The sequence below is a fragment of the Oncorhynchus nerka genome, linkage group LG11 (genome assembly GCF_034236695.1).
Source record: "Oncorhynchus nerka isolate Pitt River linkage group LG11, Oner_Uvic_2.0, whole genome shotgun sequence".
Classification (NCBI taxonomy): Eukaryota; Metazoa; Chordata; class Actinopteri; order Salmoniformes; family Salmonidae; genus Oncorhynchus; species Oncorhynchus nerka.
This window is the reverse complement of record NC_088406.1, coordinates 726,110-798,198: the sequence shown is the minus strand read 5'-3', so window position 1 is coordinate 798,198 and position 72,089 is coordinate 726,110. Positions and strand designations below refer to the sequence as shown.

At 39.3% G+C, this 72,089-nt stretch overlaps 1 protein-coding gene across 1 annotated transcript; it reads left to right on the top strand.

The window, feature by feature from the left end:
• The first annotated feature begins 35,387 nt into the window (after positions 1 to 35,387).
• LOC115127337 (F-box only protein 40) lies at positions 35,388 to 69,657 on the top strand. Its single transcript, XM_065024144.1, has 5 exons — positions 35,388 to 35,472; positions 37,834 to 38,168; positions 58,644 to 58,758; positions 58,859 to 60,325; positions 64,724 to 69,657. Exons 2-5 carry the CDS (start codon positions 37,846 to 37,848, stop codon positions 64,934 to 64,936), a joined length of 2,118 nt encoding a protein of 705 aa, XP_064880216.1. The 5' UTR covers positions 35,388 to 35,472; positions 37,834 to 37,845; the 3' UTR covers positions 64,937 to 69,657.
• Positions 69,658 to 72,089: the final 2,432 nt, after the last annotated feature.

Here is a 72,089-nt window from a genome sequence, read left to right as displayed (position 1 = left end):
TTAGCGCCTGGCAACGCAGACACTCGTTGACAAGCGCGTTGCAGTGTGGGTACAATGATTGAATAACATGTATAATATGTGTACATTTATTTTGCAACGCTCGTGCACACGACGCCTACGGTGTGGTCAGCGTGTAAGATTTTCACTGTACCCTGCAATCACACCTACAACACTGTAAATGAAACTGAATCTGATCAATAGGAAATAATTAGAGAATATGATCAATAGGAAATAATTAGAGAATATGATCAATAGGAAATAATTAGAGAATATGATGAATAGGAAATAATTAGAGAATATGATCAATAGGAAATAAGAAGAGAATATCAACTTAAAGTAAATGGCTGAGTAGAAGAGAACAAACATTTTAGCCTGGATAGAATACAGGAAGGCCCATTTTATAGAGTAATATTTACAGCAATTCCCTTTTTCACATGAAAACACTGGTTTTAAGCTTTTATTGAATACCAGCCCAGTTTCTTTGAATCTGATATTTCCAAGGTTTTTAGTTTCTATTTTATAACATACATATTATTCCACTCACTGCATGAACAACACACGTAGCATTGCAATGACAGTGAATTGAAATGTAAAGACATCACATGGTTTACCACATTATAGAATAGCTATAACGTTAATCAACACCACATGGTTCACCTGGTTCAGCAACTACTTCTCAGACAGAGTTCAGTGCGTCAAATCGGAGGGCCTGTTGTCCAGACCTCTGGCAGTCTCTATGGGGGTGCCACAGGGTTCAATTCTCGGGCCAATTCTCTTCTCTGCATACATCAATGATGTCGCTCTTACTGCTGGTGATTCTATGATCCACCTCTATGCAGACGACACCATTCTGTATACTTCTGGCCCTTCTTTGGACACTGTGTTAAATAATCTCCAGACGAGCTTCGATGCCATACAACTGCTCTTAAATACAAGTAAAACTAAATGCATGCTCTTCAACCGATCGCTGCCCACACCTGCCCGCTTGTCCAGCATCACTACTCTTGACAGTTCTGACTTAGAATATGTGAACAACTACAAATACCTAGGTGTCTGGTTAGACTGTAAACTCTCCTTCCAGACTCACATTAAGCATCTCCAATCCAAAATTAAATCTTGAATCGGCTTCCTATTTTGCAACAAAGCATCCTTTACAAATGTGTATCTCACTGGTCACCCCCAAAGCCAATTCATCCATTGGCCGCCTTTCCTTCCAGTTCTCTGCTGCCAATGACTGGAACGGACTGCAAAAATCATTGAAGCTGGAGACTCATATCTCCCTCACTAACTTTAAGCATCAGCTGTCAGAGCAGCTTACAGATAATTGCACCTGTACATAGTCCATCTGTAAATAGCCCATCCATGCTACCTCATCCCCATACTGTTATTTATTTATCTTGCTCCTTTGCACCCCAGTATCTCTAATTGCACGTTCATCTTCTGCACATCTTTACACTCCAGTGTTTAATTGCTAGCTTGTAATTATTTCGCCACTATTTATTGCCTTACCTCCATTATCTTACCTCATTTGCACACACTGTATATATAGTTTTTCTCTATTGTATTATTGACTGTATGTTTGCTCATTCCATGTGTAACTCTGTGTCGTTGTTTGTGTCGCATTGCTTTGCTTTATCTTGGCCAGGTCGCAGTTGTAAATGAGAACTTGTTCTCAACTGGCCTACCTGGTTAAATAAAAATAAATAAATACATGGTGTACTACACTATAGAATAGCTATAACATTTAATCACATAATGGTGTACTACACTATAGAATAGCTATAACATTAATCACATAATGGTGTACTACACTATAGAATAGCTATAACATTAATGATTGAATGGCATTCCACAACACCAGATGGTTTAACATATACACATGTAAAATAAGTTGTATAAAAGAAGAGATAACTCAAATCACAACCTATTCTCTATATAGCGTTCTACTTTTGACCGGGGCCCACTATAGGTCAGGGTTATTGACCAGGGCCCACTATAGGTCAGGGTTATTGACCAGGGCCCACTATAGGTCAGGGTTATTGACCAGGGCCCACTATAGGTCAGGGTTATTGACCAGGGCCCACTATAGGTCAGGGTTATTGACCAGGGCCCACTATAGGTCAGGGTTATTGACCAGGGCCCACTATAGGTCAGGGTTATTGACCAGGGCCCACTATAGGTCAGGGTTTTTGACCAGGGCCCACTATAGGTCAGGGTTATTGACCAGGGCCCACTATAGGTCAAGGTTATTGACCAGGGCCCACTATAGGTCAGGGTTATTGACCAGGGCCCACTATAGGTCAGGGTTATTGACCAGGGCCCACTATAGGTCAGGGTTATTGACCAGGGCCCACTATAGGTCAGGGTTATTGACCAGGGCCCACTATAGGTCAGGGTTATTGACCAGGGCCCACTATAGGTCAGGGTTATTGAACTCTTACCATAAGAAGCTGGTTTTCTGTTTTACCTGATCATGCCATTTGAGACACATTCATATAAAAGAAGGGAAGATGTCTAGACATTTGTCCTTCTGGGATTTGGTCCTCCAACCACCAAGTTGAAGTGCACTGGAAGAGCATATGCTGCCCACAGCTTGTATAATGACCTCCATCTTAACCATCAATAACCCTGATGGTCAAACAGACATTTATGTTACACTTACTGGGATGATGGATGAGGAGCATGTGACAGAGGACACTCTAACTATAGCATGTTTACCATATGGTATGCTTAGATATCTTTATGATTTTACAGTAATTAAAACATTTACTGTTTATACATTCATTTTTAAGAATCATTATAAAATCATCATAAAAATAATTTAAGAATTTATAGGAATATTAATTGGATTATAAAAATGTAAATGTGTATTCTTACCACTGAGTTTTCAATAACATTGTTTGAATAGAATATGGTGTATTAAAATGTGCTGTTGAGAGAGAGAGAGGGCTAGCTATTCTGAATCATAGAGGCTTCAAACACCTTTTAATGGGTCTGTTGCTTTCAAGTTCTCCACAGAGTATTATCTAGTGCTTTCATTACATTTTATTCTGGTGAGGACATTGTGCTCTGAACATCTTTCAAGTTCTCTACAAACAATAATTTACTGGTTTCATTACATTTTATTCTGGTGAGGACATCGTGCTCTGAACATCTTTCAAGATCTCTACAGAGAATCATTTACCGGTTTCATGCCATTTTATTCTGGTTTGGCCATTGTGCTCTGAATATATTTTCTTTGTGTAAACCTAGGGTGCTTCCTGTGCTACGTCCCAAATGGCACCCTATTCTCTACGTAGTGCACTATAAAGAGAATAGGATTCTGTTTGGGACACACCCTAATGCTTGTTGTTGAGGATCCAGGACACTAATATCAAATCATTCTAGATACTTGTTTTCCTAGAATTGTAAGTAAATTGTAAGTAAAGATCAAAGTAGTTCAAACAAAGTAATTAACCTGTCAGAGGTTCACATTATATTAAATATACAATTCAATTTAAATTATAGATCAATTATATAATAATTAGATTAAAATGCTTTTTTTTCTTTTAAAAGTAAATATTTAGGTTAGTCCTTCCCAGGTAGGACAAACGTCTGGCCCACAAATGGTCTGGTTCCAGCATGATCTAAAACTGCTGGCCCTGGCAGCCGGATCCGTCCCTGAAATCATTGGCGATCAGATCAGAGTCCAGGAGGTACAGAGTGGCAGGCAGGCTTGAGGTCAGGGCAGGCAGAATGGGCAGGCAGGCTCGAGGTCAGGGCAGGCAGAATGGGCAGGCAGGCTCGAGGTCAGGGCAGGCAGAATGGGCAGGGAGGCAGTTACAGAGTCCAGAACAGGCAAGGGTCAAAACTGGGAAGACTAGAAAAAGATAATTGCAAAGGCAGTATGGGAAAACCATTGGTAGGCTTGGACATACAAGATGAACAGGCCCAGAGAGACAGGAAACACAGGGATAAATACACTGGTGCAGAGAGACAGGAAAGACAGGGATAAATACGCTGGTACAGAGAGACAGGAAACACAGGGATAAATACACTGCTACAGAGAGACAGGAAACACAGGGATAAATACACTGCTACAGAGAGACAGGAAACACAGGGATAAATACACTGTTACAGAGAGACAGGAAACACAGGGATAAATACACTGTTACAGAGAGACAGGAAACACAGGGATAAATACACTGGTACAGAGAGACAGGAAACACAGGGATAAATACACTGGTGCAGAGAGACAGGCCTAGAGAGACAGGAAACACAGGGATAAATACACTGGTACAGAGAGACAGGAAACACAGGGATAAATACGCTGGCACAGAGAGACAGGAAACACAGGGATAAATACACTGGTACAGCGAGACAGGCCCAGAGAGACAGGAAAGACTGGGATAAATACATTGGTACAGAGAGACAGGAAACACAGGGATAAATACACTGGTACAGAGAGACAGGAACACAGTGATAAATACACTGGAACAGAGAGACAGGCCCAGAGAGACAGGAAACACAGGGATAAATACATTGGTACAGAGAGACAGGAAACACAGGGATAAATACACTGGTACAGAGAGACAGGAAACACAGGGATAAATACACTGGTACAGAGAGACAGGAAACACAGGGATAAATACACTGGAACAGAGATACAGGAAACACAGGGATAAATACACTGGGGCAGAGAGACAGGAAACACAGGGATAAATACACTGGTACAGAGATACAGGAAACACAGGGATAAATACACTGGAACAGAGAGACAGGAAACACAAGGATAAATACACTGGGGAACACACGCGACACCTGGAGGAGGTGGAGACAATAACAAGGACAGGTGAAACACATCAGGGTGTGACAATTTGGCCTAGATCTGGCAGCCTGAACTGAGCCCTCCCCAACCACAAAAAAATATAATATTAAATATAGGCAGTAATATTGCAGCTATCAACTGAACTATAAACATTGTCTGATTTAAAACACTTTTTTTTTAAACACCCCTTGACTTTTTCAACATTTGTTACGTTACAGCCTTATTTTAAAGTGGATTACATGTTTTTTTTTATCATCAATCTACACACAATAACCCATAATTTAAAACAAAAGCAGGTTTTTAGAAATGTTTGCAAAAACTTGAATATCACATTTACATAAGTATTCAGACCCTTTACTCAGTACTTTGTTAAAGCACCTTTTGCAGTGATTACAGCCTCTAGTCTTCTTGGGTATGACGCTACAAGCTTGGCACACCTGTATTTGGGGGAGTTCCTCCCATTCTTCTCTGCAGATCCTCTCAAGCTCTGTCAGAATGGATGGGGAGTGTCGCTGCACAGCTATATTCAGGTCTCTTCGGAGATGTTTGATCGGGATCAAGTCCGGGCTCTGGCTGGGCCACTCAAGGACATCCAGAGACGTCCCGAAGCCACTCCTTGTCTTGACTGTGTGCTTAGGGTCACTGTCCTGTTGGAAGGTGATCCTTCACCCCAGTCTGAGCTCCTGAGCTTTCTGGAGCAGGTTTTCATCAAGGATCTCTCTGTACTTTGCTCTGTTCATCTTTCCCTCGATCCTAACTAGACAGTTTTTCACAATTCCTGACATTAAATCCTAGTACAAATTCCCTGTCTTAGCTCAGTTAGGATCACCACTTTATTTGAAGAATGTGAAATGTCAGAATAATAGTAGAGAGAATTATTTATTTCAGCTTTTATTTCTTTCATCACATTCCCAGTGGTTTCCATACACTCAATTAGTATTTGGTAGCATTGCCTTTAAATTGTTTAACATGGGTCAAACATTTCGGGTAGCCTTCCACACGCTTCCCACAATAAGTTGGGTGAATTTTGGCCCATTCCTACTGACGGAACTGGTGTAACTGAGTCAGGTTTGTAGGCCTCCTTGCTTTTTCAGTTCATCCCACATTTTCTATAGGATTGAGATCAGGGCATTGAGATGGCCACTCCAATACCTTGACTTTGTTGTCCTTAAGCCATTTTGCCACAACTTTGGAAGTATGCTTGGGGTCATTGTCCATTTGAAAGACCCATTTGCGACTAAGCTTTAACTTCCTGACTGATGTCTTGAGATGTTGCTTCAATATATCCACGTAATTTTGCCTCCTCATGATGCCATCTATTTTGTGAAGTGCACCAGTCCCTCCTGCAGCAAAACACCCCCACAACATGATGCTGCCTCCCCCGTGCTTCACGGTTGGGATGGTGTTCTTCGGCTTGCAAGCCTCTACCTTTTTCCTCCAAACATAACGATGGTCATTATGGCCAAACAGTTATATTTTTGCTTCATCAGAGCAGGGGAAATTTCACCCCAAAATTCCGAGCTTTGTCCCCATTTGCAGTTGCAAACTGTAGTCTGGCTTTTTTTATGTCAGTATTGGAGCAGTGGCTTCTTCCTTGCTGAGCGTCCTTTCAGGTTGTGTCGATATAGGACTCGTTTTACTGTGAATATAGATACTTTTGTACCTGTTTCCTCCAGCATCTTCACAAGGTCCTTTGCTGTTGTTCTGTTATTGATTTGCACTTTTCACATCAAATACGTTAATCTCTAGGAGACAGAATGTGTCTCCTTCCTGAGCGTTATGACGGCTGTGTGGTCCCATGGTGTTTATACTTGCGTACTATTGTTTGTACAGATGAAAATGGTAGCCTTCAGGTGTTTGGAAATTGCTCCCAAGGATGAACCAGACTTGTGGAGGTCTACAATTATTTTTTCTGAGGTCTTGGCTGATTCCTTTTGATTTTCCCATGATGTTAGACAAAGAGGAACTGAGTTTGAAGGTAGGCCTTGAAATACATCCACAGGTACACATCCAATTGACTCAAATGATGTCAATTAGCTTATCAGAAGCTTCTAAAGCCATGACATTTTCTAGAATTTTCCAAGCTGTTTAACGGCACAGTCAACTTAGTGTATGTAAACTTTTGACCCACTGGAATTATGATACAGTGAATTATAAGTGAAATAATCTATCTTTAAACAATTGTCAAAAAATGACTTGTGTCCTGCACAAAGTAGATGTTCTAACCGACTTGCCAAAACTATAGTTTGTTAACAAGAAATGTGTAGAGTGGTTGAAAAACGAGTTTTAATGACTCCAACCTAATTGTATGTAAACTTCAGACTTTAACTGCATAGGTGTGCGCCTTTCCAAATATAATGTCCAACCAATTGAATTTACCACAGGTGGCTTCAATTAAGATGTAGAAACATTTCAAGTATTATCAATGGAAACAGGATGCGAGAGAGAGAGAGGGCGGCGAGAGAGAGAGAGGGCGGCGAGAGAGAGAGAGGGCGGCGAGAGAGAGAGGGCGGCGAGAGAGAGAGAGGGCGGCGAGAGAGAGAGAGGGCGGCGAGAGAGAGAGATGCATAACAGAATGTGGAAAAATTCAAGGGGTCTGAATACTTTCTGAATGCACTTGTATATTTACAAAAAAATATATATGGGAGATTGGAAATCATGCAGACAATTAAATTGATGGAAACCACAATCTATCTGCAGCATTAAATCTGATCTACCCCCTCCCCCCAAAAAATATACCATAAACATCATGCTCTGATGCACAAATATTCCAAACTTCGTAGCTGGAACAGTGTGGAAGGGTTCCAGAGTTGTGGAAGTCCAGAGGTGAGACTCAGAGTTAAAGATGTGAGAGCAGGCGGTCAACCAGCTCCAGCCCAGAGACCAGCCAGCCAGAGCCAGACTACATCTGGTGTGGTTGAGGAGGAGGATGGCTGGGCTGCTCCTACTCAAGTTGATGGATGTCATCTAGCTCAGTTCCTCACACTGCCTTTCACACCTGCTGCCCGGTGCTTGGCTTATTGAGCTTATAAATCAATTTAATGAGAGGAGAACGGGTTCAGGACTTCAATAAACACCCCACCGCGTTTTGCCCGCACCCGCGCCAGGCACCAGCCAAGCTCCCAAAATACAGGCCTCATAAATGAGAGTTTAGACAGGCAAATTAGATAACCTCTGCTTTGATTCAACTCTATAGCTATGTGGTTGCTATGTGGTTGCTATGTGGTTGTTTTTATATCATGAGAGAGTCAGCAAAGAACATGTCATTTAATGAGTCATTTAAATATGTATTTGTTCATCTGTATTATGGGGCAAAATAAGCATGCTGAAAACATACCAGGCTAGCCAACCATTAACCTACCCATGTGCTACTATGTTGATAACATGCTAGGCTAGCCAACCATTAACCTGCCCATGTGCTACTATGTTGATAACATGCTAGGCTAGCCAACCATTAACCTGCCCATGTGCTACTATGTTTATAACATGCTAGGCTAGCCAACCATTAACCTGCCCATGTGCTACTATGTTTATAACATGCTAGGCTAGCCAACCATTAACCTGCCCATGTGCTACTATGTTTATAACATGCTAGGCTAGCCAACCATTAACCTGCCCATGTGCTACTATGTTTATAACATGCTAGGCTAGCCAACCATTAACCTGCCCATGTGCTACTATGTTGATAACATGCTAGGCTAGCCAACCATTAACCTGCCCATGTGCTACTATGTTGATAACATGCTAGGCTAGCCAACCATTAACCTGCCCATGTGCTACTATGTTGATAACATGCTAGGCTAGCCAACCATTAACCTGCCAATGTGTTTCTGCACAGCTTGTCAGCGTCGTGTGTGTGTGTGTGTGTGTGTGTGTGTGTGTGTGTGTGTGTGTGCGTGCGTGCGTGCGTGCGTGCGTGCGTGCGTGCGTGCGTGCGTGCGTGTGTTTGTGTGTGTGTGTGCGCGCGTGCGTGCGAGAGAGAAAGAGAAAGACAGAGATAAAGAGAAAGAGAGAGAGAGAGATAGAGAAAGGGAAGGAAGGAGGGATATAAAGAATGAAAGTGAGTGGTCTGGTCTTCCATTGGTAATCAATACTGCAGCAGTGACCTGAGTGTCTGCGCTCTGATTCAACCCATTTGGAAGACCAGACCCTGCTGTCTGATGGAGAGTCAACAGCATGATTTCCCACAGGACTCACAAAGATTGCATCCCAAATGGCACCCTATTTAGTGCACTACTTCCGGTCAAAAGTAGTGCACCATATAGGGAATAGGGTGTTTGAGACACGGACACAGTGATCCGCAGGGTTTTACTGTACTGGGCTCTTCCTCCCTCTCTCTCTCTCCACATCTAAATGGACATTGATATCATAGTTAACCATTCAAATCAAATGATATTTGTCACATGTGCCAAATACAACAGGTGTAGACCTGACAGTGAAATGCTTACTTACAAGCTTAACCAACAAAACAGTTAAGGAAATGCCCCCCAAAAAGCAAGAGATAAGAAAAACAAATAATTAAAGAGCAGTAGTGAATAACAATAGTGGGGTTATATACAGGGGGTACCGGTACAGAGTCAATGTGGAGGCTATATACAGGGTATTACAGTACAGAGTCAATGTGGAGGCTATACACAGGGGGTACCGGTACAGAGTCAATGTGGAGGCTATATACAGGGTATTACAGTACAGAGTCAATGTGGAGGCTATATACTGGGTATTACGGTACAGAGTCAATGTGGAGGCTATATACAGGGTATTACGGTACAGAGTCAATGTGGAGGCTATATACAGGGTATTACAGTACAGAGTCAATGTGGAGGCTATATACAGGGTATTACAGTACAGAGTCAATGTGGAGGCTATATACAGGGTATTACGGTACAGAGTCAATGTGGAGGCTATATACAGGGTATTACGGTACAGAGTCAATTTAGAGGCTCTATACAGGGTATTACGGTACAGAGTCAATGTGGAGGCTATATACAGTGTATTACGGTACAGAGTCAATGTGGAGGCTATATACAGGGTATTACGGTACAGAGTCAATGTGGAGGCTATATACAGGGTATTACGGTACAGAGTCAATGTGGAGGCTATATACAGGGGGTACCGGTACAGAGTCAATGTGGAGGCTATATACAGGGGGTGCCGGTACAGAGTCAATGTGGAGGCTATATACAGGGTGTTACAGTACAGAGTCAATGTGGAGGCTATATACAGGGTATTACGGTACAGAGTCAATGTGGAGACTATATACAGGGTATACCTGTACAGAGTGAATGCGGAGGCTATATACAGGGTATTACGGTACAGAGTCAATGTGGAGGCTATATACAGGGTATTACGGTACAGAGTCAATGTGGAGACTATATACAGGGTATTACGGTACAGAGTCAATGTGGAGGCTATATACAGGGGGTACCGGTTTAGAGTCATTGAATGTTATGTAGTCTAATGACTGTAGCATTTTACATTATGCTAGACACGACACATGAGCTTTGTTTCTATTTGAGTTCTACGTTTTCATAAACATCTACTTATTCAGCCTAGCAAATAATTTCTTCCAACGTTTGTTTTTCAGCTGAAGGAGTTTTCTAATTTCTCGTGGACAGTCTTTGTATCAAGCATCTGACAAAATTACTCAAGATTTTAGTTCCTGGGTTAACGGAGATTAAGGGGTAACTAGCAAGAACAACTACAGTTTAGTTCCTTGGGAACAATGATAGCTACGGTATTCAGACATCTGATACAGCAACAACGTCTCTCCAGTGTTCCCAAGAAAGCTAAGGTAACTGAGCTATACCAGTCTGCTGTTCCCACATGCTTCAAGAGGGCCACCATTGTTCCTGTTCCCAAGAAAGCTAAGGTAACTGAGCTATACCAGTCTGCTGTTCCCACATGCTTCAAGAGGGCCACCATTGTTCCTGTTCCCAAGAAAGCTAAGGTAACTGAGCTATACCAGTCTGCTGTTCCCACATGCTTCAAGAGGGCCACCATTGTTCCTGGTCCCAAGAAAGCTAAGGTAACTGAGCTAAACGACTACCGCCCCGTAGCACTCACTTCCGTCATCATGAAGTGCTTTGAGAGACTAGTCAAGGACCATATCACCTCCACCCTACCTGACACCCTAGACCCACTCCAATTTGCTTACCGCCCAAATAGGTCCACAGACGATGCAATCTCAACCACACTGCACACTGCCCTAACCCATCTGGACAAGAGGAATACATATGTGAGAATGCTGTTCATCGACTACAGCTCGGCGTTTAACACCATAGTACCCTCCAAGCTCGTCATCAAGCTCGAGACCCTGGGTCTCGACCCCGCCCTGTGCAACTGGGTACTGGACTTCCTGACGGGCCGCCCCCAGGTGGTGAGGGTAGGCAACAACATCTCCACCCCGCTGATCCTCAACACTGGGGCCCCACAAGGGTGCGTTCTGAGCCCTCTCCTGTACTCCCTGTTCACCCACGACTGAGTGGCCACGCACGCCTCCAACTCAATCATCAAGTTTGCGGACGACACAACAGTGGTAGGCTTGATTACCAACAACGACGAGACGGCCTACAGGGAGGAGGTGAGGGCCCTCGGAGTGTGGTGTCAGGAAAATAACCTCACACTCAACGTCAACAAAACTAAGGAGATGATTGTTGACTTCAGGAAACAGCAGAGGGAACACCCCCCTATCCACATCGATGGAACAGTAGTGGAGAGGGTAGCAAGTTTTAAGTTCCTCGGCATACACATCACAGACAAACTGAATTGGTCCACCCACACAGACAGCATCGTGAAGAAGGCGCAGCAGCGCCTCTTCAACCTCAGGAGGCTGAAGAAATTTGGCTTGTCACCAAAAGCACTCACAAACTTCGAGAGCATCCTGGCGGGCTGTATCACCGCCTGGTACGGCAACTGCTCCGCCCACAACCGTAAGGCTCTCCAGAGGGTAGTGAGGTCTGCACAACGCATCACCGGGGGCAATCTACCTGCCCTCCAGGACACCTACACCACCCGATGTTACAGGAAGGCCATAAAGATCATCAAGGACAACAACCACCCTATATTATTCATCTCATATGTATACGTATATACTGTACTCTGTATCATCTACTGCATCTTTATGTAATACATGTATCACTAGCCACTTTAACTATGCCACTTTGTTTACATACTCATCTCATATGTATATATTGTACTCGATACCATCTACTGTATCTTGCCTATGCCGCTCTGTATCATCACTCATTCATATATCTTTATGTACATATTCTTTATCCCCCTACACTTGTGTGTATAAGACAGTAGTTTTGGAATTGTTAGTTAGATTACTTGTTGGTTATTACTGCATTTTCGGAACTAGAAGCACAAGCATTTCGCTACACTCACATTAACATCTGCTAACCATGTGTATGTGACAAATAAAATTGGATTTGATTTGAACTGTTACAGTGGTTAGCTAGCTAACAGTCAGATATCTCCTGTACCGTAACATCATCCGTTGTTAGCTAGCTAGGACAACGTTTTTTATGCAAGTAAAGTCATATCGTATGACAGCTGTGATGGAAACAGGAAGTTTCAGTACAGTTGTGTAAATGCCACTAGATAACATTTGTTCATTCGACATGGTGGGCTCTTTTTGTTTTGGGAAAATTAATTATGCAAGAAAATGGCAGTGGAAACAACAATATGACCAAATATTTGATTTAATAACCATCATATCAGACTGAACTTGGAGTCATTCCATATGTAGTGTGGACCTCCCACTACGACTCCATGCAGTTTATTAGCCTACAGATTAAATCAGTTATGATGAACTTCACAGGGTGGTGAAAGTGCAAGGTGATCTTGATGCTCCTTTCCAATAAATATTAAGGCTCTTATTCTGGTGACATGATAGTAGATGATTGACTGCTGTTTGACAAATACAAATATTCTCGCTCTTGTCCATAATAATCTCACCACTGTTGGCTAGAGTGCACGTACTAAGACTAGAGTAGGCACATTTGGTATTTAACTCAACAGTTTTTTTGTGACAAAACTATCGGTACAGTTGAAAATACAATGGAAAAACATTGAGCTTTTCGATTTTCATTCGACACATGAAAACTGAGGTGGACTTTTGACCAATCAGATAAGCATCTGACAAATGTCTGATGTGAGAAGATATGATGTGATTGCTCAAAAGATCAATTAGTGGAAAAAAAGATCAGAGTCAGAATCAGATTGGGCTGCTGGTCTAAACTGCAGTTTTAGCATCATAAATGAGCGTCTTACGTCATATGAACGACTACTTGAGCATTTGTGACACTCTTATGAACAAAAAAACATTGATAGATATGCGTATTTGGGAGGGTTGAATTCTGTACATGACAATAAAAATAATCAAATATTTCAAAATCAAGTGAAAGGAAACTTGAAACATACTCAGCATGCAAATATGCACCTAGATGTTTATTAGAGTTAACCAGACAGGACAGAAGGGAGGAGCGAGTGTATTGGCTCGTGATTTCAATTAGTGTATTATAAACCAGACAGGACAAACGGGAGGAGCGAGTGTATTGGCTTGTGATTTCAAAGATAGGGACAATTTTCACTGAAGACAAATATTGTGTTTTCTGCCGTGGTGCTATCAATTACAGTTTGATGGGTTTGGAAATGGGTTTAGAACCCTCGTAAGCTAGCAAAAATACCAGACAACACAATATGACATGCAATTTCACATGATTCAGCATCTAAACTTTCATTGTTTGTCCTGATATGACGCGTAACACAATGCATAACACATAATATCCCCGTGGCTTGACAGGCATGCCTTTCAGCTACATGATATTAGCCACTGTAAAAACAAGTTCAGTCAAATGCCTCATTCACAATATTCCAGATTCTGTCCCACTTCAGTGTATTTCTGTATTAATGTAGCAGAATTAGTCAAAGTTCTCTGCCTCAGAGGAAACCTATTAACTCCCCCCATACTAATTCAGTTGTAATAGCTGTAAGACATCTGTACCAGGGGGTTTCAATTACCTGTTTAAATGAAAATGCAGAAGGAATGTAGATTTAGGTGCAGCACGGTTGCCACGTAAACACACAAGTCCATAAACACCTGCATGTTGCCTGCTAAATGAAGACGTCCATAACCACCTGCATGTTGCCTGCTAAATGGAGACGTTCATAACCACCTGCATGTTGCCTGCTAAATGAAGACGTCCATAACCACCTGCATGTTGCCTGCTAACCACCTGCATGTTGCCTGCTAAATGAAGACGTCCATAAACACCTGCATGTTGCCTGCTAAATGAAGACCATAACCACCTGCATGTTGCCTGCTAAATGAAGACGTCCATAACCACCTGCATGTTGCCTGCTAAATGAAGACGTCCATAACCACCTGCATGTTGCCTGCTAAATGAAGACGTCCATAACCACCTGCATGTTGCCTGCTAAATGAAGACGTCCATAACCACCTGCATGTTGCCTGCTAAATGAAGACGTCCATAAACACCTGCATGCAGGCAACAGCGTATTTTCTCCCTCGTCAGCTCTATTTATCAAGCCTTTACAGGATTTCTCTGTAGAGGTGAGAGGGACACGGAGCCTAGAGGGAAGGTGTGTGCTGCAGATTATATGCTTCCTACTGTGACTGACTAGACCTTTCAGAGGCATACAGACTCTCTGGACTGTAATACAAACCATCCAACCAAAACCTTTGATCATTGTAATTCACTATTCCTGCTCACCCAAAACATTACATTACATTACATTTAAGTCATTTAGCAGACGCTCTTATCCAGAGCGACTTACAAATTGGTGCATTCACCTTATGACATCCAGTGGAACAGTAGTGCATCTAAATCTTTTAAGGGGGTGAGAAGGATTACTTTATCCTATCCTAGGTATTCCTTAAAGAGGTTGGGTTTCAGGTGTCTCCGGAAGGTGGTGATTGACTCCGCTGTCCTGGCGTCGTGAGGGAGTTTGTTCCACCATTGGGGGGCCAGAGCAGCGAACAGTTTTGACTGGGCTGAGCGGGAACTGTACTTCCTCAGTGGTAGGGAGGCGAGCAGGCCAGAGGTGGATGAACGCAGTGCCCTTGTTTGGGTGTAGGGCCTGATCAGAGCCTGGAGGTACTGAGGTGCCGTTCCCCTCACAGCTCCGTAGGCAAGCACCATGGTCTTGTAGCGGATGCGAGCTTCAACTGGAAGCCAGTGGAGAGAGCGGAGGAGCGGGGTGACGTGAGAGAATTTGGGAAGGTTGAACACCAGACGGGCTGCGGCGTTCTGGATGAGTTGTAGGGGTTTAATGGCACAGGCAGGGAGCCCAGCCAACAGCGAGTTGCAGTAATCCAGACGGGAGATGACAAGTGCCTGGATTAGGACCTGCGCCGCTTCCTGTGTGAGGCAGGGTCGTACTCTGCGGATGTTGTAGAGCATGAACCTACAGGAACGGGCCACCGCCTTGATGTTAGTTGAGAACGACAGGGTGTTGTCCAGGATCACGCCAAGGTTCTTAGCGCTCTGGGAGGAGGACACAATGGAGTTGTCAACCGTGATGGCGAGATCATGGAACGGGCAGTCCTTCCCGGGAGGAAGAGCAGCTCCGTCTTGCCGAGGTTCAGCTTGAGGTGGTGATCCGTCATCCACACTGATATGTCTGCCAGACATGCAGAGATGTGATTCGCCACCTGGTCATCAGAAGGGGGAAAGGAGAAGATTAATTGTGTGTCGTCTGCATAGCAATGATAGGAGAGACCATGTGAGGTTATGACAGAGCCAAGTGACTTGGTGTATAGCGAGAATAGGAGAGGGCCTAGAACAGAGCCCTGGGGGACACCAGTGGTGAGAGCACGTGGTGTGGAGACGGATTCTCGCTACGCCACCTGGTAGGAGCGACCTGTCAGGTAGGACGCAATCCAAGCGTGGGCCGCGCCGGAGATGCCCAACTCGGAGAGGGTGGACAGGAGGATCTGATGGTTCACAGTATCGAAGGCAGCCGATAGGTCTAGAATGATGAGAGCAGAGGAGAGAGAGTTAGCTTTAGCAGTGCGGAGCGCCTCCGTGATACAGAGAAGAGCAGTCTCAGTTGAATGACTAGTCTTGAAACCTGACTGATTTGGATCAAGAAGGTCATTCTGAGAGAGATAGCGGGAGAGCTGGCCAAGGACGGCACGTTCAAGAGTTTTGGAGAGAAAAGAAAGAAGGGATACTGGTCTGTAGTTGTTGACATCGGAGGGATCGAGTGTAGGTTTTTTCAGAAGGGGTGTATATTATTATATTAGTGACTACCCTACTGATGGTATATTATTATTATATTAGTAACTACCCTACTGATGGTATATTATTATATTAGTAACTACCCTACTGATGGTATATTATTATATTAGTGATTACCCTACTGATGGTATATTATTATATTAGTGACTACCCTACTGATGGTATATTATTATTATATTAGTGACTACCCTACTGATGGTAAATTATTATATTAGTGATTACCCTACTGATGGTATATTATTATATTAGTGACAACCCTACTGATGGTATATTATTATATTAGTGATTACCCTACTGATGGTATATTATTATATTAGTGACTACCCTACTGATGGTATATTATTATATTAGTAACTACCCTACTGATGGTATATTATTATATTAGTGACTACCCTACTGATGGTATATTATTATATTAGTGACTACCCTACTGATGGTATATTATTATATTAGTATCTACCCTACTGATGGTAAATTATTATATTAGTGATTACCCTACTGATGGTAAATTATTATTATATTAGTGACTACCCTACTGATGGTATATTATTATATTAGTGACTACCCTACTGATGGTAAATTATTATTATATTAGTGACTACCCTACTGATGGTAAATTATTATTATATTAGTGACTACCCTACTGATGGTATATTATTATATTAGTGACTACCCTACTGATGGTAAATTATTATTATATTAGTGACTACCCTACTGATGGTAAATTATTATTATATTAGTGACTACCCTACTGATGGTATATTATTATTATATTAGTGACTACCCTACTGATGGTATATTATTATATTAGTATCTACCCTACTGATGGTATATTATTATGTTAGTGACTACCCTACTGATGGTAAATTATTATTATATTAGTGACTACCCTACTGATGGTATATTATTATTATATTAGTGACTACCCTACTGATGGTATATTATTATATTAGTATCTACCCTACAGATGGTATATTATTATATTAGTGACTACCCTACTGATGGTAAATTATTATTATATTAGTGACTACCCTACTGATGGTAAATTATTATTATATTAGTGACTACCCTACTGATGGTAAATTATTATTATATTAGTGACTACCCTACTGATGGTATATTATTATATTAGTGACTACCCTACTGATGGTATATTATTATATTAGTGACTACCCTACTGATGGTATATTATTATATTAGTGACTACCCTACTGATGGTATATTATTATGTTAGTGATTACCCTACTGATGGTATATTATTATATTAGTGACTACCCTACTGATGGTATATTATTATATTAGTATCTACCCTACTGATGGTAAATTATTATATTAGTAACTACCCTACTGATGGTAAATTATTATATTAGTAACTACCCTACTGATGGTATATTATTATTCAATTAGTGATTACCCTACTGATGGTATATTATTATATTAGTATCTACCCTACAGATGGTAAATTATTATATTAGTGACTACCCTACTGATGGTATATTATTATATTAGTATCTACCCTACTGATGGTATATTATTATTATATTAGTGATTACCCTACTGATGGTATATTATTATATTAGTATCTACCCTACTGATGGTAATTTATTATATTAGTATCTACCCTACTGATGGTAAATTATTATATTAGTAACTACCCTGCAGATGGTATATTATTATATTAGTGATTACCCTACTGATGGTTATTATTATATTAGTATCTACCCTACTGATGGTAAATTATTATATTAGTATCTACCGTACTGATGGTAAATTATTATATTAGTAACTACCCTGCAGATGGTATATTATTATATTAGTGATTACCCTACTGATGGTATATTATTATATTAGTGATTACCCTACTGATGGTATATTATTATATTAGTGATTACCCTACTGATGGTATATTATTATATTAGTGATTACCCTACTGATGGTATATTATTATATTAGTGATTACCCTACTGATGGTATATTATTATATTAGTAACTACCCTACTGATGGTATATTATTATATTAGTGATTACCCTACTGATGGTATATTATTATATTAGTGATTACCCTACTGATGGTATATTATTATTATATTATTGACTACCCTACTGATGGTAAATTATTATATTAGTGACTATCCTACTGATGGTATATTATTATATTAGTATCTACCCTACTGATGGTATATTATTATATTAGTATCTACCCTACTGATGGTATATTATTATATTAGTAACTACCCTACTGATGGTATATTATTATATTAGTGACTACCCTACTGATGGTATATTATTATATTAGTAACTACCCTACTGATGGTATATTATTATATTAGTGACTACCCTACTGATGGTATATTATTATATTAGTATCTACCCTACTGATGGTATATTATTATATTAGTATCTACCCTACTGATGGTATATTATTATATTAGTAACTACCCTACTGATGGTATATTATTATATTAGTGACTACCCTACTGATGGTATATTATTATATTAGTAACTACCCTACTGATGGTATATTATTATATTAGTGACTACCCTACTGATGGTATATTATTATATTAGTGACTACCCTACTGATGGTATATTATTATATTAGTAACTACCCTACTGATGGTATATTATTATATTAGTAACTACCCTACTGATGGTATATTATTATTATATTAGTGATTACCCTACTGATGGTATATTATTATATTAGTGACTACCCTACTGATGGTATATTATTATATTAGTGACTACCCTACTGATGGTAAATTATTATATTAGTATCTACCCTACTGATGGTATATTATTATATTAGTGACTACCCTACTGATGTTATATTATTATATTAGTAACTACCCTACTGATGGTATATTATTATATTAGTATCTACCCTACTGATGGTATATTATTATATTAGTATCTACCCTACTGATGGTAAATTATTATATTAGTGACTACCCTACTGATGGTATATTATTATTCAATTAGTGACTACCCTACTGATGGTAAATTATGATATTAGTGACTACCCTACTGATGGTATATTATTATTTTAGTGACTACCCTACTGATGGTATATTATTATATTAGTGACTATCCTACTGATGGTATATTATTATATTAGTATCTACCCTGCTGATGGTATATTATTATATTAGTAACTACCCTACTGATGGTAAATTATTATATTAGTATCTACCCTACTGATGGTATATTATTATATTAGTAACTACCCTACTGATGGTAAATTATTATATTAGTAACTACCCTGCAGATGGTATGTTATTATATTAGTATCTACCCTACTGATGGTAAATTATTATATTAGTGCCTACCCTACTGATGGTAAATTATTATATTAGTGACTACCCTACTGATGGTAAATTATTATTCAATTAGTGACTACCCTACTGATGGTATATTATTATATTAGTAACTACCCTACTGATGGTATATTATTATATTAGTGACTACCCTACTGATGGTAAATTATTATATTAGTGATTACCCTACTGATGGTATATTATTATATTAGTGATTACCCTACTGATGGTAAATTATTATATTAGTGACTACCCTACTGATGGTAAATTATTATATTAGTGACTACCCTACTGATGGTAAATTATTATATTAGTGATTACCCTGCAGATGGTATATTATTATATTAGTAACAACCCTACTGATGGTAAATTATTATATTAGTGACTACCCTACTGATGGTAAATTATTATATTAGTGATTACCCTGCAGATGGTAAATTATTATATTAGTAACTACCCTACTGATGGTAAATTATTATATTAGTAACTACCCTACTGATGGTAAATTATTATATTAGTGATTACCCTACTGATGGTAAATTATTATATTAGTAACTACCCTACTGATGGTAAATTATTATATTAGTAACTACCCTGCAGATGGTATATTATTATATTAGTAACTACCCTACTGATGGTATATTATTATATTAGTGACTACCCTACTGATGGTATATTATTATATTAGTGATTACCCTACTGATGGTATATTATTATATTAGTAACTACCCTACTGATGGTAAATTATTATATTAGTGACTACCCTACTGATGGTATATTATTATATTAGTAACTACCCTACTGATGGTATATTATTATATTAGTGACTACCCTACTGATGGTAAATTATTATATTAGTAACTACCCTACTGATGGTAAATTATTATATTAGTGATTACCCTACTGATGGTAAATTATTATATTAGTAACTACCCTACTGATGGTAAATTATTATATTAGTAACTACCCTGCAGATGGTATATTATTATATAAGTAACTACCCTACTGATGGTAAATTATTATATTAGTATCTACCCTACTGATGGTAAATTATTATATTAGTAACTACCCTGCAGATGGTATATTATTATATTAGTAACTACCCTACTGATGGTAAATTATTATATTAGTAACTACCCTACTGATAATAAATTATTATTCAATTAGTGACTACCCTACTGATGGTAAATTATTATATTAGTATCTACCCTACTGATGGTATATTATTATATTAGTATCTACCCTACTGATGGTATGTTATTATATTAGTAACTACCCTACTGATGGTAAATTATTATATTAGTAACTACCCTACTGATGGTAAATTATTATTCAATTAGTGAGTACCCTACTGATGGTAAATTATTATATTAGTATCTACCCTACTGATGGTATATTATTATATTAGTAACTACCCTACTGATGGTATATTATTATTCAATTAGTGACTACCCTACTGATGGTAAATTATTATATTAGTATCTACCCTACTGATGGTATATTATTATATTAGTAACTACCCTACTGATGGTATATTATTATTCAATTAGTGACTACCCTACTGATGGTAAATTATTATATTAGTATCTACCCTACTGATGGTAAATTATTATATTAGTAACTACCCTACTGATGGTATGTTATTATATTAGTAACTACCCTACTGATGGTATATTATTATATTAGTATCTACCCTACTGATGGTAAATTATGATATTAGTAACTACCCTACTGATGGTAAATTATTATATTAGTGACTACCCTACTGATGGTAAATTATGATATTAGTATCTACCCTACTGATGGTAAATTATTATATTAGTGACTACCCTACTGATGGTAAATTATTATATTAGTATCTACCCTACTGATTGTAAATTATTATATTAGTATCTACCCTACTGATGGTAAATTATTATATTAGTGACTACCCTACTGATGGTAAATTATTATATTAGTATCTACCCTACTGATGGTATATTATTATATTAGTATCTACCCTACTGATGGTAAATTATTATATTAGTATCTACCCTACTGATGGTATATTATTATATTAGTATCTACCCTACTGATGGTAAATTATTATATTAGTAACTACCCTACTGATGGTAAATTATGATATTAGTGACTACCCTACTGATGGTATATTATTATATTAGTATCTACCCTACTGATGGTAAATTATTATATTAGTATCTACCCTACTGATGGTATATTATTATATTAGTATCTACCCTACTGATGGTAAATTATTATATTAGTAACTACCCTACTGATGGTAAATTATTATATTAGTGACTACCCTACTGATGGTCAATTATTATATTAGTGACTACCCTACTGATGGTATATTATTATATTAGTATCTACCCTACTGATGGTATATTATTATATTAGTATCTACCCTACTGATGGTAAATTATTATATTAGTAACTACCCTACTGATGGTAAATTATTATATTAGTGACTACCCTACTGATGGTAAATTATTATATTAGTAACTACCCTGCAGATGGTATTTTATTATATTAGTATCTACCCTACTGATGGTATATTATTATATTACTATCTACCCTACTGATGGTAAATTATTATATTAGTATCTACCCTACTGATGGTAAATTATTATATTAGTATCTACCCTACTGATGGTATATTATTATATTAGTATCTACCCTACTGATGGTATATTATTATATTAGTAACTACCCTACTGATGGTATATTATTATATTAGTAACTACCCTACTGATGGTATATTATTATATTAGTAACTACCCTACTGATGGTATATTATTATATTAGTAACTACCCTACTGATGGTATATTATTATATTAGTAACTACCCTACTGATGGTATATTATTATATTAGTATCTACCCTACTGATGGTAAATTATTATATTAGTAACTACCCTACTGATGGTATATTATTATATTAGTAACTACCCTACTGATGGTAAATTATTATATTAGTGACTAACCTACTGATGGTAAATTATTATATTAGTAACTACCCTACTGATGGTAAATTATGATATTAGTGATTACCCTACTGATGGTATATTATTATATTAGTGACTACCCTACTGATGGTATATTATTATATTAGTAACTACCCTACTGATGGTATATTATTATATTAGTGATTACCCTACTGATGGTAAATTATTATATTAGTGACTACCCTACTGATGGTATATTATTATATTAGTATCTACCCTACTGATGGTATATTATTATATTAGTATCTACCCTACTGATGGTAAATTATTATATTAGTAACTACCCTACTGATGGTATATTATTATATTAGTAACTACCCTACTGATGGTAAATTATTATATTAGTGACTACCCTACTGATGGTATATTATTATATTAGTAACTACCCTACTGATGGTAAATTATGATATTAGTATTACCCTACTGATGGTATATTATTATATTAGTGACTACCCTACTGATGGTAAATTATTATATTAGTGACTACCCTACTGATGGTATATTATTATATTAGTATCTACCCTACTGATGGTATATTATTATATTAGTATCTACCCTACTGATGGTAAATTATTATATTAGTAACTACCCTACTGATGGTAAATTATTATATTAGTGACTAACCTACTGATGGTAAATTATTATATTAGTAACTACCCTACTGATGGTAAATTATGATATTAGTGATTACCCTACTGATGGTATATTATTATATTAGTGACTACCCTACTGATGGTATATTATTATATTAGTAACTACCCTACTGATGGTATATTATTATATTAGTGATTACCCTACTGATGGTAAATTATTATATTAGTGACTACCCTACTGATGGTAAATTATTATATTAGTATCTACCCTACTGATGGTCGATTATTATATTAGTATCTACCCTACTGATGGTAAATTATTATATTAGTAACTACCCTACTGATGGTATATTATTATATTAGTAACTACCCTACTGATGGTAAATTATTATATTAGTGACTACCCTACTGATGGTATATTATTATATTAGTAACTACCCTACTGATGGTAAATTATGATATTAGTGATTACCCTACTGATGGTATATTATTATATTAGTGACTACCCTACTGATGGTAAATTATTATATTAGTAACTACCCTGCAGATGGTATTTTATTATATTAGTATCTACCCTACTGATGGTATATTATTATATTACTATCTACCCTACTGATGGTCAATTATTATATTAGTATCTACCCTACTGATGGTAAATTATTATATTAGTATCTACCCTACTGATGGTATATTATTATATTAGTATCTACCCTACTGATGGTATATTATTATATTAGTAACTACCCTACTGATGGTATATTATTATATTAGTAACTACCCTACTGATGGTATATTATTATATTAGTAACTACCCTACTGATGGTATATTATTATATTAGTAACTACCCTACTGATGGTATATTATTATATTAGTAACTACCCTACTGATGGTATATTATTATATTAGTATCTACCCTACTGATGGTAAATTATTATATTAGTAACTACCCTACTGATGGTATATTATTATATTAGTAACTACCCTACTGATGGTAAATTATTATATTAGTGACTAACCTACTGATGGTAAATTATTATATTAGTAACTACCCTACTGATGGTAAATTATGATATTAGTGATTACCCTACTGATGGTATATTATTATATTAGTGACTACCCTACTGATGGTATATTATTATATTAGTAACTACCCTACTGATGGTATATTATTATATTAGTGATTACCCTACTGATGGTAAATTATTATATTAGTGACTACCCTACTGATGGTATATTATTATATTAGTATCTACCCTACTGATGGTATATTATTATATTAGTATCTACCCTACTGATGGTAAATTATTATATTAGTAACTACCCTACTGATGGTATATTATTATATTAGTAACTACCCTACTGATGGTAAATTATTATATTAGTGACTACCCTACTGATGGTATATTATTATATTAGTAACTACCCTACTGATGGTAAATTATGATATTAGTGATTACCCTACTGATGGTATATTATTATATTAGTGACTACCCTACTGATGGTAAATTATTATATTAGTGACTACCCTACTGATGGTATATTATTATATTAGTATCTACCCTACTGATGGTATATTATTATATTAGTATCTACCCTACTGATGGTAAATTATTATATTAGTAACTACCCTACTGATGGTAAATTATTATATTAGTGACTAACCTACTGATGGTAAATTATTATATTAGTAACTACCCTACTGATGGTAAATTATGATATTAGTGATTACCCTACTGATGGTATATTATTATATTAGTGACTACCCTACTGATGGTATATTATTATATTAGTAACTACCCTACTGATGGTATATTATTATATTAGTGATTACCCTACTGATGGTAAATTATTATATTAGTGACTACCCTACTGATGGTAAATTATTATATTAGTATCTACCCTACTGATGGTCGATTATTATATTAGTATCTACCCTACTGATGGTAAATTATTATATTAGTAACTACCCTACTGATGGTATATTATTATATTAGTAACTACCCTACTGATGGTAAATTATTATATTAGTGACTACCCTACTGATGGTATATTATTATATTAGTAACTACCCTACTGATGGTAAATTATGATATTAGTGATTACCCTACTGATGGTATATTATTATATTAGTGACTACCCTACTGATGGTAAATTATTATATTAGTGACTACCCTACTGATGGTATATTATTATATTAGTATCTACCCTACTGATGGTATATTATTATATTAGTATCTACCCTACTGATGGTAAATTATTATATTAGTAACTACCCTAGTGATGGTAAATTATTATATTAGTGACTACCCTACTGATGGTAAATTATTATATTAGTAACTACCCTGCAGATGGTATTTTATTATATTAGTATCTACCCTACTGATGGTATATTATTATATTACTATCTACCCTACTGATGGTAAATTATTATATTAGTATCTACCCTACTGATGGTAAATTATTATATTAGTATCTACCCTACTGATGGTATATTATTATATTAGTATCTACCCTACTGATGGTATATTATGATATTAGTGATTACCCTACTGATGGTATATTATTATATTAGTGACTACCCTACTGATGGTATATTATTATATTAGTAACTACCCTACTGATGGTATATTATTACATTAGTGATTACCCTACTGATGGTATATTATTATATTAGTGACTACCCTACTGATGGTAAATTATTATATTAGTATCTACCCTACTGATGGTAAATTATTATATTAGTAACTACCCTGCAGATGGTATGTTATTATATTAGTAACTACCCTACTGATGGTATATTATTATATTAGTAACTACCCTACTGATGGTATATTATTATATTAGTAACTACCCTGCAGATGGTATATTATTTTATTAGTAACTACCCTACTGATGGTATATTATTATATTAGTAACTACCCTAGATGGTATATTATTATATTAGTAACTACCCTACTGATGGTATATTATTATATTAGTAACTACCCTGCAGATGGTATATTATTATATTAGTAACTACCCTACTGATGGTAAATTATTATTATATACCCTACTGATGGTAATTATTATATTAGTGACTACCCTACTGATGGTATATTATTATATTAGTATCTACCCTACTGATGGTATATTATTATATTAGTATCTACCCTACTGATGGTAAATTATTATATTAGTAACTACCCTACTGATGGTAAATTATGATATTATTATTACCCTACTGATGGTATATTATTATATTAGTGACTACCCTACTGATGGTAAATTATTATATTAGTGACTACCCTACTGATGGTATATTATTATATTAGTATCTACCCTACTGATGGTATATTATTATATTAGTATCTACCCTACTGATGGTAAATTATTATATTAGTAACTACCCTACTGATGGTAAATTATTATATTAGTGACTAACCTACTGATGGTAAATTATTATATTAGTAACTACCCTACTGATGGTAAATTATGATATTAGTGATTACCCTACTGATGGTATATTATTATATTAGTGACTACCCTACTGATGGTATATTATTATATTAGTAACTACCCTACTGATGGTATATTATTATATTAGTGATTACCCTACTGATGGTAAATTATTATATTAGTGACTACCCTACTGATGGTAAATTATTATATTAGTATCTACCCTACTGATGGTCGATTATTATATTAGTATCTACCCTACTGATGGTAAATTATTATATTAGTAACTACCCTACTGATGGTATATTATTATATTAGTAACTACCCTACTGATGGTAAATTATTATATTAGTGACTACCCTACTGATGGTATATTATTATATTAGTAACTACCCTACTGATGGTAAATTATGATATTAGTGATTACCCTACTGATGGTATATTATTATATTAGTGACTACCCTACTGATGGTAAATTATTATATTAGTAACTACCCTGCAGATGGTATTTTATTATATTAGTATCTACCCTACTGATGGTATATTATTATATTACTATCTACCCTACTGATGGTCAATTATTATATTATATCTACCCTACTGATGGTAAATTATTATATTAGTATCTACCCTACTGATGGTATATTATTATATTAGTATCTACCCTACTGATGGTATATTATTATATTAGTAACTACCCTACTGATGGTATATTATTATATTAGTAACTACCCTACTGATGGTATATTATTATATTAGTAACTACCCTACTGATGGTATATTATTATATTAGTAACTACCCTACTGATGGTATATTATTATATTAGTAACTACCCTACTGATGGTATATTATTATATTAGTATCTACCCTACTGATGGTAAATTATTATATTAGTAACTACCCTACTGATGGTATATTATTATATTAGTAACTACCCTACTGATGGTAAATTATTATATTAGTGACTAACCTACTGATGGTAAATTATTATATTAGTAACTACCCTACTGATGGTAAATTATGATATTAGTGATTACCCTACTGATGGTATATTATTATATTAGTGACTACCCTACTGATGGTATATTATTATATTAGTAACTACCCTACTGATGGTATATTATTATATTAGTGATTACCCTACTGATGGTAAATTATTATATTAGTGACTACCCTACTGATGGTATATTATTATATTAGTATCTACCCTACTGATGGTATATTATTATATTAGTATCTACCCTACTGATGGTAAATTATTATATTAGTAACTACCCTACTGATGGTATATTATTATATTAGTAACTACCCTACTGATGGTAAATTATTATATTAGTGACTACCCTACTGATGGTATATTATTATATTAGTAACTACCCTACTGATGGTAAATTATGATATTAGTGATTACCCTACTGATGGTATATTATTATATTAGTGACTACCCTACTGATGGTAAATTATTATATTAGTGACTACCCTACTGATGGTATATTATTATATTAGTATCTACCCTACTGATGGTATATTATTATATTAGTATCTACCCTACTGATGGTAAATTATTATATTAGTAACTACCCTACTGATGGTAAATTATTATATTAGTGACTAACCTACTGATGGTAAATTATTATATTAGTAACTACCCTACTGATGGTAAATTATGATATTAGTGATTACCCTACTGATGGTATATTATTATATTAGTGACTACCCTACTGATGGTATATTATTATATTAGTAACTACCCTACTGATGGTATATTATTATATTAGTGATTACCCTACTGATGGTAAATTATTATATTAGTGACTACCCTACTGATGGTAAATTATTATATTAGTATCTACCCTACTGATGGTCGATTATTATATTAGTATCTACCCTACTGATGGTAAATTATTATATTAGTAACTACCCTACTGATGGTATATTATTATATTAGTAACTACCCTACTGATGGTAAATTATTATATTAGTGACTACCCTACTGATGGTATATTATTATATTAGTAACTACCCTACTGATGGTAAATTATGATATTAGTGATTACCCTACTGATGGTATATTATTATATTAGTGACTACCCTACTGATGGTAAATTATTATATTAGTGACTACCCTACTGATGGTATATTATTATATTAGTATCTACCCTACTGATGGTATATTATTATATTAGTATCTACCCTACTGATGGTAAATTATTATATTAGTAACTACCTAGTGATGGTAAATTATTATATTAGTGACTACCCTACTGATGGTAAATTATTATATTAGTAACTACCCTGCAGATGGTATTTTATTATATTAGTATCTACCCTACTGATGGTATATTATTATATTACTATCTACCCTACTGATGGTAAATTATTATATTAGTATCTACCCTACTGATGGTAAATTATTATATTAGTATCTACCCTACTGATGGTATATTATTATATTAGTATCTACCCTACTGATGGTATATTATTATATTAGTAACTACCCTACTGATGGTATATTATTATATTAGTAACTACCCTACTGATGGTATATTATTATATTAGTAACTACCCTACTGATGGTATATTATTATATTAGTAACTACCCTACTGATGGTATATTATTATATTAGTAACTACCCTACTGATGGTATATTATTATATTAGTATCTACCCTACTGATGGTATATTATTATTATATTAGTATCTACCCTACTGATGGTATATTATTATATTAGTAACTACCCTACTGATGGTAAATTATGATATTAGTGATTACCCTACTGATGGTATATTATTATATTAGTGACTACCCTACTGATGGTATATTATTATATTAGTAACTACCCTACTGATGGTATATTATTATATTAGTGATTACCCTACTGATGGTATATTATTATATTAGTATCTACACTACTGATGGTATATTATTATTATATTAGTATCTACCCTACTGATGGTAAATTATTATATTAGTAACTACCCTACTGATGGTATATTATTATATTAGTAACTACCCTACTGATGGTAAATTATTATATTAGTGACTACCCTACTGATGGTATATTATTATATTAGTAACTACCCTACTGATGGTAAATTATGATATTAGTGATTACCCTACTGATGGTATATTATTATATTAGTGACTACCCTACTGATGGTATATTATTATATTAGTAACTACCCTACTGATGGTATATTATTACATTAGTGATTACCCTACTGATGGTATATTATTATATTAGTGACTACCCTACTGATGGTAAATTATTATATTAGTATCTACCCTACTGATGGTAAATTATTATATTAGTAACTACCCTGCAGATGGTATGTTATTATATTAGTAACTACCCTACTGATGGTATATTATTATATTAGTAACTACCCTACTGATGGTATATTATTATATTAGTAACTACCCTGCAGATGGTATATTATTTTATTAGTAACTACCCTACTGATGGTATATTATTATATTAGTAACTACCCTGCAGATGGTATATTATTATATTAGTAACTACCCTACTGATGGTATATTATTATATTAGTAACTACCCTGCAGATGGTATATTATTATATTAGTAACTACCCTACTGATGGTAAATTATTATATTAGTGACTACCCTACTGATGGTCAATTATTATATTAGTGACTACCCTACTGATGGTATATTATTATATTAGTATCTACCCTACTGATGGTATATTATTATATTAGTATCTACCCTACTGATGGTAAATTATTATATTAGTAACTACCCTACTGATGGTAAATTATTTGATTAGTGACTACCCTACTGATGGTAAATTATTATATTAGTAACTACCCTGCAGATGGTATTTTATTATATTAGTATCTACCCTACTGATGGTATATTATTATATTACTATCTACCCTACTGATGGTATATTATTATATTAGTAACTACCCTGCAGATGGTATATTATTATATTAGTAACTACCCTACTGATGGTATATTATTATATTAGTAACTACCCTGCAGATGGTATATTATTATATTAGTAACTACCCTACTGATGGTAAATTATTATATTAGTGACTACCCTACTGATGGTATATTATTATATTAGTAACTACCCTACTGATGGTATATTATTACATTAGTGATTACCCTACTGATGGTATATTATTACATTAGTGATTACCCTACTGATGGTATATTATTATATTAGTGACTACCCTACTGATGGTAAATTATTATATTAGTATCTACCCTACTGATGGTAAATTATTATATTAGTATCTACCCTACTGATGGTAAATTATTATATTAGTAACTACCCTGCAGATGGTATGTTATTATATTAGTAACTACCCTACTGATGGTATATTATTATATTAGTAACTACCCTGCAGATGGTATATTATTTTATTAGTAACTACCCTACTGATGGTATATTATTATATTAGTAACTACCCTGCAGATGGTATATTATTATATTAGTAACTACCCTACTGATGGTATATTATTATATTAGTAACTACCCTGCAGATGGTATATTATTATATTAGTAACTACCCTACTGATGGTAAATTATTATATTAGTGACTACCCTACTGATGGTCAATTATTATATTAGTGACTACCCTACTGATGGTATATTATTATATTAGTATCTACCCTACTGATGGTATATTATTATATTAGTATCTACCCTACTGATGGTAAATTATTATATTAGTAACTACCCTACTGATGGTAAATTATTATATTAGTGACTACCCTACTGATGGTAAATTATTATATTAGTAACTACCCTGCAGATGGTATTTTATTATATTAGTATCTACCCTACTGATGGTATATTATTATATTACTATCTACCCTACTGATGGTAAATTATTATATTAGTATCTACCCTACTGATGGTAAATTATTATATTAGTATCTACCCTACTGATGGTATATTATTATATTAGTATCTACCCTACTGATGGTATATTATTATATTAGTAACTACCCTACTGATGGTATATTATTATATTAGTAACTACCCTACTGATGGTATATTATTATATTAGTAACTACCCTACTGATGGTATATTATTATATTAGTAACTACCCTACTGATGGTATATTATTATATTAGTAACTACCCTACTGATGGTATATTATTATATTAGTATCTACCCTACTGATGGTAAATTATTATATTAGTAACTACCCTACTGATGGTATATTATTATATTAGTAACTACCCTACTGATGGTAAATTATTATATTAGTGACTAACCTACTGATGGTAAATTATTATATTAGTAACTACCCTACTGATGGTAAATTATGATATTAGTGATTACCCTACTGATGGTATATTATTATATTAGTGACTACCCTACTGATGGTATATTATTATATTAGTAACTACCCTACTGATGGTATATTATTATATTAGTGATTACCCTACTGATGGTAAATTATTATATTAGTGACTACCCTACTGATGGTATATTATTATATTAGTATCTACCCTACTGATGGTATATTATTATATTAGTATCTACCCTACTGATGGTAAATTATTATATTAGTAACTACCCTACTGATGGTATATTATTATATTAGTAACTACCCTACTGATGGTAAATTATTATATTAGTGACTACCCTACTGATGGTATATTATTATATTAGTAACTACCCTACTGATGGTAAATTATGATATTAGTGATTACCCTACTGATGGTATATTATTATATTAGTGACTACCCTACTGATGGTAAATTATTATATTAGTGACTACCCTACTGATGGTATATTATTATATTAGTATCTACCCTACTGATGGTATATTATTATATTAGTATCTACCCTACTGATGGTAAATTATTATATTAGTAACTACCCTACTGATGGTAAATTATTATATTAGTGACTAACCTACTGATGGTAAATTATTATATTAGTAACTACCCTACTGATGGTAAATTATGATATTAGTGATTACCCTACTGATGGTATATTATTATATTAGTGACTACCCTACTGATGGTATATTATTATATTAGTAACTACCCTACTGATGGTATATTATTATATTAGTGATTACCCTACTGATGGTAAATTATTATATTAGTGACTACCCTACTGATGGTAAATTATTATATTAGTATCTACCCTACTGATGGTCGATTATTATATTAGTATCTACCCTACTGATGGTAAATTATTATATTAGTAACTACCCTACTGATGGTATATTATTATATTAGTAACTACCCTACTGATGGTAAATTATTATATTAGTGACTACCCTACTGATGGTATATTATTATATTAGTAACTACCCTACTGATGGTAAATTATGATATTAGTGATTACCCTACTGATGGTATATTATTATATTAGTGACTACCCTTCTGATGGTAAATTATTATATTAGTGACTACCCTACTGATGGTATATTATTATATTAGTATCTACCCTACTGATGGTATATTATTATATTAGTATCTACCCTACTGATGGTAAATTATTATATTAGTAACTACCCTAGTGATGGTAAATTATTATATTAGTGACTACCCTACTGATGGTAAATTATTATATTAGTAACTACCCTGCAGATGGTATTTTATTATATTAGTATCTACCCTACTGATGGTATATTATTATATTACTATCTACCCTACTGATGGTAAATTATTATATTAGTATCTACCCTACTGATGGTAAATTATTATATTAGTATCTACCCTACTGATGGTATATTATTATATTAGTATCTACCCTACTGATGGTATATTATTATATTAGTAACTACCCTACTGATGGTATATTATTATATTAGTAACTACCCTACTGATGGTATATTATTATATTAGTAACTACCCTACTGATGGTATATTATTATATTAGTAACTACCCTACTGATGGTATATTATTATATTAGTAACTACCCTACTGATGGTATATTATTATATTAGTATCTACCCTACTGATGGTAAATTATTATATTAGTAACTACCCTACTGATGGTATATTATTATATTAGTAACTACCCTACTGATGGTAAATTATTATATTAGTGACTAACCTACTGATGGTATATTATTATATTAGTAACTACCCTACTGATGGTAAATTATGATATTAGTGATTACCCTACTGATGGTATATTATTATATTAGTGACTACCCTACTGATGGTATATTATTATATTAGTAACTACCCTACTGATGGTATATTATTATATTAGTGATTACCCTACTGATGGTATATTATTATATTAGTATCTACCCTACTGATGGTATATTATTATATTAGTATCTACCCTACTGATGGTAAATTATTATATTAGTAACTACCCTACTGATGGTATATTATTATATTAGTAACTACCCTACTGATGGTAAATTATTATATTAGTGACTACCCTACTGATGGTATATTATTATATTAGTAACTACCCTACTGATGGTAAATTATGATATTAGTGATTACCCTACTGATGGTATATTATTATATTAGTGACTACCCTACTGATGGTATATTATTATATTAGTAACTACCCTACTGATGGTATATTATTACATTAGTGATTACCCTACTGATGGTATATTATTATATTAGTGACTACCCTACTGATGGTAAATTATTATATTAGTATCTACCCTACTGATGGTAAATTATTATATTAGTAACTACCCTGCAGATGGTATGTTATTATATTAGTAACTACCCTACTGATGGTATATTATTATATTAGTAACTACCCTACTGATGGTATATTATTATATTAGTAACTACCCTGCAGATGGTATATTATTTTATTAGTAACTACCCTACTGATGGTATATTATTATATTAGTAACTACCCTGCAGATGGTATATTATTATATTAGTAACTACCCTACTGATGGTATATTATTATATTAGTAACTACCCTGCAGATGGTATATTATTATATTAGTAACTACCCTACTGATGGTATATTATTATATTAGTGACTACCCTACTGATGGTATATTATTATATTAGTAACTACCCGGCAGATGGTAAATTATTATATTAGTAACTACCCTACTGATGGTAAATTATTATATTAGTAACTACCCTACTGATGGTATATTATTGTTATATTAGTAACTACCCTACTGATGGTATATTATTGTTATATTGGTAACTACCCTGCTGATGGTAAATTATTATTATTATCTTTCAGTTAATTAAAACCTTATCTTAAAGATACTGTGCCAGTATATAATGCAAGGAAGCAATAACGTCATCATTTAGAGAGGGGCTCATGTTGTCTCCAAGTATTGAGATTCTCAGAATATTTAATATTTCTCACACGACTTAATTACTCCTGTACCATTTACACCTTGATTCTGTGAATGATTTCTGACAATGTCCCCAGTTAGATTAGGAACACTGATTTGGTAATGACCGCTTTAGTCTGCAGCTGGCATTCTCATTGACAGTGTTAAAAAATCCACGCAAAGACATGATGTTGAGGTGCATTGGTTTGAATCTGAGTACATCTAATGGATTTTATAGCTTGTTCAAACTAATTCAAACACCACTAGTGACATCTGCTGGTACACTGCTGTAGGATATGAGTCCATTTAGCAAGTACAGTATACATACATGTGACCTCAAACAACAATACATTTTCCACAAAGAAACAGGAACACAATACAAGGCCACTTCAAAGTTGATACAAAGAATGAATGTTATCTGATTTATTGTATACAACTATTACTGTATTTGATAAATCCTTCATCTGAAGTCATCACGGCTTAAAACAAGCCATTCAACAGACGATTGACTATTGATTGATTATTGGTCAATTGACACTCCACAGACACTAGTCTAGTGGTATCGGAGCCAGTAACTTGACCTTGTCTGTCAAAGGCTTAGTACCAGTGCTCTGTCACAATGGTCTGCCAACCCCTCTGTCTGGCTATTTATAACGCATAGACACACTGCAGAAGCTGATCAGAAAAGGTAGGACAGTAGTCAGAAGTGCTTACAAACATAACCCAGACTGACAGAGGGACACGAAGAGTTACAGAGGGTGAGTGGGGACGCCAATTATTTCTGTTGAATTTTGATATGAAATATTACTGGAAAATATTTTGGTATTTTGCTGCACTACGATCCTAAGAACATGTGTGTTTGTTTCTATGAGCAAGAGTGAGATGAAAACTGTTTTAAAGTGGTCAAACACAAGAGATTTGGACAGAATAATAGGATTCATTCAGGAGATGTGAAGATCATGCCCATGACCTTAATTTAGAGTTTTCAACTGTCTGTTTGCTGTGGAGGATATAGGCTACGGGGCAGCAGGGTAGTCTAGTGGTTAGAGCGTTGGACTAGTAACCAGCAGGTTAGCCTAGTGGTTAGAGCGTTGGACTAGTAACCAGCAGGGTAGTCTAGTGGTTAGAGCGTTGGACTAGTAACCAGCAGGGTAGCCTAGTGGTTAGAGCGTTGGACTAGTAACCAGCAGGGTAGCCTAGTGGTTAGAGCGTTGGACTAGTAACCAGCAGGGTAGCCTAGTGGTTAGAGCGTTGGACTAGTAACCAGCAGGGTAGCCTAGTGGTTAGAGCGTTGGACTAGTAACCAGCAGGGTAGCCTAGTGGTTAGAGCGTTGGACTAGTAACCAGCAGGGTAGCCTAGTGGTTAGAGCGTTGGACTAGTAACCAGCAGGGTAGCCTAGTGGTTAGAGTGTAGAGGAGGCAGGGTAGCCTAGTGGTTAGAGTGTAGAGGTGGCAGGGTAGTCTAGTGGTTAGAGTGTAGAGGAGGCAGGGTAGCCTAGTGGTTAGAGCGTTGGACTAGTAACCAGCAGGGTAGCCTAGTGGTTAGAGCGTTGGACTAGTAACCAGCAGGGTAGCCTAGTGGTTAGAGCGTTGGACTAGTAACCAGCAGGGTAGCCTAGTGGTTAGAGCGTTGGACTAGTAACCAGCAGGGTAGCCTAGTGGTTAGAGCGTTGGACTAGTAACCAGCAGGGTAGCCTAGTGGTTAGAGCGTTGGACTAGTAACCAGCAGGGTAGCCTAGTGGTTAGAGCGTTGGACTGATAACCAGCAGGGTAGCCTAGTGGTTAGAGTGTAGAGGTGGCAGGGTAGCCTAGTGGTTAGAGTGTAGAGGTGGCAGGGTAGCCTAGTGGTTAGAGTGTAGAGGTGGCAGGGTAGCCTAGTGGTTAGAGTGTAGAGGTGGCAGGGTAGCCTAGTGGTTAGAGTGTAGAGGTGGCAGGGTAGCCTAGTGGTTAGAGCGTAGAGGTGGCAGGGTAGCCTAGTGGTTAGAGTGTAGAGGTTGCAGGGTAGCCTAGTGGTTAGAGCGTAGAGGTGGCAGGGTAGCCTAGTGGTTAGAGTGTAGAGGTGGCAGGGTAACCTAGTGGTTAGAGTGTAGAGGTGGCAGGGTAGCCTAGTGGTTAGAGTGTAGAGGTGGCAGGGTAGCCTAGTGGTTAGAGTGTAGAGGAGGCAGGGTAGCCTAGTGGTTAGAGTGTAGAGGTGGCAGGGTAGCCTAGTGGTTAGAGTGTAGAGGTGGCAGGGTAGCCTAGTGGTTAGAGTGTAGAGGTGGCAGGGTAGCCTAGTGGTTAGAGCGTTGGACTAGTAACCAGCAGGGTAGCCTAGTGGTTAGAGCGTTGGACTAGTAACCAGCAGGGTAGCCTAGCGGTTAGAGCGTTGGACTAGTAACCAGCAGGGTAGCCTAGTGGTTAGAGCGTTGGACTAGTAACCAGCAGGGTAGCCTAGTCGTTAGAGCGTTGGACTAGTAACCAGCAGGGTAGCCTAGTGGTTAGAGCGTTGGACTAGTAACCGGAAGGTTGCTGACAAGGTACAAGGTACAAATCTGTCGTTCTGCCCCTGAACAGGCAGTTAACCCACTGTGCCTAGGCCGTCATTGAAAATAAGAATTTGTTCTTAACTGACTTGCCTAGTTAAATAAAGGTAAAATAAAAAATAAAAAGTGAATCTTGTTATTGTCAGTGGAGGCTGCTGAGGGGAGGACGGCTCTTAAAAATGTCTGGAACGGAGCAAATGGAACGGCATCAAACACATGGAAACCATGGAAACCATGAAACCATGGAAACCATGAAACCCATGTGTTTGATGTTGTTTATACCTTTCCATTACCACGTGCCCATCCTCTCCAATTAAGGTGCCACCAGCCTCCTGTGGTCTCTGCCTTTAGGTTCGAAGTATACATTCCCATTGATCTATTTTCATTGGTTTACTTTTTCAGATGATGAAATTCTTCTGAACTAATAATATTTGTCGATGTGGTGTATTTATTAAGATCTCGGTGACAAACTACACAGTTAATCATCAAACTACAAAGTTCACCAACCCCATACTGTAGGATATTCAACATCACAATCAAAAAAGCCCAAAAACAGTATTCCTGACACTGATGCAAAACCTCTCTCTCCCTCTGTAGGTGAAAGGCAGTATGTACCCAGAGGGGCTTCATCAGCACTGTGAGAGGTGTTACAGCCTCCACTGCCAAGCCCCCGTGAACACCTCTGTCTCCTGTGTGGTCATTAAGTGTCATCTACATTGTGGCGCTGCCTTCCATAAGTGTAAGGAGGAGGAGCACCAGTTACTATGTCCCAATGAGATGGTCCCCTGCCTCAACGTTGACTACGGCTGTCCCTTCACCATGCTCCGCCACAGGCTAGCCAAGCACCTGGAGGTCTGTCCCGCTAGCACTGTCATCTGCTCCCAGCAATGGATCCGCTTCCCAGTGCCAGACACAGACTCTTCCATCTACAGGTATGTTGTGCTGTGGTGTAGTCAAATCAAATCCAATTTATTTATATAGCCCTTCGTACATCAGCTGATATCTCAAAGTGCTGTACAGAAACCCAGCCTAAAACCCCAAACAGCAAACAATGCAGGTGTAAAAGCACGGTGGCTAGGAAAAACTCCCTAGAAAGGCCAAAACCTAGGAAGAAACCTGGAGAGGAACCAGGCTATGTGGGGTGGCCAGTCCTCTTCTGGCTGTGCCGGGTAGAGATTATAACAGAACATGACCAAGATGTTCAAATGTTCATAAATGACCAGCATGGTCGAATAATAATAAGGCAGAACAGTTGAAACTGGAGCAGCAGCACAGTCAGGTGGACTGGGGACAGCAAGGAGTCATCATGTCAGGTAGTCCTGGGGCACGGTCCTAGGGCTCAGGTCCTCCGAGAGAGAGAAAGAAAGAGAGAATTAGAGAGAGCATATGTGGGGTGGCCAGTCCTCTTCTGGCTGTGCCGGGTGGAGATTATAACAGAACGTGGCCAAGATGTTCAAATGTTCATAAATGACCAGCATGGTCGAATAATAGTAAGGCAGAACAGTTGAAACTGGAGCAGCAGCATGGCCAGGTGGACTGGGGACAGCAAGGAGTCATCATGTCAGGTAGTCCTGGGACATGGTCCTAGGGCCCAGGCCAGTTTAGTATAATGTGCTGTGGTGTGGTGTGGTATATTGTGTTGTGGTATAATGTGCTGCGGTGTGGTATAATGTGTGGTGTGGTATAATGTGCTGTGGTGTGGTGTGGTATAATGTGCTGTGGTGTGGTATAATGTGCTGCGGTGTGGTGTGGTATAATGTGTTGTGGTGTGGTATAATGTGCTGTGGTGTGGTATAATGTGCTGCGGTGTGGTGTGGTGTGGTATAATGTGGTGTGGTGTGGTATAATGTGCTGTGGTGTGGTATAATGTGCTGTGGTGTGGTATAATGTGCTGCGGTGTGGTGTGGTGTGGTATAATGTGCTGTGCTGTGGTATAATGTGCTGTGGTGTGGTATAATGTGCTGCGGTGTGCTGTGGTGTGGTATAATGTGTTGTGGTGTGGTATAATGTGCTGTGGTGTGGTGTGGTATAATGTGTTGTGGTGTGGTATAATGTGCTGTACTGTGGTGTGGTGTGGTGTGGTATAATGTGCTGTGGTGTGGTATAATGTGCTGTGGTGTGGTGTGGTATAATGTGCTGTGGTGTGGTATAATGTGCTGTGGTGTGGTATAATGTGCTGCGGTGTGGTGTGGTGTGGTATAATGTGCTGTGCTGTGGTATAATGTGCTGTGGTGTGGTATAATGTGCTGCGGTGTGCTGTGGTGTGGTATAATGTGTTGTGGTGTGGTATAATGTGCTGTGGTGTGGTGTGGTATAATGTGTTGTGGTGTGGTATAATGTGCTGTACTGTGGTGTGGTGTGGTGTGGTATAATGTGCTGTGGTGTGGTATAATGTGCTGTGGTGTGGTGTGGTATAATGTGCTGTGGTGTAGTATAATGTGCTGTGGTGTGGTATAATGTGTTGTGGTGTGGTATAATGTGTTGTGGTGTGGTATAATGTGTTGTGGTGTGGTATAATGTGGTGTGGTGTGGTATAATGTGTTGTGGTGTGGTATAATGTGCTGTGTTGTGGTGTAGTATAATGTGTTGTGGTGTGGTATAATGTGGTGTGGTGTGGTATAATGTGGTGTGGTGTGGTATAATGTGGTGTGGTGTGGTATAATGTGGTGTGGTGTGGTATAATGTGTTGTGGTGTGGTATAATGTGTTGTGGTGTGGTATAATGTGCTGTGGTGTGGTATAATGTGTTGTGGTGTGGTATAATGTGATGTGGTGTGGTATAATGTGGTGTGGTGTGGTATAACGTGCTGTGGTGTGGTATAATGTGATGTGGTGTGGTATAATGTGGTGTGGTGTGGTATAATGTGCTGTGGTGTGGTATAATGTGTTGTGGTATGGTATAATGTGCTGTGGTGTGGTATAATGTGGTGTGGTATAATGTGATGTGGTGTGGTATAACGTGCTGTGGTGTGGTATAATGTGCAGTACTGTGGTGTGGTGTGGTATAATGTGCTGTGGTGTGGTATAATGTGGTGTGGTGTGGTATAACGTGCTGTGGTGTGGTATAATGTGCAGTACTGTGGTGTGGTGTGGTATAATGTGTTGTGGTGTGGTATAATGTGATGTGGTGTGGTATAATGTGGTGTGGTGTGGTATAACGTGCTGTGGTGTGGTATAATGTGATGTGGTGTGGTATAATGTGGTGTGGTGTGGTATAATGTGCTGTGGTGTGGTATAATGTGTTGTGGTATGGTATAATGTGTTGTGGTGTGGTATAATGTGTTGTGGTGTGGTGTGGTATAATGTGTTGTGGTGTGGTATAATGTGCTGTGGTGTGGTATAATGTGATGTGGTGTGGTATAATGTGCTGTGGTGTGGTGTGGTATAATGTGCTGTGGTGTGGTATAATGTGCTGTGGTGTGGTATAATGTGCTGTGGTGTGGTATAATGTGGTGTGGTGTGGTGTGGTATAATGTGCTGCGGTGTGGTGTGGTATAATGTGTTGTGGTGTGGTGTAATGTGGTGTGGTATAATGTGTTGTGGTGTGGTGTAATGTGGTGTGGTATAATGTGCTGTGGTGTGGTGTAATGTGGTGTGGTGTGGTATAATGTGTTGTGTTGTGGTGTGGTGTAATGTGGTGTGGTGTGGTATAATGTGTTGTGGTGTGGTATAATGTGGTGTGGTGTGGTATAATGTGGTGTGGTATAATGTGTTGTGGTGTGGTGTGGTATAATGTGTTGTGGTGTGGTATAATGTGTTGTGGTGTGGTATAATGTGTTGTGGTGTGGTATAATGTGGTGTGGTGTGGTATAATGTGTTGTGGTATAATGTGCTGTGGTGTGGTATAATGTGTTGTGGTGTGGTATAATGTGTTGTGGTGTGGTATAATGTGTCGTGGTGTGGTATAATGTGGTGTGGTGTGGTATAATGTGTTGTGGTGTGGTATAATGTGCTGTGGTGTGGTGTGGTATAATGTGTTGTGGTGTGGTATAATGTGTTGTGGTGTGGTGTGGTATAATGTGTTGTGGTGTGGTATAATGTGCTGTGGTGTGGTGTGGTATAATGTGTTGTGGTGTGGTATAATGTGCTGTGGTGTGTTGTGGTATAATGTGTTGTGGTGTGGTATAATGTGGTGTGGTGTGGTATAATGTGCTGTGGTGTGGTATAATGTGCTGTGGTGTGGTATAATGTGCTGCGGTGTGGTGTGGTATAATGTGTTGTGGTGTGGTATAATGTGCTGTGGTGTGGTATAATGTGCTGCGGTGTGGTGTGGTGTGGTATAATGTGGTGTGGTGTGGTATAATGTGCTGTGGTGTGGTATAATGTGCTGTGGTGTGGTATAATGTGCTGCGGTGTGGTGTGGTGTGGTATAATGTGCTGTGCTGTGGTATAATGTGCTGTGGTGTGCTGTGGTGTGGTATAATGTGTTGTGGTGTGGTATAATGTGCTGTGGTGTGGTGTGGTATAATGTGTTGTGGTGTGGTATAATGTGCTGTACTGTGGTGTGGTGTGGTGTGGTATAATGTGCTGTGGTGTGGTATAATGTGCTGTGGTGTGGTGTGGTATAATGTGCTGTGGTGTAGTATAATGTGCTGTGGTGTGGTATAATGTGTTGTGGTGTGGTATAATGTGTTGTGGTGTGGTATAATGTGCTGTGGTGTGGTATAATGTGTTGTGGTGTGGTATAATGTGCTGTGTTGTGGTGTGGTATAATGTGGTGTGGTGTGGTGTAGTATAATGTGTTGTGGTGTGGTATAATGTGGTGTGGTGTGGTATAATGTGGTGTGGTGTGGTATAATGTGGTGTGGTGTGGTATAATGTGGTGTGGTGTGGTATAATGTGTTGTGGTGTGGTATAATGTGTTGTGGTGTGGTATAATGTGCTGTGGTGTGGTATAATGTGTTGTGGTATGGTATAATGTGCTGTGGTGTGGTATAATGTGGTGTGGTATAATGTGATGTGGTGTGGTATAACGTGCTGTGGTGTGGTATAATGTGCAGTACTGTGGTGTGGTGTGGTATAATGTGCTGTGGTGTGGTATAATGTGGTGTGGTGTGGTATAACGTGCTGTGGTGTGGTATAATGTGCAGTACTGTGGTGTGGTGTGGTATAATGTGTTGTGGTGTGGTATAATGTGTTGTGGTGTGGTGTGGTATAATGTGTTGTGGTGTGGTATAATGTGCTGTGGTGTGGTATAATGTGATGTGGTGTGGTATAATGTGCTGTGGTGTGGTATAATGTGGTGTGGTGTGGTGTGGTATAATGTGCTGCGGTGTGGTGTGGTATAATGTGTTGTGGTGTGGTGTAATGTGGTGTGGTATAATGTGTTGTGGTGTGGTGTAATGTGGTGTGGTATAATGTGCTGTGGTGTGGTGTAATGTGGTGTGGTGTGGTATAATGTGTTGTAATGTGGTGTAATGTGGTGTGGTGTGGTATAATGTGTTGTGGTGTGGTATAATGTGTTGTGGTGTGGTATAATGTGGTGTGGTGTGGTATAATGTGTTGTGGTATAATGTGCTGTGGTGTGGTGTAATGTGGTGTGGTGTGGTATAATGTGTTGTGGTGTGATGTAATGTGGTGTGGTGTGGTATAATGTGTTGTGGTGTGGTATAATGTGTTGTGGTGTGGTATAATGTGTTGTGGTGTGGTATAATGTGGTGTGGTGTGGTATAATGTGTTGTGGTGTGGTATAATGTGCTGTGGTGTGGTGTGGTATAATGTGCTGTGCTGTGGTATAATGTGCTGTGGTGTGGTATAATGTGCTGCGGTGTGCTGTGGTGTGGTATAATGTGTTGTGGTGTGGTATAATGTGCTGTGGTGTGGTGTGGTATAATGTGTTGTGGTGTGGTATAATGTGCTGTACTGTGGTGTGGTGTGGTGTGGTATAATGTGCTGTGGTGTGGTATAATGTGCTGTGGTGTGGTGTGGTATAATGTGCTGTGGTGTAGTATAATGTGCTGTGGTGTGGTATAATGTGTTGTGGTGTGGTATAATGTGTTGTGGTGTGGTATAATGTGCTGTGGTGTGGTATAATGTGTTGTGGTGTGGTATAATGTGCTGTGTTGTGGTGTGGTATAATGTGGTGTGGTGTGGTATAATGTGTTGTGGTGTGGTATAATGTGCTGTGTTGTGGTGTAGTATAATGTGTTGTGGTGTGGTATAATGTGGTGTGGTGTGGTATAATGTGGTGTGGTGTGGTATAATGTGGTGTGGTGTGGTATAATGTGGTGTGGTGTGGTATAATGTGTTGTGGTGTGGTATAATGTGTTGTGGTGTGGTATAATGTGCTGTGGTGTGGTATAATGTGTTGTGGTGTGGTATAATGTGATGTGGTGTGGTATAATGTGGTGTGGTGTGGTATAACGTGCTGTGGTGTGGTATAATGTGATGTGGTGTGGTATAATGTGGTGTGGTGTGGTATAATGTGCTGTGGTGTGGTATAATGTGTTGTGGTATGGTATAATGTGCTGTGGTGTGGTATAATGTGGTGTGGTATAATGTGATGTGGTGTGGTATAACGTGCTGTGGTGTGGTATAATGTGCAGTACTGTGGTGTGGTGTGGTATAATGTGCTGTGGTGTGGTATAATGTGGTGTGGTGTGGTATAACGTGCTGTGGTGTGGTATAATGTGCAGTACTGTGGTGTGGTGTGGTATAATGTGGTGTGGTATAATGTGTTGTGGTGTGGTGTGGTATAATGTGTTGTGGTGTGGTATAATGTGCTGTGGTGTGGTATAATGTGATGTGGTGTGGTATAATGTGCTGTGGTGTGGTGTGGTATAATGTGCTGTGGTGTGGTATAATGTGCTGTGGTGTGGTATAATGTGCTGTGGTGTGGTATAATGTGGTGTGGTATAATGTGTTGTGGTGTGGTGTAATGTGGTGTGGTATAATGTGCTGTGGTGTGGTGTAATGTGGTGTGGTGTGTTGTGGTATAATGTGGTGTGGTGTGGTATAATGTGTTGTGGTGTGGTGTAATGTGGTGTGGTATAATGTGTTGTGGTGTGGTGTAATGTGGTGTGGTATAATGTGCTGTGGTGTGGTGTAATGTGGTGTGGTGTGGTATAATGTGTTGTAATGTGGTGTAATGTGGTGTGGTGTGGTATAATGTGGTGTGGTATAATGTGTTGTGGTGTGGTGTGGTATAATGTGTTGTGGTGTGGTATAATGTGTTGTGGTGTGGTATAATGTGTTGTGGTGTGGTATAATGTGGTGTGGTGTGGTATAATGTGTTGTGGTATAATGTGCTGTGGTTTGGTGTAATGTGGTGTGGTGTGGTATAATGTGGTGTGGTGTGGTGTAATGTGGTGTGGTGTGGTATAATGTGTTGTGGTGTGGTATAATGTGTTGTGGTGTGGTATAATGTGTTGTGGTGTGGTATAATGTGGTGTGGTGTGGTATAATGTGTTGTGGTGTGGTATAATGTGTTGTGGTGTGGTGTGGTATAATGTGTTGTGGTGTGGTATAATGTGCTGTGGTGTGGTGTGGTACAATGTGTTGTGGTGTGGTATAATGTGTTGTGGTGTGGTGTGGTATAATGTGTTGTGGTGTGGTATAATGTGCTGTGGTGTGGTGTGGTATAATGTGTTGTGGTGTGGTATAATGTGCTGTGGTGTGTTGTGGTATAATGTGGTGTGGTGTGGTATAATGTGTTGTGGTGTGGTATAATGTGTTGTGGTGTGGTGTAATGTGGTGTGGTGTGGTATAATGTGCTGTGGTGTGGTATAATGTGCTGTGGTGTGGTATAATGTGTTGTGGTGTGGTATAATGTGCTGTGGTGTGGTATAATGTGTTGTGGTGTGGTGTGGTATAATGTGCTGTGGTGTGGTATAATGTGCTGTGGTGTGGTATAATGTGCTGTGGTGTGGTGTGGTATAATGTGCTGTGGTGTGGTGTGGTATAATGTGCTGTGGTGTGGTATAATGTGCTGTGGTGTGGTGTGGTATAATGTGCTGTGGTGTAGTGTGGTATAATGTGTTGTGGTGTGGTATAATGTGTTGTGGTGTGGTATAATGTGTTGTGGTGTGGTATAATGTGCTGTGGTGTGGTTTAATGTGTTGTGGTGTGGTATAATGTGTTGTGGTGTGGTATAATGTGTTGTGGTGTGGTATAATGTGCTGTGGTGTGGTGTGGTATAATGTGCTGTGGTGTGGTGTGGTATAATGTGTTGTGGTGTGGTGTGGTATAATGTGTTGTGGTGTGGTATAATGTGGTGTGGTGTGGTATAATGTGTTGTGGTGTGGTATAATGTGTTGTGGTATAATGTGTTGTGGTGTGGTATAATGTGTTGTGGTGTGGTATAATGTGTTGTGGTATAATGTGGTGTGGTGTGGTATAATGTGCTGTGGTGTGGTATAATGTGTTGTGGTATAATGTGTTGTGGTGTGGTATAATGTGTTGTGGTGTGGTATAATGTGTTGTGGTATAATGTGGTGTGGTATAATGTGTTGTGGTGTGGTGTGGTATAATGTGCTGTGGTGTGGTATAATGTGCTGTGGTGTGGTATAATGTGCTGTGGTGTGGTATAATGTGCTGCGGTGTGGTGTGGTATAATGTGTTGTGGTGTGGTATAATGTGCTGTGGTGTGGTATAATGTGCTGCGGTGTGGTGTGGTGTGGTATAATGTGGTGTGGTGTGGTATAATGTGCTGTGGTGTGGTATAATGTGCTGTGGTGTGGTATAATGTGCTGCGGTGTGGTGTGGTATAATGTGCTGTGCTGTGGTATAATGTGCTGTGGTGTGGTATAATGTGCTGCGGTGTGCTGTGGTGTGGTATAATGTGTTGTGGTGTGGTATAATGTGCTGTGGTGTGGTGTGGTATAATGTGTTGTGGTGTGGTATAATGTGCTGTACTGTGGTGTGGTGTGGTGTGGTATAATGTGCTGTGGTGTGGTATAATGTGCTGTGGTGTGGTGTGGTATAATGTGCTGTGGTGTAGTATAATGTGCTGTGGTGTGGTATAATGTGTTGTGGTGTGGTATAATGTGTTGTGGTGTGGTATAATGTGGTGTGGTGTGGTATAATGTGTTGTGGTGTGGTATAATGTGTTGTGGTGTGGTGTGGTATAATGTGTTGTGGTGTGGTATAATGTGCTGTGGTGTGGTGTGGTACAATGTGTTGTGGTGTGGTATAATGTGTTGTGGTGTGGTGTGGTATAATGTGTTGTGGTGTGGTATAATGTGCTGTGGTGTGGTGTGGTATAATGTGTTGTGGTGTGGTATAATGTGCTGTGGTGTGTTGTGGTATAATGTGGTGTGGTGTGGTATAATGTGTTGTGGTGTGGTATAATGTGTTGTGGTGTGGTGTAATGTGGTGTGGTGTGGTATAATGTGCTGTGGTGTGGTATAATGTGCTGTGGTGTGGTATAATGTGTTGTGGTGTGGTATAATGTGCTGTGGTGTGGTATAATGTGTTGTGGTGTGGTGTGGTATAATGTGCTGTGGTGTGGTATAATGTGCTGTGGTGTGGTATAATGTGCTGTGGTGTGGTGTGGTATAATGTGCTGTGGTGTGGTGTGGTATAATGTGCTGTTGTGTGGTGTGGTATAATGTGCTGTGGTGTGGTATAATGTGCTGTGGTGTGGTGTGGTATAATGTGCTGTGGTGTAGTGTGGTATAATGTGTTGTGGTGTGGTATAATGTGTTGTGGTGTGGTATAATGTGTTGTGGTGTGGTATAATGTGCTGTGGTGTGGTTTAATGTGTTGTGGTGTGGTATAATGTGTTGTGGTGTGGTATAATGTGTTGTGGTGTGGTATAATGTGCTGTGGTGTGGTGTGGTATAATGTGCTGTGGTGTGGTGTGGTATAATGTGTTGTGGTGTGGTGTGGTATAATGTGTTGTGGTGTGGTATAATGTGGTGTGGTGTGGTATAATGTGTTGTGGTGTGGTATAATGTGTTGTGGTATAATGTGTTGTGGTGTGGTATAATGTGTTGTGGTGTGGTATAATGTGTTGTGGTATAATGTGGTGTGGTGTGGTATAATGTGCTGTGGTGTGGTATAATGTGTTGTGGTATAATGTGTTGTGGTGTGGTATAATGTGTTGTGGTGTGGTATAATGTGTTGTGGTATAATGTGGTGTGGTATAATGTGTTGTGGTGTGGTGTGGTATAATGTGCTGTGGTGTGGTATAATGTGCTGTGGTGTGGTATAATGTGCTGTGGTGTGGTATAATGTGCTGCGGTGTGGTGTGGTATAATGTGTTGTGGTGTGGTATAATGTGCTGTGGTGTGGTATAATGTGCTGCGGTGTGGTGTGGTGTGGTATAATGTGGTGTGGTGTGGTATAATGTGCTGTGGTGTGGTATAATGTGCTGTGGTGTGGTATAATGTGCTGCGGTGTGGTGTGGTATAATGTGCTGTGCTGTGGTATAATGTGCTGTGGTGTGGTATAATGTGCTGCGGTGTGCTGTGGTGTGGTATAATGTGTTGTGGTGTGGTATAATGTGCTGTGGTGTGGTGTGGTATAATGTGTTGTGGTGTGGTATAATGTGCTGTACTGTGGTGTGGTGTGGTGTGGTATAATGTGCTGTGGTGTGGTATAATGTGCTGTGGTGTGGTGTGGTATAATGTGCTGTGGTGTAGTATAATGTGCTGTGGTGTGGTATAATGTGTTGTGGTGTGGTATAATGTGTTGTGGTGTGGTATAATGTGCTGTGGTGTGGTATAATGTGTTGTGGTGTGGTATAATGTGCTGTGTTGTGGTGTGGTATAATGTGGTGTGGTGTGGTATAATGTGCTGTGTTGTGGTGTAGTATAATGTGTTGTGGTGTGGTATAATGTGGTGTGGTGTGGTATAATGTGGTGTGGTGTGGTATAATGTGGTGTGGTGTGGTATAATGTGGTGTGGTGTGGTATAATGTGGTGTGGTGTGGTATAATGTGTTGTGGTGTGGTATAATGTGCTGTGGTGTGGTATAATGTGTTGTGGTGTGGTATAATGTGATGTGGTGTGGTATAATGTGGTGTGGTGTGGTATAATGTGCTGTGGTGTGGTATAATGTGCTGCGGTGTGGTGTGGTATAATGTGTTGTGGTGTGGTATAATGTGCTGTGGTGTGGTATAATGTGCTGCGGTGTGGTGTGGTGTGGTATAATGTGGTGTGGTGTGGTATAATGTGCTGTGGTGTGGTATAATGTGCTGTGGTGTGGTATAATGTGCTGCGGTGTGGTGTGGTGTGGTATAATGTGCTGTGCTGTGGTATAATGTGCTGTGGTGTGGTATAATGTGCTGCGGTGTGCTGTGGTGTGGTATAATGTGTTGTGGTGTGGTATAATGTGCTGTGGTGTGGTGTGGTATAATGTGTTGTGGTGTGGTATAATGTGCTGTACTGTGGTGTGGTGTGGTGTGGTATAATGTGCTGTGGTGTGGTATAATGTGCTGTGGTGTGGTGTGGTATAATGTGCTGTGGTGTAGTATAATGTGCTGTGGTGTGGTATAATGTGTTGTGGTGTGGTATAATGTGTTGTGGTGTGGTATAATGTGCTGTGGTGTGGTATAATGTGTTGTGGTGTGGTATAATGTGCTGTGTTGTGGTGTGGTATAATGTGGTGTGGTGTGGTATAATGTGTTGTGGTGTGGTATAATGTGCTGTGTTGTGGTGTAGTATAATGTGTTGTGGTGTGGTATAATGTGGTGTGGTGTGGTATAATGTGGTGTGGTGTGGTATAATGTGGTGTGGTGTGGTATAATGTGTTGTGGTGTGGTATAATGTGCTGTGGTGTGGTATAATGTGTTGTGGTGTGGTATAATGTGATGTGGTGTGGTATAATGTGGTGTGGTGTGGTATAACGTGCTGTGGTGTGGTATAATGTGATGTGGTGTGGTATAATGTGGTGTGGTGTGGTATAATGTGCTGTGGTGTGGTATAATGTGTTGTGGTATGGTATAATGTGCTGTGGTGTGGTATAATGTGGTGTGGTATAATGTGATGTGGTGTGGTATAACGTGCTGTGGTGTGGTATAATGTGCAGTACTGTGGTGTGGTGTGGTATAATGTGCTGTGGTGTGGTATAATGTGGTGTGGTGTGGTATAACGTGCTGTGGTGTGGTATAATGTGCAGTACTGTGGTGTGGTGTGGTATAATGTGTTGTGGTGTGGTATAATGTGTTGTGGTGTGGTGTGGTATAATGTGCTGTGGTGTGGTATAATGTGATGTGGTGTGGTATAATGTGCTGTGGTGTGGTGTGGTATAATGTGCTGTGGTGTGGTATAATGTGCTGTGGTGTGGTATAATGTGCTGTGGTGTGGTATAATGTGGTGTGGTGTGGTGTGGTATAATGTGCTGCGGTGTGGTGTGGTATAATGTGTTGTGGTGTGGTGTAATGTGGTGTGGTATAATGTGTTGTGGTGTGGTGTAATGTGGTGTGGTATAATGTGCTGTGGTGTGGTGTAATGTGGTGTGGTGTGGTATAATGTGTTGTAATGTGGTGTAATGTGGTGTGGTGTGGTATAATGTGTTGTGGTGTGGTGTGGTATAATGTGTTGTGGTGTGGTATAATGTGTTGTGGTGTGGTATAATGTGCTGTGGTGTGGTATAATGTGCTGTGGTGTGGTGTGGTATAATGTGCTGTGGTGTAGTATAATGTGCTGTGGTGTGGTATAATGTGTTGTGGTGTGGTATAATGTGTTGTGGTGTGGTATAATGTGCTGTGGTGTGGTATAATGTGTTGTGGTGTGGTATAATGTGCTGTGTTGTGGTGTGGTATAATGTGGTGTGGTGTGGTATAATGTGGTGTGGTGTGGTATAATGTGTTGTGGTGTGGTATAATGTGCTGTGGTGTGGTATAATGTGTTGTGGTGTGGTATAATGTGATGTGGTGTGGTATAATGTGGTGTGGTGTGGTATAACGTGCTGTGGTGTGGTATAATGTGATGTGGTGTGGTATAATGTGGTGTGGTGTGGTATAATGTGCTGTGGTGTGGTATAATGTGTTGTGGTATGGTATAATGTGCTGTGGTGTGGTATAATGTGGTGTGGTATAATGTGATGTGGTGTGGTATAACGTGCTGTGGTGTGGTATAATGTGCAGTACTGTGGTGTGGTGTGGTATAATGTGCTGTGGTGTGGTATAATGTGGTGTGGTGTGGTATAACGTGCTGTGGTGTGGTATAATGTGCAGTACTGTGGTGTGGTGTGGTATAATGTGTTGTGGTGTGGTGTGGTATAATGTGCTGTGGTGTGGTATAATGTGATGTGGTGTGGTATAATGTGCTGTGGTGTGGTGTGGTATAATGTGCTGTGGTGTGGTATAATGTGCTGTGGTGTGGTATAATGTGCTGTGGTGTGGTATAATGTGATGTGGTGTGGTATAATGTGCTGTGGTGTGGTGTGGTATAATGTGCTGTGGTGTGGTATAATGTGCTGTGGTGTGGTATAACGTGCTGTGGTGTGGTATAATGTGCAGTACTGTGGTGTGGTGTGGTATAATGTGTTGTGGTGTGGTGTGGTATAATGTGCTGTGGTGTGGTATAATGTGATGTGGTGTGGTATAATGTGCTGTGGTGTGGTGTGGTATAATGTGCTGTGGTGTGGTATAATGTGCTGTGGTGTGGTATAATGTGCTGTGGTGTGGTATAATGTGGTGTGGTGTGGTGTGGTATAATGTGCTGCGGTGTGGTGTGGTATAATGTGTTGTGGTGTGGTGTAATGTGGTGTGGTATAATGTGTTGTGGTGTGGTGTAATGTGGTGTGGTATAATGTGCTGTGGTGTGGTGTAATGTGGTGTGGTGTGGTATAATGTGTTGTAATGTGGTGTAATGTGGTGTGGTGTGGTATAATGTGGTGTGGTATAATGTGTTGTGGTGTGGTGTGGTATAATGTGTTGTGGTGTGGTATAATGTGTTGTGGTGTGGTATAATGTGGTGTGGTGTGGTATAATGTGTTGTGGTATAATGTGCTGTGGTGTGGTGTAATGTGGTGTGGTGTGGTATAATGTGTTGTGGTGTGGTGTAATGTGGTGTGGTGTGGTATAATGTGTTGTGGTGTGGTATAATGTGTTGTGGTGTGGTATAATGTGCTGTGGTGTGGTGTGGTACAATGTGTTGTGGTGTGGTATAATGTGTTGTGGTGTGGTGTGGTATAATGTGTTGTGGTGTGGTATAATGTGCTGTGGTGTGGTGTGGTATAATGTGTTGTGGTGTGGTATAATGTGCTGTGGTGTGTTGTGGTATAATGTGGTGTGGTGTGGTATAATGTGTTGTGGTGTGGTATAATGTGTTGTGGTGTGGTGTAATGTGGTGTGGTGTGGTATAATGTGCTGTGGTGTGGTATAATGTGCTGTGGTGTGGTATAATGTGTTGTGGTGTGGTATAATGTGCTGTGGTGTGGTATAATGTGTTGTGGTGTGGTGTGGTATAATGTGCTGTGGTGTGGTATAATGTGCTGTGGTGTGGTATAATGTGCTGTGGTGTGGTGTGGTATAATGTGCTGTGGTGTGGTGTGGTATAATGTGTTGTGGTGTGGTATAATGTGTTGTGGTGTGGTATAATGTGTTGTGGTGTGGTATAATGTGCTGTGGTGTGGTATAATGTGTTGTGGTGTGGTATAATGTGGTGTGGTGTGGTATAATGTGTTGTGGTGTGGTATAATGTGTTGTGGTGTGGTATAATGTGTTGTGGTGTGGTATAATGTGCTGTGGTGTGGTGTGGTATAATGTGGTGTGGTGTGGTATAATGTGGTGTGGTATAATGTGGTGTGGTATAATGTGTTGTGTTGTGGTGTGGTATAATGTGTTGTGGTGTGGTATAATGTGGTGTGGTGTGGTATAATGTGTTGTGGTGTGGTATAATGTGTTGTGGTGTGGTATAATGTGTTGTGGTGTGGTATAATGTGCTGTGGTGTGGTGTGGTATAATGTGGTGTGGTGTGGTATAATGTGGTGTGGTATAATGTGGTGTGGTATAATGTGTTGTGTTGTGGTGTGGTATAATGTGTTGTGGTGTCGTATAATGTGCTGTGGTGTGGTATAATGTGGTGTGGTGTGGTATAATGTGTTGTGGTGTGGTATAATGTGCTGTGGTGTGGTATAATGTGCTGTGGTGTGGTATAATGTGCTGTGGTGTGGTGTGGTATAATGTGCTGTGGTGTGGTGTGGTATAATGTGTTGTGGTGTGGTATAATGTGTTGTGGTGTGGTATAATGTGTTGTGGTGTGGTATAATGTGCTGTGGTGTGGTATAATGTGTTGTGGTGTGGTATAATGTGGTGTGGTGTGGTATAATGTGTTGTGGTGTGGTATAATGTGTTGTGGTGTGGTATAATGTGTTGTGGTGTGGTATAATGTGCTGTGGTGTGGTGTGGTATAATGTGCTGTGGTGTGGTGTGGTATAATGTGTTGTGGTGTGGTGTGGTATAATGTGTTGTGGTGTGGTATAATGTGGTGTGGTGTGGTATAATGTGCTGTGGTGTGGTGTGGTATAATGTGCTGTGGTGTGGTGTGGTATAATGTGTTGTGGTGTGGTGTGGTATAATGTGTTGTGGTGTGGTATAATGTGGTGTGGTGTGGTATAATGTGTTGTGGTGTGGTATAATGTGTTGTGGTATAATGTGTTGTGGTGTGGTATAATGTGTTGTGGTGTGGTATAATGTGTTGTGGTATAATGTGGTGTGGTGTGGTATAATGTGCTGTGGTGTGGTATAATGTGTTGTGGTGTGGTATAATGTGGTGTGGTGTGGTATAATGTGCTGTGGTGTGGTGTGGTATAATGTGCTGTGGTGTGGTGTGGTATAATGTGTTGTGGTGTGGTGTGGTATAATGTGTTGTGGTGTGGTATAATGTGGTGTGGTGTGGTATAATGTGTTGTGGTGTGGTATAATGTGTTGTGGTATAATGTGTTGTGGTGTGGTATAATGTGTTGTGGTGTGGTATAATGTGTTGTGGTATAATGTGGTGTGGTGTGGTATAATGTGCTGTGGTGTGGTATAATGTGTTGTGGTATAATGTGTTGTGGTGTGGTATAATGTGTTGTGGTGTGGTATAATGTGTTGTGGTATAATGTGGTGTGGTGTGGTATAATGTGCTGTGGTGTGGTATAATGTGGTGTGGTATAATGTGGTGTGGTGTGGTATAATGTGGTGTGGTATAATGTGGTGTGGTGTGGTATAATGTGGTGTGGTATAATGTGGTGTGGTATAATGTGTTGTGTTGTGGTGTGGTATAATGTGTTGTGGTGTCGTATAATGTGCTGTGGCGTGGTATAATGTGGTGTGGTGTGGTATAATGTGTTGTGGTGTGGTATAATGTGCTGTGGTGTGGTATAATGTGCTGTGGTGTGGTATAATGTGCTGTGGTGTGGTGTGGTATAATGTGCTGTGGTGTGGTGTGGTATAATGTGTTGTGGTGTGGTATAATGTGTTGTGGTGTGGTATAATGTGTTGTGGTGTGGTATAATGTGCTGTGGTGTGGTATAATGTGTTGTGGTGTGGTATAATGTGGTGTGGTGTGGTATAATGTGTTGTGGTGTGGTATAATGTGTTGTGGTGTGGTATAATGTGGTGTGGTATAATGTGCTGTGGTGTGGTGTGGTATAATGTGCTGTGGTGTGGTGTGGTATAATGTGTTGTGGTGTGGTGTGGTATAATGTGTTGTGGTGTGGTATAATGTGGTGTGGTGTGGTATAATGTGTTGTGGTGTGGTATAATGTGTTGTGGTATAATGTGTTGTGGTGTGGTATAATGTGTTGTGGTGTGGTATAATGTGTTGTGGTATAATGTGGTGTGGTGTGGTATAATGTGCTGTGGTGTGGTATAATGTGTTGTGGTATAATGTGTTGTGGTGTGGTATAATGTGTTGTGGTGTGGTATAATGTGTTGTGGTATAATGTGGTGTGGTGTGGTATAATGTGCTGTGGTGTGGTATAATGTGGTGTGGTATAATGTGGTGTGGTGTGGTATAATGTGGTGTGGTATAATGTGGTGTGGTGTGGTATAATGTGGTGTGGTATAATGTGGTGTGGTATAATGTGTTGTGTTGTGGTGTGGTATAATGTGTTGTGGTGTCGTATAATGTGCTGTGGTGTGGTATAATGTGGTGTGGTGTGGTATAATGTGTTGTGGTGTGGTATAATGTGTTGTGGTGTGGTATAATGTGGTGTGGTGTGGTGTGGTATAATGTGCTGTGGTGTGGTGTGGTATAATGTGTTGTGGTGTGGTATAATGTGTTGTGGTGTGGTATAATGTGTTGTGGTGTGGTATAATGTGTTGTGGTGTGGTGTGGTATAATGTGTTGTGGTGTGGTATAATGTGTTGTGGTGTGGTGTGGTATAATGTGTTGTGGTGTGGTATAATGTGTTGTGGTGTGGTATAATGTGTTGTGGTGTGGTGTGGTATAATGTGGTGTGGTGTGGTATAATGTGTTGTGGTGTGGTGTGGTATAATGTGCTGTGGTGTGGTGTGGTATAATGTGTTGTGGTGTGGTGTGGTATAATGTGTTGTGGTGTGGTATAATGTGTTGTGGTGTGGTATAATGTGCTGTGGTGTGGTATAATGTGTTGTGGTGTGGTATAATGTGGTGTGGTATAATGTGGTGTGGTGTGGTATAATGTGGTGTGGTATAATGTGGTGTGGTATAATGTGGTGTGGTGTGGTATAATGTGGTGTGGTATAATGTGCTGTGGTGTGGTATAATGTGTTGTGGTGTGGTATAATGTGTTGTGGTGTGGTATAATGTGTTGTGGTGTGGTATAATGTGGTGTGGTATAATGTGCTGTGGTGTGGTGTGGTATAATGTGGTGTGGTATAATGTGTTGTGGTGTGGTATAATGTGGTGTGGTGTGGTATAATGTGTTGTGGTGTGGTGTGGTATAATGTGTTGTGGTGTGGTATAATGTGGTGTGGTGTGGTATAATGTGTTATGGTGTGGTGTGGTATAATGTGTTGTGGTGTGGTATAATGTGGTGTGGTGTGGTATAATGTGGTGTGGTGTGGTATAATGTGTTGTGGTGTGGTGTAATGTGGTGTGGTATAATGTGTTGCGGTGTGGTATAATGTGTTGTGGTGTGGTGTGGTATAATGTGGTGTGGTGTGGTATAATGTGGTGTGGTGTGGTATAATGTACTGTGGTGTGGTATAATGTGTTGCGGTGTGGTATAATGTGCTGTGCTGTGGTATAATGTGCTGTGGTGTGGTGTGGTATAATGTGTTGTGGTGTGGTGTGGTATAATGTGGTGTGGTGTGGTATAATGTGGTGTGGTGTGGTATAATGTGCTGTGGTGTGGTATAATGTGTTGTGGTGTGGTATAATGTGGTGTGGTGTGGTGTGGTATAATGTGCTGTGCTGTGGTATAATGTGCTGTGGTGTGGTGTGGTATAATGTGCTGTGGTGTGGTGTGGTATAATGTGTTGTGGTGTGGTATAATGTGTTGTGGTGTGGTATAATGTGCTGTGGTGTGGTATAATGTGTTGTGGTGTGGTATAATGTGGTGTGGTGTGGTATAATGTGCTGTGGTGTGGTATAATGTGGTGTGGTGTGGTGTGGTATAATGTGTTGCGGTGTGGTATAATGTGTTGTGGTGTGGTGTGGTATAATGTGGTGTGGTGTGGTATAATGTGGTGTGGTGTGGTATAATGTACTGTGGTGTGGTATAATGTGTTGCGGTGTGGTATAATGTGCTGTGCTGTGGTATAATGTGCTGTGGTGTGGTGTGGTATAATGTGTTGTGGTGTGGTATAATGTGGTGTGGTGTGGTGTGGTATAATGTGTTGCGGTGTGGTATAATGTGTTGTGGTGTGGTGTGGTATAATGTGGTGTGGTGTGGTATAATGTGGTGTGGTGTGGTATAATGTACTGTGGTGTGGTATAATGTGTTGCGGTGTGGTATAATGTGCTGTGCTGTGGTATAATGTGCTGTGGTGTGGTGTGGTATAATGTGTTGTGGTGTGGTATAATGTGTTGTGGTGTGGTGTGGTATAATGTGGTGTGGTGTGGTATAATGTGGTGTGGTGTGGTATAATGTACTGTGGTGTGGTATAATGTGTTGCGGTGTGGTATAATGTGCTGTGCTGTGGTATAATGTGCTGTGGTGTGGTGTGGTATAATGTGTTGTGGTGTGGTGTGGTATAATGTGGTGTGGTGTGGTATAATGTGGTGTGGTGTGGTATAATGTGCTGTGGTGTGGTATAATGTGTTGTGGTGTGGTATAATGTGCTGTGGTGTGGTATAATGTGTTGTGGTGTGGTATAATGTGGTGTGGTGTGGTGTGGTATAATGTGCTGTGCTGTGGTATAATGTGCTGTGGTGTGGTGTGGTATAATGTGCTGTGGTGTGGTGTGGTATAATGTGTTGTGGTGTGGTATAATGTGTTGTGGTGTGGTATAATGTGCTGTGGTGTGGTATAATGTGTTGTGGTGTGGTATAATGTGGTGTGGTGTGGTATAATGTGCTGTGGTGTGGTATAATGTGGTGTGGTGTGGTATAATGTGTTGTGGTGTGGTATAACGTGCTGTGGTGTGGTATAATGTGCTGTGGTGTGGTATAATGTGTTGTGGTGTGGTATAATGTGCTGCGGTGTGCTGTGGTATAATGTGCTGTGGTGTGGTATAATGTGTTGCGGTGTGGTATAATGTGTTGTGGTGTGGTGTAATGTGGTGTGGTGTGGTATAATGTGCTGTGGTGTGGTATAATGTGCTGTGGTGTGGTGTAATGTGGTGTGGTGTGGTATAATGTGCTGTGGTGTGGTATAATGTGTTGTGGTGTGGTATAATGTGTTGTGGTGTGGTATAATGTGTTGCGGTGTGGTATAATGTGTTGTGGTGTGGTGTGGTATAATGTGTTGTGCTGTGGTGTGGTGTAATGTGTTGTGGTGTGGTATAATGTGTTGTGGTGTGGTATAATGTGTTGTGGTGTGGTATAATGTGCTGTGGTGTGGTGTGGTATAATGTGCTGTGGTGTGGTATAATGTGTTGTGGTGTGGTATAATGTGTTGTGGTGTGGTATAATGTGGTGTGGTGTGGTATAATGTGCTGTGCTGTGGTATAATGTGCTGGGGTGCGGTGTGGTATTTATTATGGATCCCTATTAGTTCCTATCAAGGCAGCCGCTACTCTTCCTTTGGTTTATTATGGATCCCCATTAGTTCCTATTAAGGCAGCAGCTACTCTTCCTGGGGTTTATTATGGATTATTCTGCTCTTGAGTTGCGTTCCCATGCAAAACTAGACAGATAGCTAACCACTAAGTCTTCAATAAAACTCCCAAAGCGTGACTTTTCTTGAATGAATATATTGAAAACGTTTATGTTGTGAAACTGCAAAATACAGAAAAGAATATACTTTAGTGTTCAATTCACACCGACATACTGTAGCTGTACATTAAACATTTGAAGTTGCATAAATACAAAGCACGCGCTAAGGTACCATGCATCTGGCATGATGCCAAACCATATAGCTAATTGTTAACCATATGGTAATTGCTCCTTTCATTACTCTAATAATGTATAACCATCTATGTAGAATAATAAGTTAATAAGAAGTTAATATCATTGAAATGACATGGAATCAGCGCTGATTCAACCAGTGTGTGCCCAGTGGGCTGTGTCACAATTTGAATATTGAATACTGAACAACCTAATGAATACTGGGACTGAGACAGATTGGGCAGATTCAAATCAACATAGAGAAACAGAGACACTGAAAAAATATAGATGATTCTGCTACAGCTGCATGTGTCCCTGGAGTTTACTGCTATTTCTACAGGACCACCCTGGCTGACCCTGAGAAGCAGCTGCATGTGTCCCTGGTCCTCTTAATAATGGAGTTGACTGCTATTTCTACAGGACCACCGTGGCTGACCCTGAGAAGCAGCTGAACGTGTCCCTGGTCCTCTTAATAATGGAGTTTACTGCTATTTCTACAGGACCACCGTGGCTGACCCTGAGAAGCAGCTGAACGTGTCCCTGGTCCTCTTAATAATGGAGTTTACTGCTATTTCTACAGGACCACCCTGGCTGACCCTGAGAAGCAGCTGAACGTGTCCATGGTCCTCTTAATAATGGAGTTTACTGCTATTTCTACAGGACCACCCTGGCTGACCCTGAGAAGCAGCTGAACGTGTCCATGGTCCTCTTAATAATGGAGTTTACTGCTATTTCTACAGGACCACCCTGGCTGACCCTGAGTAGCAGCTGCATGTGTCCATGGTCCTCTTAATCATGGAGTTTACTGCAATTTCTACAGGACCACCTTGGCTGACCTTGAGAAGCAGCTGAACGTGTCCCTGGTCCTCTTAATAATGGAGTTTACTGCTATTTTTACAGGACCACCCTGGCTGACCCTGAGAAGCAGCTCAACGTGTCCCTGGTCCTCTTAATAATGGAGTTTACTGCTATTTCTACAGGACCACCCTGGCTGACCCTGAGAAGCAGCTGAACGTGTCCCTGGTCCTCTTAATAATGGAGTTTACTGCTATTTTTACAGGACCACCCTGGCTGACCCTGAGAAGCAGCTGAACGTGTCCATGGCCCTGAGAGACCAGGAGCTCCTCTTCAGATGCCTCAAGATGAAGACCGTCTTCCCTGAGCTGATGGAGAAGGTAATGCGATTTTTTATACATATTTCTGTTCATATTTTGTTAATAGTTTAGTAAAGTTTTCTGCATCAAACTGCCTAGCTTTGTTGTCTTCTGTCTGAAGGTGAAAGCAGAACCTGCTCAGAAAGAGATAGATGTAGGGGTCACCAGCTCTGCAGGTGAAGGTTGTAGTTCGTTAGACCCCAGTGAAGCAATGGAGGATGGATATAACGGTTATGGAGATGGGATGGGACAGGAGAAGGAACTGAGTCAGGAAGAGAGGGAGGCCTTGGCCAAGAACATGGACGGGGCCACTCTCCAGAACTACAGCTCCTATGAGGCCAAGTACAGAAAGGAGATGAAGGGATGCCAACAAACCGTCAAAAACATGGAAAAGAAGTTGAATCCCGGTGATGGTGAAGAAGAGAAAGCATTTAGCTTGTCAAATGGTCATAGAGAGCTGGATGGGGATGAATCATCCAAGGAGTGCCAGGAGAATGGAGCCACTGCACGTGCTGTAGACGTCACCGGGTCTGGCCTTGCACCGTGGCAGGACGGGGTCATGGAGAGACTGCGTAGAGAGGTCACCACTGCAGACTACAACATGTATTTGGTACACCATGGAGCTATGCTGATCAACTTCGGTCAGCTTGCCGCCTGCACCCCAAGGGACAAGGACTTTGTTTATGGAAAGCTGGAGCCCATAGAGGTTCAAACTGTCCGAACGTTCAACGTTCCCACGAGCTACCGGCCGAAACGGATTCACATGCACGACCCTTGGTCACCGATGGTCAACAAAAGTGTTGACACGTCAGATCTAGGTGTGTCCGTAGAAGATCTTCCGAAGTGTGATGAAGTCAATGCAACTTTGTTGTGCTTCTTGGAGAAAGAACTGAAGGGTCACAACATCTCAGAAAGTGGAGGAGCAGACGGCTTCTATGTACACATTGGAACACAGACTTACAACATCCCATCTGCTCCGTTCAAACCTGAAGCCTCTCTGGCAGACATCATCACAGACACACACAAAGGCCTCTATGTCCAGATCCAAGCTGAGGACATAACCAGAAGACACAACTTTACCAACTCTGCTTTTAGTTACCTCTGTGGCCACGTCTTCCGCCGCGATGAATACCACACTCACTTCAAGAATGTGCACTTGGACATCCAGTCATGCCTGAACGGCTGGTTCGAGCAGCGCTGCCCTCTAGCGTACCTAGGCTGCAACTACAGCCAGAGGAGGTTCCATCCTGCAGGTCAGAGAGCCACCGTCACCTACCACCAGGATCTCAGTACCTTCAGCCTCAAACCAGAGGGCCCCTCAATGCTGTCCGACTCTGAGAAGACCATCAGCATCACCTCTGACAGGACGCATCCCCGTAAGCTGGACCCGTTGAGCAGACTTCCCTTTGAGATCCTCCATCACCTGGCAGGGTTCCTGGACAGCTTTAGCCTGTCTCAGCTGTCCCAGGTGTCCCAGTTGATGAGGGAGGTGTGTGTCACACTGCTAGAGGAGAGGGGGATGGTCTATCTGAAATGGGAGAAGAAGACCTACTCCCATGGAGGGTCTTCATGGAAATGTAGAAAAAATGTGAGTACTTTGCCTGAATTTAAAATATATATATATATATTTTTTAAGGGATGGAAATCATCCCTTTTTGTGGTATTATATTTTCTTGTCTAGTACTATCTGGTATAGAGTCCATGGTTATTGAATGTAAATGAACCACCAACATAGTGTCTTAACAGGGCGTTGGGCCACGAACCAGAACAGCTTCAATGCACCTTGGCATAGAGTCTACAAGTGTCTTATTAACAGGGCGTTAGGCCACGAACCAGAACAGCTTCAATGCACCTTGGCATAGAGTCTACAAGTGTCTTTAACAGGGCGTTAGGCCACGAACCAGAACAGCTTCAATGCACCTTGGCATAGAGTCTACAAGTGTCTTAACAGGGCGTTGGGCCACGAACCAGAACAGCTTCAATGCACCTTGGCATAGAGTCTACAAGTGTCTTATTAACAGGGCGTTAGGCCACGAACCAGAACAGCTTCAATGCACCTTGGCATAGAGTCTACATGTGTCTCAAACTCTATGGAGGGATGCGGGACCATTCGTCCATGAGAAATTCCATAAGTTGATGTTTTGTAGATGGGGGTGGAAAATACTGTGTCAGGCGCTGCTACAGAATCTCCCATAAATGTTCACACACACGCACACGCACACACACACGCACAAACGCACACACACACACACACCATTTAAATCCCCATATTCTCCTTTGAGTCCCCTCTTTCAAAGTTACTGAGATGTGTTCCTCTAGCCACGGTAGCCAAAATAACGGGCAACTGAGCACCAATAATAAGAAGAGACTTGTTGAGATAATGCCAAGAGTGTGCAAAGCAGTCATCAAGGCAAATGGTGGCTACTTTGAAAAAATATATATATTTTCATTTGTTTAACACTTTTTTGTTTACTACATGATTCCATATGTGTTATTTCATAGTTTTGATGTCTTCACTATTATTCTACAATGTAGAATTTTTTTTTTTTTAACTAAGAAAAACCCTTGAATGAGTAGGTGTGTCCAAACGTTTGACTGGTTCTGTATACAGTGGCAGATGTAGGTTGTATGGCTCCCTGGGAGATCCCACATTCAGTGTCCCCTCCCCGGCACCAAAAAGAAAAAATACCCATTCTGTCATTTTTATTCAGACATTTGAATCAACACAAATAAATAAGCATAACATTTAAAACTACATAAATGAAAAATATATACAAAAAAAGACCCATACATATCAAAAAGAAGTAACAAAGACAAATAGAAACAAATTTGTGTTGATTTGGCACTCGAGCATCACTATATTACCCATCCCCCCCAACACTGTCAACCAAGAGTCAAGACTACATTACCCATCCCCCCCAACAATATCAACCAAGAGTCAAGACTATATTACCCATCCCCCCCAACACTGTCAACCAAGAGTCAAGACTACATTACCCATCCCCCAACACTGTCAACCAAGAGTCAAGACTACATTACCCATCCCCCCCAACACTGTCAACCAAGAGTCAAGACTATATTACCCATCCCCCCCAACAATATCAACCTAGAGTCAAGACTACATTACCCATCCCCCAACACTGTCAACCAAGAGTCAAGACTACATTACCCATCCCCCAACAATATCAACCTAGAGTCAAGACTATATTACCCATCCCCCAACAATATCAATCAAGAGTCAAGACTACATTACCCATCCCCCCAACACTATCAACCTAGAGTCAAGACTACATTACCCATCCCCCCAACACTATCAACCTAGAGTCAAGACTACATTACCCATCCCCCAACACTGTCAACCAAGAGTCAAGACCACATTACCCATCCCCCAACACTGTCAACCAAGAGTTAAGACTACATTACCCATCCCCCAACACTGTCAACCAAGAGTTAAGACTACATTACCCATCCCCCAACACTGTCAACCAAGAGTTAAGACTACATTACCCATCCCCCAACACTGTCAACCAAGAGTTAAGACTACATGACCCATCCCCCAACACTGTCAACCAAGAGTTAAGACTACATTACCCATCCCCCAACACTGTCAACCAAGAGTTAAGACTACATTACCCATCCCCCAACACTGTCAACCAAGAGTTAAGACTACATTACCCATCCCCAAACACTGTCAACCAAGAGTTAAGACTACATTACCCATCCCCCAACACTGTCAACCAAGAGTTAAGACTACATTACCCATCCCCAAACACTGTCAACCAAGAGTTAAGACTACATTACCCATCCCCCAACACTGTCAACCAAGAGTTAAGACTACATTACCCATCCCCCAACACTGTCAACCAAGAGTTAAGACTACATTACCCATCCCCCAACACTGTCAACCAAGAGTTAAGACTACATTACCCATCCCACAAACACTGTCATCCAAGAGTTAAGACTACATTACCCATCCCCCAACACTGTCAACCAAGAGTTAAGACTACATTACCCATCCTCCAACACTGTCAACCAAGAGTCAAGACTACATTACCCATCCCCCACAACTGTCAACCAAGAGTCAAGACTACATTACCCATCCCCCAACACTGTCAACCAAGAGTCAAGACTACATTACCCATCCCCCAACACTGTCAACCAAGAGTTAAGACTACATTACCCATCCCCCAACACTGTCAACCAAGAGTTAAGACTACATTACCCATCCCCAAACACTGTCAACCAAGAGTTAAGACTACATTACCCATCCCCCAACACTGTCAACCAAGAGTTAAGACTACATTACCCATCCCCCAACACTGTCAACCAAGAGTTAAGACTACATTACCCATCCCCCAACACTGTTAACCAAGAGTCATGACTACATTACCCATCCCCCACAACTGTCAACCAAGAGTCATGACTAAACCAGTTCACCTTGGTGGTGTGCAGACTGGTTTTATATTATTCTTAAAGATTTCGCAAAAAAACTGAAAAAAATACAACACAATGTCTGTGAAACTATATATTCACAGTATTATGAATTAATTGTGGTTTATTTGGTAGCATTTCGTAGTGTGACTGATTTGACTAATTTCATTAGTACTGTACAAAGTTAAAGGTGCGCTATTTGATAGATTCCCCCGCTCCCCCTTCCAGAGGGGAGACCTGAGGTCAACGTACCTGTGTCGCCTATACCTATATAATCCGCCACTGACTATATATATATATATATATAAATAAATAAAATACACATATATATATATATATATATACACACACACAACAACAACATAAAGAGTTTCCTATCTCCATCCCCACCCATCCCCTCCAGAGGTAGGCAGGCCTATAGCCTAAATCTGTGGTAGGACAAATACTGGTGGATGTAAGTCTATTCGTCCTGCCATAAACTTTCAATGGAAAGTGAAAGGCAGAATGAACATATGTTTGGTTGTAAACATGTCACTGATTCGAAACAAAGCCAAAGGTTCAAACATACTGTTGTTGTTCGGTCACATCATGTGATTTAGTTCTGTCTACTGACCAGGTGGTTAGGTCCGTCAGTCACTGTGCGATAACATAGTTACCAGGTCACCCTAATATGACCTCCCGGCCCTATATGGCATCCAGCCACATTCTCTACATCTCTTTTGGACAGAGAAATGGATCCAGCCTAGTCTGAGGGTTGCTTCCCAATCTGCACCCTATTCCCTGTAACCTGAACTACTGGACTATGTAGGTAATAGGTTGCCACTTGACTAAATCTCAGTCTTGTCCCAACAGGAACCCTATAGAGCTATGGGCCCTGGTCAAAAGTAGTGCACTATGTAGAGAATAGAATGCCATTTGGGATGCATTTCTAGTCCTATGACAGCTGTTGCATTGTAAAGAGCCCCCTACTCCCTTCATTCCTCAGAGACACGATTATGAGTTGAATTTCCCATCCCAGTGTTTGGCACCAACCAATCGGAGAGAGAGAGAGAGAGAGCCAGACTGTGTGTCCACGGGACAAAGAGCATGCCAGTGATATCAGTGGTCTGGAATGCCACCAAGCCCTTGTCCATTTGTAGTGCATTTGTTTTGATTAAGACCTGTAGTACACTATTGTAGGGAATAGGTTTCCAACTGGGATGCACACAGACAACAGGTTGCTAGGCAGGAAATCCATACACATCAACAACGGGGACAGTATAAACCTGCATACGGAATAAACAGGATTTTGTTACCAATGTAATAGAGCTTCATATCAAGAGGTACCATGCATCAGAACTTAGTATACTAGAGTTATATTATATATATTACATATAATTATATTATTATACTTTACTAGGAGTTTTTCCTGACCACGTGGCTCTAGAGGTCATAGAGTTTACAGTTTTTCCTGGTCAGGTCACATCGTCAGGAAAAACTCCTTGACCCAATCTAATACTCTGTGTAATAAAAAACATTCTCTCTCTCTCTTTCTCTCTGTGGCTGGTTTCCTAAGGTATGGGAGTTTAGCAGTCTGTTTTCCAAGGTGGACAGGTGGTGTTTTGACGATGTCCCCTCCATGTCTGAGCACCTGAAGGTCTGCCCTTTCTACCAGAGAGAGGAGCTCAGTCAGCCTGTAAAGCTAGCCAGCATGGAGGGGGCCAGAGAGAGACCCCAGAGCCTACTGGACCTGTCCCCGGAGTATGACCTGCCTCTAGCAGACCAATGACATTAGAAGGATCTGAGCACTGGCTTTAAATCCTAACAACAATTCTCTACTGTTGGGCCTTGGAGCAAGGCACTGCACTGCAGCTTGACCCTGTGCTCCTCTCAACTGTGTGCGTGTGATGTATGCTGGGAAAATGAGCAGAAGACTAAGGTCCCTTAATAAACCTCGTAGAAATACGCTGTAAGAGCTTACAATTAATCACTGTTACTAAATTTATAAATGTCAATAAGCAATTTCTACAAAGTAATTAATGCATTTATAAACACTATTTTAATGATTTATAATTATTTATAAACACTATTTTAATGATTTATAATTATTTATAAACACTATTTTAATGATTTATAATTATTTATAAACACTATTTTAATGATTTATAATTATTTATAAACACTATTTTACATAATTTATAAATTATTAATAAATACTATTTTAATGATTAAAAAAAATGTCAAACACTATTTTACGTAATTTATTAATTATTAATAAATAATATTGTACATGATTCCTAATTATTCATAAACACCATTTTATATGATTTATGAAGTATTTATAAACACTATTATACATGATTTATAGTATAATGAATACGGTGTATTATTAAGAATGTACCACTAGGGTACTTATAAACCAGTTATACATGAGTTATTGTCATCTCATATTAATAATGTACCACTAGGGTACTTATAAACCAGTTATACATGATTTATAGGATAATGAATACAGTGTATTATTAATAATGTATCACTAGGGTACTTATAAACCAGTTATAAATGAGTTATTGTCATCTCATATTAATAATGTACCACTAGGGTACTTATAAACCAGTTATAAATGAGTTATTGTCATCTCATATTAATAATGTACCACTAGGGTACTTATAAACCAGGTATAAATTAGTTATTGTCATCTCATATTAATAATGTACCACTAGGGTACTTATAAACCAGTTATAAATGAGTTATTGTCATCTCATATTAATAATGTACCACTAGGGTACTTATAAACCAGGTATAAATTAGTTATTGTCATCTCATATTAATAATGTACCACTAGGGTACTTATAAACCAGTTATACATGAGTTATTGTCATCTCATATTAATAATGTACCACTAGGGTACGTATAAACCAGGTATAAATTAGTTATTGTCATCTCATATTAATAATGTACCACTAGGGTACGTATAAACCAGGTATAAATTAGTTATTGTCATCTCATATTAATAATGTACCACTACGGGTACTTATAAACCAGGTATAAATGAGTTAGTGTCATCTCATATTAATAATGTACCACTAGGGGTACTTATAAACCAGGTATAAATTAGTTATTGTCATCTCATATTAATAATGTACCACTAGGGTACGTATAAACCAGGTATAAATTAGTTATTGTCATCTCATATTAATAATGTACCACTACGGGTACGTATAAACCAGGTATAAATTAGTTATTGTCATCTCATATTAATAATGTACCACTAGGGGTACGTATAAACCAGGTATAAATTAGTTATTGTCATCTCATATTAATAATGTACCACTACGGGTACTTATAAACCAGTTATAAATGAGTTAGTGTCATCTCATATTAATAATGTACCACTAGGGGTACGTATAAACCAGGTATAAATTAGTTATTGTCATCTCATATTAATAATGTACCACTAGGGTACGTATAAACCAGGTATAAATGAGTTAGTGTCATCTCATATTAATAATGTACCACTAGGGTACGTATAAACCAGGTATAAAGGGTACTTATAAACCAGGTATAAATGAGTTAGTGTCATCTCATATTAATAATGTACCACTAGGGTACGTATAAACCAGGTATAAATGAGTTATTGTCATCTCATATTAATAATGTACCACTAGGGTACTTATAAACCAGGTATAAATGAGTTAGTGTCATCTCATATTAATAATGTACCACTACGGGTACGTATAAACCAGGTATAAATGAGTTAGTGTCATCTCATATTAATAATGTACCACTACGGGTACGTATAAACCAGGTATAAATTAGTTAGTGTCATCTCATATTAATAATGTACCACTAGGGGTACGTATAAACCAGGTATAAATTAGTTATTGTCATCTCATATTAATAATGTACCACTACGGGTACGTATAAACCAGGTATAAATTAGTTAGTGTCATCTCATATTAATAATGTACCACTACGGGTACGTATAAACCAGGTATAAATTAGTTAGTGTCATCTCATATTAATAATGTACCACTACGGGTACTTATAAACCAGGTATAAATTAGTTAGTGTCATCTCATAAGATTATTTATAAAGTATTTGTTATTTTATTTAGTTTGACCTTTATTTAGTTTGACCTTTATTTAGTTTGACCTTTATTTAACTAGGCAAGTCAGTAGAGAACAAATTCTTATGAACAGTGGGTTAACTGCCTTGTTCAGGGGGCATAATGACAGATTTTTACCTTGTCAGCTCGGGGATTCGATCTTGCAATCTTTCGGTTACTAGTCCAACACTCTAACAACTAGTCTCCCTGCCCCCCAAGTTAACGGTTGATTAATGGTTTGACTCACCATTTATACACATATTTACTGTATATGTGTCATAAATGGTATATTTATTGATTGTTAATGAGTGCAGTTGTAAATGTGAGTATATGCACTTACTAATACCTCAGTTGATAATTAATGTAGAGCCTTTTAAACTATGTACTAACTCTTAATAAATTATTTTAATCCCCTAATAACCCTAAAGCGCTGTACACCAGAGGTTGGAACCGGTTCAGGGATGTCTTTTTCTGAGGAACAGATTCAGAACCACGGACGAAAGAGATATCTAGTGGTCTGGACCGTAAACTTTATTTTAAAAGTATGGGAACCGGTTAATAACATTATGTTACGTTCAATCCAACAATAAAGACAACAAAGCACACTTTGTCACTCAGATATGTATTTAAGTCTCTATCTGCCAGCTGATCTTTGCCAGTGTATGTGTGTGTGTTGGCAACCTGCCCGTCCCCTTTGAAGCTTATGCTAATGTAAAAAGATTTTTAATTAGAGAAGAATGGATTAACTTTTTCAATGCTAGTTAGAGATACTATAGTTATTACGTTTTACAAAGAGGTACGACATGCTAATTCTGGTGCCACTCTGCACACACACAATCTTGTTAACTGCCTAGCTAGCTAGCTCTGGTACAACGTTAAGCCAACTTTTGGAAGTTCCGACATTCAAAGATCCTCCATAGAGGCCAACAGAACAGGGACTGTTCGACAAAGCCCAGGCCCAACAAGCTGCAGCTAGTGCCATTTTGATGACAACATCTCTCCAGATACCCAGCAACAAGATTCTGCCACGGAAATGAAAGAGTTTTATTACAATCAACAATGGTTTTGATAAGCTATAAACAGAGTTTGAGTCTCTAAAGACAGCACAGGCCGAACTGAAGGGCCGCATGGACATAGCCGATTGTCCATGTCTGATCATGACACCCTGATAGGAGGCCTGAAAACCCCCTGGGCTCAGCTTAAAAAGAAGAATGAGCTCACCAAGCCAAGGTTCTCGATTTAGAAGGCAAGAGTCGCAGGCTGAACATCAAACTTGTGGAGATTTTGGAGGACGAAGAACAAGGGAAACCCACAAAGTCTGTGTCCAAGCTAATTCCCAAGCTCCTGGGTGACGACAACTTCCCAAAGCCCCTCATTATTGACCTTGCACACCACTCTCTACAGGTGAAGCCCTCACCAGGTGTCAAGCCAAGCACCATCATCTCAAGGGTACATCACCTTCAGGATAAGGAACTCATTCTACGAGATATGGAATACAAAGGCCAAAAGGTTTTCATCTTCCCCGACTAAACCATGGTGGTGATGGAGCAATGTGATGCAGACCATGAGAGAAGTGGAGGTGAATACAGCCAAGCTACATGTTCATCACAACGGCATAACAAGAGTCTTCACTAAGCTACATGTTCATCACAACGGCATAACAAGAGTCTTCACTAAGCTACATGTTCATCACAACGGCATAACAAGATTCTTCACCAAGCCCGAAGAGGCTGCAAGCTATGTATTAAAAATACAGAAAACCCCGGGAAGGGAGGAGTCCCTCGACACTGATTTCTGGGATATTGACTGAGTTAACAGGGTTTATTCATAAACGGTGACGTATTCATTTGTATTCCAACAATCGCGGAGAGGGCTATTAGTTAAGTCTGACTATTGTTTGCTTGCTAGCGTAGTATTGGGTCTGTGTTAGCCATCATGCCCGGCAGTACTCATTTACGTGATATGGGGAGAACAGTGCTTCATTTGGGGAAAAAGTGGGGATGGGCATGTTTCTCTGGGGAAGCAGTGAGGAGAGCAGGTTTCTCTGGGGAAACAGTATGGAGAGCAGGTTTCTCTGGGGAAACAGTGGGGAGAGCAGGTTTCTCTGGGGAAACAGTGGGGAGAGCAGGTTTCTCTGGGGAAACAGTGGGGAGAGCAGGTTTCTCTGGGGAACAGTGGGGAGAGCAGGTTTCTCTGGGGAACAGTGGGGAGAGCAGGTTTCTCTGGGGAAACAGTGAGGAGAGCAGGTTTCTCTGGGAAAGCAGTGGGGAGAGCAGGTTTCTCTGGGAAAGCAGTGGGGAGAGCAGGTTTCTCTGGGAAAGCAGTGGGGAGAGCAGGTTTCTCTGGGAAAGCAGTGGGGAGAGCAGGTTTCTCTGGGAAAGCAGTGGGGAGGGAGGGTTTCTCTGGGGGTCTGTTCCTGTGTTCGGTTTTTGTTTTCTGCTGCCAGACAAGTTCTATTTGAATTAATACATGCATGTTTAAGATGTTTTATTTGAAATTCTCTTGCATATAAATGTCAGGAAACGATCTTGGGAATCAGTCAGATGTATAAGGTGTCACATTAGTCTTGTGGATTGTGCATGTTTCTGGCACTTGCGTAAACGAGGTATTCTATTTAAGCACTTGAAATCACATGGTGCTGACATAACCCAACTGCATTTCTCAAATTGATGAATCTCCTCCAAAGCAAGTGGTATTGTTATTGTCTTTTGTAAAAAAACATTGTTTTCAGCTTTCGTCCTTGTCTACAGGACCCACAAGGTACATCATAGTATCAGGGAACATGAACTCTTTCTCTGTCAGCCTATTGAACGTCTATGCCCAAAACACATTTCTTTCGTAATGTTTTTGACTTACTCACAGATCTTAGTACAACTAATCTAATAATCGAAGCCGGTTTTAATTGTTATCTTGATCCGTATCTTGGCAGACTGTCTAAACAAACTCCACCAAATATCACCTCTGTCCAGGTTCTGAATAATCTAATCAAATCCAGGAATCAAGTGGACATCTGGAGACTGCAACATCCCACATTAATCTAGTGGACATCTGGAGACTGCAACATCCCACATTAATCTAGTGGACATCTGGAGACTGCAACATCCCACAGGAATCTAGAGGACATCTGGAGACTGCAACATCCCACATTAATCTAGTGGACATCTGGAGACTGCAACATCCCACAGGAATCTAGAGGACATCTGGAGACTGCAACATCCCACATTAATCTAGTGGACATCTGGAGACTGCAACATCCCACAGGAATCTAGAGGACATCTGGAGACTGCAACATCCCACATTAATCTAGTGGACATCTGGAGACTGCAACATCCCACAGGAATCTAGAGGACATCTGGAGACTGCAACATCCCACAGGAATCTAGAGGACATCTGGAGACTGCAACATCCCACATTAATCTAGTGGACATCTGGAGACTGCAACATCCCACAGGAATCTAGAGGACATCTGGAGACTGCAACATCCCACAGGAATCTAGAGGACATCTGGAGACTGCAACATCCCACAGGAATCTAGAGGACATCTGGAGACTGCAACATCCCACAGGAATCTAGAGGACAGCTGGAGACTGCAACATCCCACAGGAATGTAGTGGACATCTGGATCCAACAGTCTGATGTATCAGCCTTCTTTGATTATATCAACCTGGCTTCTAGTTCTGATGTATAAGCCTCCTTTGATTATATCAGCCGGGCTGCTAGTTCTGATGTATCAGCCTCCTTTGATTCCATCAGCCTGGCTTCTAGTTCTGATGTATCAGCCTCCTTTGATTATATCAGCCTGGCTTATAGTTCTGATATTTCAGCCTTCTTTGATTCCATCAGCCTGCCAAAACTTGATGACAACTCAATTATCTCAACAGAGGAATTAATCCAGGCAATGAAAGTTTTCCCACCTGGGAAGAAATCTCAAGGAAAGTGTCAGCTTAGCCCTACCCACCTTTAAGCATTATTATTGGGCTGCAAATGCCAGGGCATCAACATATTGGCAACTGGGTTTCCCTGATAAATTGTACACTGTTGCCCCCCTGTGGCTAAATATGGAAGTCAAGTCTGTAACAAATTCCTCTCCTCCAGCTTTGCTTTTCTCCAAAGCAAAGTGCCCAAACAAACAGACAGGCATCAACTTTGTTTTGAGAAATTCTTTAAGAATTTGAAACCAGATTTAAGCCTGTTTATAAGGTGTCTGATACCTCTGTATACACCCCGATATGCTCTCCAAAGCACACATATCCCTGGGTGGCTCCCATTTTCAGTTCCCTGCAGCTAGCGACTGGAACAAGCAGCAAAAAACATTCAAACTTCACAGTTTTATCTCCATCTCTTTATTCAAAGTCTCAATCATGGATATTCTTACTGACAATTGTGGCTGCTTCGCGTGGTGTACTGTTGTTTCTACCTTCTTTCCCTTCGTGTTTTTGTCGGTGCCCAATAATGTTTGTAACATGTTGTGTTGCTACCATGTTGTTGGCATGTTGGTGTTGCTACCATGCCATGTTGTTGTCTTAGGTCTTTCTTTATGTAGTGTTGTGGTGTCTCTCTTGTCGTGATGTGTGTTATGTTTAATATTTTTATGAAGTGCATGAGCTCTCAGAAATGTGTCTACGTAAAGCCTGCCACGGAGCCAGCCATGGAGCCTGCCACAGAGCCAGCCGCGGAGCCTGCCATGGAGCCTGCCACGCCGCCAGCCACAGAGCTAGCCACGGATTCGCCAAGCATCTGCCCTTCCATTCCAGACACTTAGTGGACCACATGGTGATCACATGAGGGATAACAATGCCATGCACTTTCCGTTCCCTTTCCCTTCACAGCCGGG

Coding starts and splice junctions, on each gene's coding strand:
- LOC115127337 (XM_065024144.1), top strand. CDS start 37,846: ATGTACCCAGAGGGGCTTCATCAGCACTGTGAGAGGTGTTACAGCCTC. Junction 58,759..58,858: donor TCCCTGAGCTGATGGAGAAG/GTAATGCGATTT, acceptor TTCTGTCTGAAG/GTGAAAGCAGAACCTGCTCA. Junction 60,326..64,723: donor CATGGAAATGTAGAAAAAAT/GTGAGTACTTTG, acceptor TGGTTTCCTAAG/GTATGGGAGTTTAGCAGTCT.